At 33.1% G+C, this 60,948-nt stretch overlaps 3 protein-coding genes, 1 long non-coding RNA gene and 1 other non-coding gene across 7 annotated transcripts; 4 read left to right on the top strand and 1 right to left on the bottom strand.

Annotated features, from left to right (window-relative positions):
- Nucleotides 1-9,128: 9,128 nt before the first annotated feature.
- On the bottom strand, nt 9,129-9,235 carry LOC141682155 (small nucleolar RNA R71). The gene has a single exon (XR_012559557.1). It is a non-coding gene; the product is annotated as a small nucleolar RNA R71 (small nucleolar RNA).
- Nucleotides 9,236-13,765: 4,530 nt separating this feature from the next.
- LOC141677740 (uncharacterized) lies at nt 13,766-26,241 on the top strand. Of its 3 annotated transcripts, none has more exons than XM_074483790.1 (9): nt 13,766-14,090; nt 23,376-23,498; nt 23,623-23,727; nt 23,983-24,063; nt 24,220-24,324; nt 24,518-24,546; nt 24,857-24,917; nt 25,021-25,871; nt 25,973-26,241. In XM_074483790.1, the coding sequence occupies exons 1-8, from the start codon at nt 13,874-13,876 to the stop codon at nt 25,092-25,094; spliced, it is 795 nt and encodes a 264-aa protein (XP_074339891.1). In that variant the 5' UTR covers nt 13,766-13,873; the 3' UTR covers nt 25,095-25,871; nt 25,973-26,241. The 3 variants fall into 3 exon arrangements, with proteins under 3 accessions (XP_074339891.1, XP_074339889.1, XP_074339890.1); XM_074483788.1 differs by having other exon boundaries at nt 24,518-24,724; nt 24,828-24,917; XM_074483789.1 differs by having other exon boundaries at nt 24,518-24,724; nt 24,828-24,917; nt 25,967-26,241.
- Nucleotides 16,229-21,896, top strand: LOC141677741 (uncharacterized). The gene is made up of 5 exons (XR_012557509.1): nt 16,229-16,378; nt 16,532-16,620; nt 17,358-17,429; nt 18,304-18,483; nt 21,398-21,896. It is a non-coding gene; the product is annotated as an uncharacterized LOC141677741 (long non-coding RNA).
- Nucleotides 26,242-36,258: 10,017 nt separating the features above from the next.
- On the top strand, nt 36,259-47,589 carry LOC141680931 (putative leucine-rich repeat receptor-like protein kinase At2g19210). Its single transcript, XM_074487015.1, has 4 exons — nt 36,259-36,352; nt 36,788-37,016; nt 46,897-47,369; nt 47,438-47,589. The coding sequence occupies exons 1-4, from the start codon at nt 36,259-36,261 to the stop codon at nt 47,587-47,589; spliced, it is 948 nt and encodes a 315-aa protein (XP_074343116.1).
- On the top strand, nt 46,942-51,385 carry LOC141678397 (putative LRR receptor-like serine/threonine-protein kinase At1g51880). The gene is made up of 11 exons (XM_074484706.1): nt 46,942-47,369; nt 47,914-48,055; nt 48,191-48,262; nt 48,386-48,454; nt 48,804-48,884; nt 48,963-49,096; nt 49,322-49,503; nt 49,569-49,695; nt 49,814-49,879; nt 49,973-50,165; nt 50,779-51,385. The coding sequence occupies exons 4-11, from the start codon at nt 48,450-48,452 to the stop codon at nt 51,176-51,178; spliced, it is 1,188 nt and encodes a 395-aa protein (XP_074340807.1). The 5' UTR covers nt 46,942-47,369; nt 47,914-48,055; nt 48,191-48,262; nt 48,386-48,449; the 3' UTR covers nt 51,179-51,385.
- The last annotated feature ends 9,563 nt before the right edge of the window (nt 51,386-60,948 follow it).

The following is a 60,948-nucleotide window of genomic DNA, read 5'->3' as shown; positions in this document are numbered from 1 at the left end:
TACACTTACAGGATGTCCTACATTTTCGGTAATCCGGAAATATGTAGTTATCAAAACTTATAGGGGCTTGCACAACACAAAGCAAATGCTACCCAATATCTTACAGGGGCTTGTACGATAATAAGCAAATGCTACCCAAAAGGCCAAATCATAAACTTACTAGCCATGGCTATACATGTCCCACAACATCGGTGACACGCCTTACAATTTAATTACACCGCATAGGAGGTGCCAAGCACGTAATTATCCACTCGCGACGGATGTCTTGCAAACTCCCAAGTCATACAAATAACATAAATAACTCAAAACACATACTCAAATAACACACACCCAAATATTTTATATCTCCAAAATCATATATCTCCAAAATCATATATCAATATATCAAATTAACCTCAAAACAATATAATCAAGTATCATAGAACTAAACATCACACAAAATCACTAATTACTGATAAGGTCAAATCTGATCAGTTTCAAAGAGTTTCAAATTAATGCATAAAGACGAATTCAAATGGAAAAGTGCGAAACACGAAAGTTATAGGAAATTCAGAGACCTTTCCATAATGATAAGGCACGTCAAAAAATAATAAGTAATGAATTCAGAAAATAAATAAATACGGACTGCAGAACAATCCAGCCCCTAATCAGTTCAGTATTTTACAATTTAAGACTTTTGAATTGTGGAATATGGCAGCGGAACGTAAAAGCAAAATACGGATATCCGAAAGAGCTTTCCAGAATGATATCGCTCATAATATTTGAAGAAAATTTCAATTTATTATGAATTTAGGAACTGAGAACGTACAAGCAGAACTTAACCCACCAGATTATAGAAAAGACAGATTTCAAGATACTTACCAGCATAATTTCAGAAAACTCAAAGAACGAAAAATAAAGATAATCAAATTAGCTTTCCAACGAGTCTAGAATCATAACAATCTAATAAACAGAGAATTAATTACGAATTTTATAAGAATTCAGATTACTAGAACTGAGGCACAAGAATCCGATTAAATACAATAAGATTGATAGTATAACGAAAATATCCGTACCTCGAGATCTTAGTAACCGAGAATGAAAATCAATAAATTCAGAACCCCAATCACAAGAACCCTAATTTCTTATAACTCCAAATCCATAATCTCTGATCAAGCTTTGTTGTTCATCTATTTCTCCTTGTCATGCCTTCTCTTTTCCTCCTTAACTATCTATTTTACTCTCTCCTCTCCTCTCCATCTCTTTCTCTCTTATGCTCTTTTCATAAAACGTAAGTAATCTCCTTTTGTTCTCTCTGTTATTTTTTTTTCAAACCCTAACTCTTTCTTCCTTCTTCCTCTTTTTGTTTTATTAGAATCCTCATTCTTTTTTAATAATAGCCTTACTATTTTTTTTAAACTAATACCCTTAAAACAATATTCTGAATATAAGAATAAAAATAAACTTACAAAAACTATTTTAACTACAACACACTGACATTAATAAATAATTAAATTAAATAATTCAACTAAAAATAATTATAAAATATCGGGATGTTACAAGTAACCACTAATATTAACATCCAAAGAGAACAAACCATCATTTTCTTCCCAGCTCAAAAATAACCCGATTAAGAACCCTTATATATCAACATCAAGAGAAAACATATCATTCCCATGTTGGTTCCAACTCCAAAAAACCAGGTACTAATAGCATATAACCCCTTGTACTAATGGCATATATGACCCCCTATGTATTAACATTAAAGACAACAAAATTATACCAGTAACATGTTCACATATCTAGTTGTTCCCACCAAGGCACTGATAAAACAATGTATTTTCTTGGAATCCAAAAATCTTGAGATACCACTCACCAGCTTCAAGTTTAGGCCAACTGAGAGCAATAACAAAAACACATGTTACAACGAGCCACAAGTACAAAAATAAACCAAATTACAAATAATCATACTATCAAGAAACAAACACATACAAGTGTTTAGTTTGAATAAGATAATCACTAAAAATATATGTTTGCGTGAAAAAAATAAATTTCAAATGTTTATACCAATCATAGAAACACATGTCATCCACTGCAAGGTAATTAGCCACAACAATAATATGATCACCACTGTGATCAAATGGATCAATGCCAACCTGATTCAAATTCAATGAAATCATAAATCTAAAACCCAAAGAATGAACTCCAATTTTATAAAATTGTTATACATACCGTCAAACGTTCACCCAAATCACCACATACAGTCAGTGCTCGCGATACTTCACTCAATAATTCAGAATACTATTAAGATAAAAAAGGATAAGTTATTTGAGAATGGCTCATTTTAGTATTATACCACTAGTTAAGGGAACGATTATTTTGCAAAAGAACACAATAACTACATCAAATATCCAGGCTTTGGATCATGTTGTCGGGTTGTTGCTGATAAATAGATTTTATATCTACTTGGAACGCTTCATATCGGCTTAAGTTGGTGTTTTGGACTCAAGTATTTGGTGTTTTTGATGTGTTTTATGTTGAGTCGTTGCAGGGAAATAGTTAGAGGTGGAAATGAGCTTTTAAATGATTGTATTTTGATAAGAGATCACGGAAGGACGGAGCGCAAAAAGAAGAAAGCTACAGAAATTTTACAAAAAGCAGGCGCGCCCGAACCCAAAGGAGCGCGCCCGCGCCCCATTTTTCAGATACAGAGGGCGCCCGCGCCTGTTCAAGCGCGCACGCGCCAGCCAAATTCCGCAGAATCCTGATTTGATTATAATTTGGTTATTGCGAGAGTCCAGGTCACCCAGGTCTATATATATATAAAGAAAAGAAGACGTTTTAAGAAGAAGAAAGCCAGGGAGAACACAGAGAAGACCTAAAGCACACAAGACGGCTAAGGAGAAGAAGTTTTAGTTTTCACTTTTGTATTCTTCGATTTAGGCGATACTTTTGGATGCTTGTTTTTGATTTGTTCTAAACCCTAGTACTTTTATATTATCTCGTAGTATTCTGAACTTATTTATTATCATGTTTTCATTGTAACCTATGATGAAGATGTGTTCGATCATGAACTAATCATTGTCATGGGGTTCTAGCGGATTTATTTATCGATTTCAATAGTTGATTGTTCTAAATCGTTAGTGTGTGGTTATTTATGATTTCCTAGTATGGTTGTACTTATTCTTCTTAGATGCGTAGCTAACATCTAAGTCGTTTGTTAATCTTTATTGAAGCGAAAGTGGATATAAGGGTTTAGAACTTGCCATGCTTGCATAGGTTTATGTATGTTGTCATGCATGATTCGTAGTGTAATTTTAACCATCTTACGCTGCCCTATGTAATCTCAATAGGTAACTTGCTCATTAAACTGTTACGTTTTCAAATCTTATAGGCATATAGGGTTTAAGCATAATTGGTGTATGCTCAACTTCTATCTTATTAGTGGATGTTTAGTTGTAGGGTATACGTATATCGAAAGATAGCGTATACTAATTTCGTGTTATCTGATTAGTTGTCTTCACCATCACATGCTAAGATGAAAGGCATAAACTCTGAATGAAGTATTTAATGAAGTTAGAATCCCATGTTTGATCTCATATAAGTAAATCAGTTTTATTCTTTTAGTTAATGCATGCTTCTATAATCACTTTAATTATTTAATCAACTCAAAATTGATACTTATCTTAGCAGTGAATATTAACCATACATTGTTGCATAATTGCATATTCAGTTTAAACCAGTCTCTATGGGAACGAACTTAACTTAATCTTATACTACTAGTGATCGCATACGCTTTCGTGGTTTTGTGCGAACAGTTGCCGACAACTACAATAATGAATTTATTATCAAGAATTTTGTAGATCTAAGATTCAAAATTATATCTCATACATAACATCAAGTTTGATCCATCACTCATTGGAATTGTTCATTCATTTATTGTCCTTATCAAGACAATCATGCATTTATGTTTCAATCCGATCCTTAACGGTAAACATGCCTTATGACAATCAGAACAGTACAACTAATAATGGGACAAACTACTACCGAGTTCACTACTTTAAAGTATAAAAAATGCTCAGTCCAGTCACAAAGTTAAAAGCAGACTTGTGAGATTTATCATCCCCCAAATCAACTTAAGATCAACTTCTAACATTTCATATTATTTAACAAGACTTTAGAAATTTGTCACAGACATAATCTGGTTTCTTTTTTAGGCATTGGGGGAGCAGAGGCTAAAATTGTAAAAAAAACATTGCAAAGAGTGGAATGATGTTACAAAGAAAAAAAAGGAACAAGCATGTGGGTAAAATGTTAAAACCAAAAAAATGGCAGCAAAAGGGGAATTATTCTACATTTTAATGGAGCTTCTATATTATTTTTATTTCAACTAATAGATGGTCAAAGAAATTAAGCACAACATTATCACTGGTTTTCACGACAATGCTTACACGTACCTGATTGTAGGATTCTATTGGCGTTCCATTCAGAGTAGCAATTGTTTCACAAAGATGCTCATCTTTTTCATCAGCAAATGATCCAGGAGATACCTGATCATTATAAACTTCAATTATTTTAGCACAGATATACAATGGTGATAATAGTGAATTTGAAGAAACTTCATTATAGTTATATACTGAATGTCATTCAAAGATATGCAGTTTGACTAGTAATATCTTCGTTTTACTAAAATTCTACGCACTTTTTACCTCCACTTATGAGCAATCAATTATTTAAGTTCTCGTAATTATTCTAGTAATTCTACTTACGCTGGTTAAAATTACTAATCACTTGTGAGTATAAGATACAACGATTGTAATGAGTAAATTGTTTTAACTATCAGGGGCGGCGCTGAGGTAGCGCAGGGTGAGTCACAGCACATGGCCTTCAAAATTATAGGGCCCCATAGTTTTATATAAAAAATTAACTAAAAATGAAAAATTAGTTCTTAAGAAAAAAATTGGTCAAGTTTTTCTTAAAAAATATAAGTAGTTTGGATAAAATAGGAGAATTAGATTCATTAAAGTTCTTAAAAATATTTTCGTGCTTTCATAATATAAAAATTATAAATAAAATTTTAATAACTATTAATATTACCGTTGCAGTAATATAAAAGTGTTAGTCGAAACTCAAGTAATAGAAATTTTATTTATGGACAACAATGTCATAAGAAAGGCTAAATGTTGATAATGATTTCGTTAAAAAAGAATCTCTTTAAGTGAATATATCGAAATGTATTTGTGGTTTAAAATGTATTTTTAATAGGTAATTTTTTTATGATCCATATGATAATCTAGCACCTATTTGATAAAGAGCAAAACAAGTACCGAAGTTGAATGTTTAAGGAATCATCTGAACTCACGTATTAGAAGAGACAATCAAATCAACCCTGTATCGTGACAAAACCACCATGTAATAAAAGAAGCCTGCTACTAAGGGCACAATGGTTCCTTCAATGATATTTCTAAAAATAAAGAGAAACAAATCGAAGAGGAATGTGGTATTGTACAAAGCTATGCGGATACAACAGCAAAATGCATATACAATGTCTATGTCAAGTATGAGATTTGGTCGGCACCATATTGAAACGTTTAAACTACGTGCAACTGGAACACATTATGTAATTCATGCCGAATACCTCGAGAGTGTGCTTCGAAACGGTGATCCTCACTACCTGCAACAAAATTTAAGTCTGGAAGATATGCATCTTATTTAGCCCAATTTTTAGTTTGTTATGTGTTAATGAAATTAGCTATGTTAATAGTTCTTTTATTTAAATCAAGTGGTTGACTACAAGCTCTTTATTTTCCCGCCTAGGAGAAAACATAAGCTTGAACGAAGTCGATTTATCGTCAACAGTCACCACAAGCATGTCGGAAGCCATCAAGTAGCGTAAAACCCGACAAGGATAATGATGTGCATCGTCAAGAAACTGCACCGTAGTACACTGTTGAATCTCTTGTCAGGTTAACCACTCTCACCCAACAAAGAACGCGTGAGTAATAATGAGAACAAGCGTCCGACTGTACTTGGAATCGATCACAAAACCTGTCCACATCGAACCATCCATTTCCATCTTCACCGTAGAGCCTTTGATTAGCTTTCCCAAATCAGATGAATCAGAGAACGGTGAAAAAATACTCATTTTTTGAATTTGAGAGGTTGCAGAATTCGGGTTTGGAATTGAGGAAGAAGAAGATGGTCAGTGGTTACCGGTGAATAACACTTTGTTAGATCCCGTAAAAGGGCTATTTTAAGCTAGAAGGGGGTTGAATAGCTTAATTACCAATTTTAAAAATTATTATGGTGTTTTAAAAATATTTATCTCGTTTTAAATATTTTACCGATGCAGATTATATATGCGAAAATAAAAGACAAGGAATAAAATACCACACGAGAGATTTATCCTGGTTCGCGATGGCGCAACCTCTAGTAGATTCGCTCACCCCTACGTCCAGTCCCCGAGCTTCTCTCCAGGACCCGAGTTTTTCCCTTAAAATAACCTTTCTCCTTATGTAGGCGGAGAAACCTTTACAATCCCATAAATATCTGTCTTGGCGCGTAACTCCGGGTTACCACCTCAAAATAAATGTACAAACCTACACAGCCTATCTTATACAATAACACCCTGTTATTTCTTCAAAGTTGATGTAGAACCCTTGGTGTAGTCTTTGTCCTTATAAGCTTTTGCCGGTCTTGGATCTTAGTAGTTGGTCTTGGGTCTTTCCTCTTCCTCACGGTGCGAAGACTACTAACTCCCCGTTAGTACGTCTATGACTTGGGTCTTAGAACGAGAATCACCTCACTATACTTCACTTCACTGCAAAATGAAGAAGACAATATCTACGAAACTATACCCGTTATAGATAAAAAGAATTTGGACTAGTAATATACTTAACTAGACCGGATGACATACAAATATTTTTAAAATAATATTAATGTATACTTTTCTATAGATTAAATGAATGTTAGAGTATACTTGGTATTACTTCATTTTGAATAATATAACTTATTTTCGAAGTAATAAATATATCAAGTCCTTGATGAAGCGTTATCGCTTTCAGATCTTTGATAAACCAATTTCTCGTTTAATATAGTCGTGTGTAGACTTTTATAAATCGAGAACGTTACACTTATTCTTTAACTGTTTGCACTTATAAAATATTTGGCCGAGAGAATAAAAGGTCCGTAATTTAAACATAATATATCACAAAATATAAGAGCAGAGTTTAAATTATATAAGCACAATTTATATATGTATATATACAATACAATATAATCTTTAAGTTTTTCCCACGAAATACTGAAGATGCTAGTAAGGAAAATCGCTTATGTTCGGCCTCAATGATACTATATAAGGGGGTTGAATATAGTATCTACAATCAATTCGATTATGAACACAAGTATGTAACAGAAGACAAGTTTATTCAATATATCAAACTCTGTTACAGTAGGTTAATCTACTCTCTCAGTGATGTATGATATCACTAAGAGCTGCTAGGGTTAAAATAAATAATATTCTCGAGAATGATAACACTTATAGTATAAACCCTAAGCTGTGTTTATATAGTACACAGTTACAAGATATCTTCTAATTGATATGAAATATATCTTTTCCTAAAATATATCAATCATATATTATCTTCTGTAGTCCTTTAGCTGTCCAACTCTCCATGCATATCTTTATTTGTTTAATCCAGATCCTCTCATGTGAATCAACCGCTTTTCATCCCTGAAGTGTATCCGCACTTAAGTTCTGATATAAGTTCTGACGCCTTAAGTTCTGATAACTTCCTGTCTTCAGTAAGTTATGATTTCCAGTTAAGTTCTGATATTCTGATAATAAGTTCTGAAACTAAACAAATCAGATTAGACATGACATCACAAATATATCTAACAATCTCCCCCAACTTGTAAATTATGAAAAAATATACAAGTTAATAGATTTGATGATGTCAAAAACATTTAAGTACAAATGCAATGAGAGTTTATTTAGACAACTAACTACAACTTACAGTACATATAGCTTTACCAATATCACTGGATCAATCTGAATCCAAAGTGATTCCTTGTAAAGTCTGTTACCAGCTTGTCCTCAGCATTGCTCAGAACTTCAACTAACTGTGCTTTGACTTGCATCAGTTCAACTAAGCATTAAACCGTTATGTTTTCAGTTCTTATAGACATATAAGGACTAAGCATAATTAGTGTCTATTCAACTTCTATCTCTTTTGTGGATGCTTGGTAGTAGGGTATTCGTACAATGAAAGTTGGCGTTTACTAGTTTCGTGTTATCTGATTAGTGTCATCACCATTACATGCTAAGGTTAAGAACAATGACTTGGAAGGAAGTAGTAATGAAGTTAGAATTCCATGTTTGTCATATATAGTAATTCAACCTCAATTCTCTTAGTTAATGTTATTTAGTATAATATCTTAGTTTAATAAAAACCCAATTTGTTATTTGTCTTAATATTGAGCGATAACCATACATTGTTGCATAGGTGCATAAATTCAACTTAACCTAAACTAGTCTATGTGGGAACGAATCTGATTTTATATCTTATACTACTTGCGAACGCGTATACTTGCGTGAATATTAGCGCATGTTTTCGCCCTAACAAGTTTTTGGCGCCGCTGCCGGGAACTCGGTGTTAATTTTTAGTTTATGTGCTTGTCATCAGTGGTCGTTAAAATTCACTGACTCGGACTCTTTTACTCTCACGATTTATTTGTTTGTGTTTCAGGTACTCAGTACAATGGGAGATCCAGCAGCACGAACGAAAGCCTTGATGGATTTTTCTCAACCCAAGATCAATGACATTCAATCTAGCATTGTCCGGCCAACTATCACAGCTAATACCTTTGAGATCAAGCCTGGCATAATTCAATGGGTGCATAATTCAATCCAGTTTGGGGGTTCTCCAACTGAAGATCCCAATATGCACATTAGGGATTTCATTGAGATCTGCGACACCTTGAAGTTCAACGGTGTTTCTGAAGATGCTGTGAAGCTGAGACTGTTCCCATTCTCTCTGAGGGACAAGGCTAAGAGCTGGTTACACTCTCTACCAGATGGTTCGATTACTACTTGGGAAGATCTTGCTCAGAAGTTTCTTACTAAATTCTTCCCTATGGCGAAGACAGCTGCACTCAGGAATGCTATTACTCAATTTGCGCAACAAATGGGAGAATCGCTATGTGAAGCTTGTGAGCGCTACAAGGAGATGCTTTGGAAGTGTCCTCATCATGGAATGCCTGATTGGATGATCATCGATTATTTTTATAATGGGTTGGGAGCACAGTCCAGACTCATGCTCGATGCAGCATCGGGCGGAGCATTATGGGCAAAGAGCTATGACGAAGCTTATGATCTAATTGAACTGATGGATGCTAATGAATATCAGTATCCAACCCAGAGATGTCCACAGGGCAAGGTAGCAGGAGTTCTTGAAGTGGATACAGCTACGGCTATCACTGCTCAACTAAAGGCGTTGTCTATGAAGATCGATTCTCTGGCTAACTATGGTGTTAAGCAGATAATTAGTGTTTGTGAGCTGTGTGCAGGTCCGCATGTGACAGAGGAATGTACTATATCTAGTGACTCAGCTCAGTTTATGAGCAACTTTCAGAGATCGCAACAACTAGTTCCAGACACTTATCATCTTGATAACTGGAATCATCCTAATGTCAGCTGAAGCAACAATCAGAATACGATGCAACAGCCGTTCCAGCAGTTTGGACTATTCAACCCTCCTGGTTTTCAGCAACAAATTACACCAAAACAACAAACTCATGGTGCATGTCTATCTTCGAATGAAAAATCTGAATTGGAGGAGTTGCGGCTTATGTGCAAAAACCAGGCTCTTATATGCCAAATCCAGGTTGTTTCTATCAAGATTCTGGAGAACCAAATAGGGCAAATTGCTAATGCCTTATTGAATCGACCACCAGGAACACTTCCTAGTAATACAGAAACAAATCCAGGCAAGAGGGAAGTTGAAGAACAGGTGAATGCCATCATCTTAAGGTCTGGAAAGGTCGCAAGCCCCCAAATTTAGTAAGACGAAGAGCCTGAAAATTCTCAAGTTTCAGAAAATGCAGTTGTGGCTGAAGAAGAAGTGCAGAAGGAAGTAGAGGTGGAACCAAGGAAGACTACTGTGGAACACACTCCTCCTCAGGGTAATACAAGGGAGAAGCAGATCTATCCTCCACCTCCTTTTCCTAAGAGGCTGCAGAAGAAAAAGTTGTATAAGCAGTTTCAGAAGTTTTTGGAGGTGTTCAAGAAACTTCATATCAACATACCTTTCGTTGAAGCTCTTGAACAGATGCCTAGCTATGCGAGGTTTATGAAAGGTATTCTCTCTTGGAAAGTGAAGCTCGATGACTTAGGGACCGTTGCTCTAACGAAGGAATGCAGTGCTGTGCTGCAACAGAAGTTGCCTCCGAAGCTTAAAGATCCTGGAAGCTTCACTATTCCTTGCACCATCGGAAACTTGTCGTTCGACAAGTGTTTATGTGATTTAGGAGCTAGCATCAATCTGATGCCCTTATCTATCTTCAAAATAGATAAGTATGTTTACACCTTTCAAAATAAAGTTTAAACAAATATAATCTAATGAAAATAATTAAATCATGTATCTAATATAACTACAAACTCTATTAATTATCATCTGACTTAATTTATAATCGCACTCAATTTTTTCTTAACTATTTTGTAGGAAACCAAACACTTTTAAAATTAATTTTAGTAATTTAAATTATAATCTAACAAAATAATTAATAAATCAAGAAAAAACTTAAAAAAGCAAGGAAATTTATCGAAGATACAACTTTTTTAAAATTGATTGCTCTTTTACCAACTTCTAAAAAGATTTGTAAAATAGTATAATATTTTTGCAGAATGTATTTGTGCAATTTTTTTAAAAAGTGATAATATTTTTGCAAAAAAAATGTAAAAATTGATTATTTATGAGTAAAACCCCAAAAAAATAATTTTTAAAAAACATACCAAATCATCCACATACACGACTGGTCCATTGCTATTCAAGACTCTCAGTTTCGTATTGGCTCTCTGCTATTATTCAATTCATATGACTTTTTAAGATTTGAACTATCTAAATTTTGAATTTTCAATAATATAATACATATAAAAAATAATACGTAAATATTTCAAATTCATTAATCTCAATAATATATAATTGTTATTTTTTATAATTTATTTTTATAAAAATAATAAATTTATAAATGTTATAATCAGTATGTGCATCGCACATGTTATAAGCTAGGATGGTATTAAGAGCATGTTCAATGATTGTTGGCTATAATGATTGGCTAAATAATTAAAATATTGATTATTTAAAATTTTACTGAATTCGTAAGAGATTGAACTTCAGCAGAATTGGCTATAATCGTTGGCTATATTTTAAAAATATTATGTAATTATTATTTATGTTTGTTATAAATTGAATATTTTATTTTAATACGGTAACCAAATAATTTGACATATTGCTATAGGTCTCCAGATATTCAATAAATATAACCAATATTACTGGATTATCTAAAATTTTAGCTAATGGTTTTGAATCATTGAAAGACATAATATTTTTAGATAATCTCTATAATTATAATTATGAAATGTGACATGGATATTTTAGCTAAAGGATTAGATGCATTAATTAGTTATTAAGTAAAAATCATTTAATTTTTTATAATCAAAATGTTAAACTTTTTTGTGTGTTCATTTCAATTTTTTGTTACACTGAATCCGAAAATCCGTATTCATTGATTTGCAGCATGTTTGTACTCCGTCCATCTCATATTAAGTGTCTAGTTTTGACTAATCTATGGTCAATATTTTTTTATATTTTAACCGTAAATTACACTTTATTTATAATTAAACATACTTCAATACTTGCATCATTAGAAAATATATCTAATCCTCTTCAAAATGTATTTTTCAGTATTTTAAGATAAAATATAAATTTGTCTTAATTGTTGGTCAAAGTGTGGTTAATTTAACTACCTAATAGTCAAAACAAGACATATAATATAAGATGGAGGGAGTAATTACGAGCCTGGAACCAATCCAACTGTATCTTAAATTATAAATGATGTAAGTATTCAAGTTTTATTTGTCGCGCAACTACAAATTTCTTTTATAACTACGTAGTGTTAGGAGTTGTCACACATCATTTATGGGAGGGGCAGTTTGCTAGAATATAAGCAGCCAGATAACTCCAATTAGTATGAGACCTTTTGGGAGTGACCCAAAAACAAACCAGTGCGGGCTCGACCCAAAACGGACAATATCATACTAATGTGGAGTTAGGCCTGCTCAGCAAGTCCAACAAGTGGTATCAGAGCTATGGTTATAACGGTCCATAACAATCTCAGATGGGCTCCAGAAGTGACCTAGGAAAAGGCAGATGGGCTTACCCCAGAATGGGCTCAAGGAAAAAGTCAGATGATCCTTCTAGTATGGGCCTAGGGGGAGCAGATAGCCATATGGACTTTCAGTATGGGTCGAGGGGGAGCCTTGTCACATTGAAGGAGGCAGAATCGACAGGTGTCGGGCCCGATGTGTGAAGGGGGAGATTGTTAGGAGTTGTCCCACATCATTTGTGGGAGGGGCAGTTTGCTAGAATATAAGCAGTCAGATAACTCCAATTAGTATGAGGCCTTTTGGGAGTGACCCAAAAACAAACCCGTGCGAGCTCGACCCAAAGCGGACAATATCATACTAATGTGGAGTTAGGTCTGCTCAGCAAGCCCAACATGTAGTTGGTTTCGATCTCATTCCATTACTTGAATTCACATACATTTATTTCATCAAGTAAATAGAAAAGGTCTGCAACAACGGCAATTCCCAGTTGAAATAAAATAAGAGTAATTGGCAGTTTATAATTCACTTTTATTTTCATTTTTGCGATTTGAGTTTACATTATTTTCTCTGTCAACTTACATTTCATAAAATTAATTTTGCTTATATTTGTACCTCATTAACGATTTTCCATCAAGATGACCGTTAACTTTAACGAAAGCGGGGGCATTTCAGTAAATTACTAATTAAGACATAAGAAAATAAGAGTAATTAAGACAGAAGAAAATAAGAGTAATAAGAATAATTTACTGTTAAAGTTAACGGTCATCTTAGATACAAAGTCGTCAGTGGGGTGCACATAGAAGCGAAATGAATTTTACGGGATGCATGTTGACAGAGAAAATAATGTAGACCCAAACCGCAAAAATAAAAATAAAAGTGGGTTACAAACTATCAATTACTTATAAATTACGATGGTGCAAGTTTTTTAGTTAAATTATATTATTATATTGGTGCCAACAAAAATATTATTATATTGGTAGTTGAGAATAAAATAATTATGAATTAAGATCATGCAAGTTTGTCATATAGATTATATTTTATTTGTGATTGAAAATAAAATAACCATGGGAAAATTAGATTCATACTATTATTATGAGATTTTTTGGCTATTGACAATAGCTATAAACATTTACATTGCTTATATTACTTGTTATGAATACTGAGTGTACTTCATCTGATTCAACATTCTTCTGCTCCTAGTTTCCTCTGTTATGTCTGATTTGGCTAGAAGTCACCGATATGGATTGTTAAATTTAAGTTCAGTTTTCCTAATTTGTCAAAGTTCATGTGTCCCTATATATAGTTTACAGGGACTATATATAAAATATAGTCCCTGTAAACTATATATAGGGGGGAGGGGGAGAGAGGGAGGGAGGGAGCGAGGGGGAGAGAGAGAGAGGGAGGGAGGGAGGGAGGGAGAGGCTAGTTCTATACAATTTTCTGCCTATATTTGTAGTATATTGGGATCATTGGTTATTTAATGTATCCACATGCAGGTTGATATAAAATATGGGTCACTCAAAGCAATTTCATGGGAAGAAGCAACGAAACAACAACAAAGCGTCGAGGTCTCGTAAGGCGAGGCAACGTACAGAGAAGAACAGAGCTGCTGGTGCTTCTTCTATATCAGAAGAAAATATGAACAGTGATGATCATGACTTGGAAACAGTTGCTGCTTTTAGGGTCTCCATAGCTGCTGATGCTTGCACTAATCCCAAACGGAAAGGTATTCATGTTTTAATTGTATTTAAACTCTCTTCACCGTTATTATGTTTTTTTTTAATACTAGTGATCAATGCCGCGCTTCGCGGCGGCATCATAAAATTTTGTTTTTTGACGGGTTTATTTGTTTAAATTTTGATCAAAATTTATATTTATTATATAATTGAAAATGATAATAAAAATATATATTATTAAAAAAATACATTTAGTCTAATTTAAAATATATTTTTCAGGTTTTTAAAATAATCAATAGATAATTGTTAAGTCAAAAATTGTTCAATTTGATTTCTAAAAAATAAAATGAACGTGTAAATTAGGAACGGGAGTGAGTATTCAACTACACTATTAGTCGTCAGTAAAATAAAATTAGTATTTTTATCATTACAAAACAATCTGACCATAAAATTAGCAATTTGATTATAGCAGTTAGCAGTTACGCTAATAACTTAAAAGTTTCTTTTTGATGATTCTAGGTATCATCTTTTTTTGTTGCCGGAAAAAAATTAAACATTAATATTAAAAAAATAATAATAATATATTATAATAATATTCTTTAATATTAATAAAAAATATTAATATATTTTTTTCTTATTATTTTTTTTGAATGTTTCCCTTTCTTAACATCTATACTATCCTATTATAAGCAGAACACCCTCTATTTGGTAGTCGGTTGCTCGGTACAGTTGTTTGGTACGACAAATAACAACCGTCAGATCTAAAGTCAGATATATGAAAACCGTTGGATGCAATAATAAATATTATTATATTAATATTAAACTGCTCTCATTAATTCAGGGTTGGAACCTCACCAACAGCTTATTATATTTATATTTTTATATTTTTTATTTTAACAATTTGTACAGGTTCAGGGCTCGAATTCCGTGAACAACATATTATATTATATTATTTATTTTCAGTCAAGTCTCATAATATCACAAAACATCTTTGAGCAATGATTGTCAGTGTTCAACCAAGTACACCAATTGCCTTGAGGGGTTCTTGTCGGACTCCTAGTCATATTCCTTGTAGTATACCGACTAATAGTTGGGTACTGTTTTCAGAGGGTTTCTTACGTCTTATCTTGATTCTAACTTAATTCTAAGTTTATTTTTTAATTTTGTTTTAGAAAATCCTTAAGAATATTTTCTCATTACTGAAGCGTTAGGTTGAATTAATATTTATGATGGGATTATATAAATATGAAATATATTAATTTAATATGCTTACATCATTTTTTATTAATATTTTATTGGATGAGACATTTTGATTTTGAATTAAGATATTTATTTTAATTTGTGAAAAAGGAAAACCCATTTAAATTTTTTACATTTAACTTCTTAGGATCAACTAATATATATTATGCTGAAAGTTTTAAAAATATATTAAAATTCTGGTTGGTCAATAATTTTTTAAGTTATAAGTTTTTTATGTGACCTTTGTTAAATAACTTTCATTTAGTAATAGCAGTTAAGATAATAATGAAAAAAATATTGAACTTAATTACTAATAAAAAAAAGAGTTATGGAATACAAAAAATTAAATATAGGTTTATCACTTAAGAACTTGTGGACTCGGTCTCTTATCCCAAAAATTTATAATTGAATTATTTATCGTCATTTAAATCTGATAATTTTATAATATTATAATTTTTTATTTGAATGGTTTTAGATTTAGTTTGTCCCGCTTTATTGAAAATCATAAAGAATGAAAGAGAATATAGTTGATACTAATTATATTAATTAATTTTTTTAACATAATAAATGCATTGAAGATTCCCAAATTTAGAATTAAATATTTATTATCATTTAGTTTTAATAAATTTATATTATCATAGCATGATTCTCTTTGAATGTGTTATGTATTATTTTTTCCTTTATAAAAAAATATAAAAGAGAAAAGAGGATTTAATTATATTAATTATATTAATTTTTTAAATGCTTTTTTATTCCGTGGTATATTTAAGCTTTTTTCTAAATAAAAATAACTAAAAGTAATTATGAAACATTTTTAATCATCACATTTATAAATCTAATTATAATTTTAAGTTTTTACATATATTTTTAAAGACTATTAATTTTTGTTTGTTACTATTTTTAAGGTCTTAGAAACTATGTATTTCAATTAAAATAAAAAGTTTGCTCAGCTGTGTTGTGTTTCAGAGAGAAGTACACGTATCGACCTTACTTTCTAAGGGAGTGAGTTGGATAGTTATTATTTTTATTACATTGAGATCTTAGTGCTTGACCAAAAAGAAAGAAAGATTTGAGTCATCAATTGTTCATACTAACACAGGTATAGTTGTGGTATTTTGCTAATTTGGCATGGTTGGCGGAGTAGATGACATATATATATAGATATTTCGCTTGAGGTTTAATTCTAGTTTCTGAGTATCTGTTTGTTTTTTTATTCAATTGATCTTATGCATCTTGATTTGTTTGTTTGTAGGCCCTCAGAGTGTATTTTCAAGATATCACAAAGATAAGATTAGCGTGAAAATTGTAGTACTGGAGAGGCTTGGTGTGAGAGGCAGAAAGGTAGATTTCACCTCGATATTAAATGAAATAATTCACTATGTTAATTTGTTCAAAATCAGGTGAAACTCCCTGACCAAAGGAAAATTTCAGTTTTGGAAATAGTCTTTACCGTGCTAATTTTCTATTGTAGTTTCACTTCTATGTAGTAGGTAACAAAAGGCTACAAATGATTATCAGTACAAAATGTTTGGCACTTTTAAAATTGAGTTTTCTATTGTGCAGTAATAGTAATCTCAACTAATATATTTTTGGATTATTTTACATATATTAATGAATCATCATCAAATATTTCCAATTTGAAGTAATTATCCTTCATTTTTAGGTTTATATTTTTTATCTTTTGGTTGAACATGGGTGTTTTTAACATCAATGTTGTTTTTGAAAAATTTCGAGATGGCATCAAAGGCTCAAAGCTGTTTTGAGAGGAAGACAATGAATTGCTTGAGATCTGTGTTTGTGCAATTGACAAATCTTGTAGAAAAAAGTGTTTCCAGTTTGTTGTCAAATCACAAGTGGTCTAATATTGGAGGCCAGTTTGGGATAACTAAAAATAAAAGATGGGGCATTCTATCTTATCCACTACCTTTTAGATATAAGTTTTACTGTTATAAGATGTCCAGAATTAATTAAGAGGTTGGCGTGAATGACCAAATCTAGATTTTTGTGTAAAACACATTTATTTTGTTAAAGTAAACCTTGTGTGTTGGCATTGAAGAGATATTTTGTTTTCTTGGAAGTGGCAGGGAATTCACTTCTCATGAACAGGATTGTGATTGTGTAATCTACCTAGCAAACTCCCAATGTTATAGGTATTTTATGATGTCTCATTGTCAATTATTTTTTGGTATATGTATTATCTAAGAAAAGTAGCATAGTACTTTTATGCAGGTAAATGAACATAATAAGAAAAATAAAATGTTTAAAATTGCTTAAGAGGGAGATGAACATCAATGTCTAATTTATTTCAAAACCAAATATTAAATCGTTATTGCATCAAGATAAAGGTGTAAGAAAAGCAATACATTGGATAAAATTAAATATAATGTAGATTCTTGTCAGTGATAAAACAGTCAGTTGTTCATATTTGTCTTATGCATCTTTGCGGGATAACTTTGTATCTATAAAAGATTTTTCTATAAAGTTTAAGAGGATTAGCTCCCTCTACCTTGCTGGCTGATTTCTTTAATTCATCCAAATGAACTTGAGCTTGCACTTTGGAGTTTTCTTCCTTCATTCGAGCAAACTCCTCAATTTTTTAATGGCAAACTTATCATGCCGGGCAAGGTATATTTTTTGCATAACATACTCTTTGATTGCGTTCCGTATACCTGTTCTTTTTAAGTTGTCTTTTTTCAAAAACCAGCTACGGTCTAAGAATTTAATGGTCGATGTTTCTGCACTGATGAGATATATGGCTATATACGTAAGAAGGATGGTATATAAATAATCACATATAACTGTGTATGTAGCAGCTCACAGGGCCAAGTATAAACACAATTTCAGAAGCTTACACTACTTGACCGAAAAGAATATCTCCAAAAAAAATGTATGTCAAATTTTTTGTTAACACCTAATAATGTCATGTTTGAACTACATTTGCCATGTAGTTCTTCTCTGGCTATCTTTTTGACATTTTTCCATATAGTTTTTTGTGCACCATTGAGCATTATGTCATTTTTGCAGCATTATGATGGTGATGCCATGGAACTCAATCTTGTTTTTACTGTTATTGAAGATACATTTGGGAGAAGACAAACAGTTGAGTTAAAGCGTGGTGGAAAGGATGTGCGTGTGAAAAATGAAAACAAATTGCACTATATCCATGCAACAGCAGATTATAAACTTAATCGGCAGGTCTGAAAGGTATTTTCTAAAAATTTTAAAACATTATACTTGTCCTATTATATAGAAAGCCTTAACATGCATTATTTATTTGTCGATCAGACAAAATAACTTAATTAAGTTATGCCATCAAGCTAAGCGCCTTCATTTTGTATACAATCACACATCATTGTCAGTCATATCTAAATACTGTAGAACTTAAACAAAATAAAAATATACTCTAAAATACCAACAAATATTAGTTGAGTGTTTTAGGAAAACATAGAGTTGTTCTGTATTGTATCTAAGTCTTAGATATTAACAGCTAGTATTAAAGTCATGGTCATGTAACATAATATTATAACATTTGTAGTTGTCCAGGCACTGCAATAAAATATCTCAAACCTTTTAGAAATCTGGGAATCTGCTCAACCTTCCTGTAAACGTAATATCAGGATTCCAGGAACTACAAAACTGTGCATTATTCTGCGAGTATGACTAAAAATTTATTCCATCAGCCATCGGAAAAATTTGCACATTTCCCAGATCAAAGACTTATTTCTGGTTCTCTCATATTCAGGTCCAGGAAATTGATTACAAGTTATTGCTATTACCAATCACATAACCAGGAAAAAAACATTGCCTAGTCCATGTTATGGCCACACAATAGGTAATTATATAACTTTGTTGCAGGCCCAATACAATATTAAATATTGGAAGATCTAAAGCACAACACCTTTGAATTATAGTACCCTTCATAAAAGCTTGTAGCTCCACTCACCTATAAATTTAACCATACTAAGAGTACCAAACTCAAAACACGCAATATTAATTCTTGTAAAAAAAGCAAAGCATAGAAAAACCAAGACAGAATAATAATAGGTTGTGATTTCCTTCAACTCGATTGATATGGGTGAAACTTCAAATTCAATCACAATCCAATTCTCTATATCAATTTCTACTAAAGCTAATATATTAAAATAAATTGTCTATGCATTGCAATAAAAGTAAAGTTCTCAATCTAAAATAGAGTTTTCCTAGGAACAAATAATAAAGTTCGAAAACCTATCCTTCATAATAATTAAGCGTAGAAAAATAATCTTATGCTTCTAATTCTTCTTATCACCCGCATCATTATGCTTCTAATTCTTCTTATCACCCGCATCATTATCATCTTCATCGTCCATGATTATTATCTTCCTTTTCTTCTTATCTCGAAGGGAAACATTCCCTGCAGCCTCATCTTCTGAATTAGTGTCATCACTTTTATTGGCCTCTCCATCATCGATGATCATCAATTTTTGTCTCTTCTGATTGTGAACATGAGCCTTTGCAAGATCATGTGTAAGGTCATCTTCCGGATCATTATATTTCTGTGTTGGATGATGTGGCATGTCAAATTAACAACAAACAGAAACATATATTAACAGTTACCAAAATTAGGACAAAAAGATATAGTTAATGAACTTGCGACATCAAACATGTCTTATCAAGTTCAAAATTTACCTGAAGTGATTTCTTCAATTCATATTCGTGTTCTAGAATTTCTTTGGGCTCGTACACCTCAGAGACAGAGTAATTGGCATACCCATCCTTGAAATTATAATGATTCAGTCTTAACTTGTAGATCAAATCTTTTCCCAACAGTGCTCTAAACTCTTTTGGGACATCTTTTTTACCAGAACATCTGTTAAATAATTTGTTGGCTGATGTGTCAAGTAAGCGCTCAACGACATTATTGAACAATGTCAAAGTAGTAGTTCCAGTCTGGTCTTTAACATAGATGTGTACTTTGAACCTATGAGTGTCAAAAGTATAGCATTAAATTTTAAATAGTGTATCAACCTGTAAACATGTTATATTTGGTTTACTTACATCACCAAAGGGTAGTCAATAATTTCTTCACATTGTTTGCACATATACCCTCCATCTTTAGCAACAGCTGTTTTCTCACATGATTTGCAAGTTATGTAGTACCAGTTGAATTCATTATTGATCCCCGTTATCTCTCCTCTTATTGTAGCAACATATTCCTGTATTCATATATAATAAATTCAACGTGATACAACATAGTATGAGTTGTGCAATAATGATATAAGACAGTGTAGCTAATAAAAGGGGCATTTAAAAATAACAAATACCTTTAGATCTTCATCCCACTTAGTGTCCACCAACTCTTTAATAGTCATCCTGTGAAAAAACATCTTCTCCTCTAATGTGAGCTTGTTCACCTCGGAGCTTTCAGTGAATTTTAATTTTTTATTGTGGCGGGAAAATCTATCCCTCAGTGCCACCACATATAGAATGTCCAAATTCATGTATATTTTACTATTATTTGTGGCTGAGAAGCAAATTGCACCTGCGTATAATATAATATATTTATACACATTATATTAATTATAATGTGATGTGAGTGTAGTTTGATATTGAACATCAGTGCAAGTATATGAGGTTTGCAAATATATAAGCTAACAAATATATAAACTGAAATATGTAATTCATTGTTACCTTGAAACTTTTTCACAGTTGTACTTGTCACAATTATAATGTAAGGCTCATCTTCGTCTTTGTAAAATTTTGGATCAAATTGTTCGCTCAGCTTTCCCCATAGAGTAATTGTTGCAGTGACCGAGCTGTTGTATTGTAATAATAAAGGTGGGTCTAGTAATTAGAATGTAGTACAAAATAAATATATGTGTGTGCGTACTTTAAATATATAACTTACTGATTTGTTACAATCTCCAGATCTCGCTTTTTCCAGTTGTTGCCAACGATTTCAATGGGGCCGATTCCAGCCAAATATCCCACAACATCTACATAATTGTCAAAAAGAAATACAACTTGATATATCAATATATATATATATAGGATTTTATATTTATGTGGGTGAGTAAATAAAATTTACAGATACCTGAGAGTATAGTCTTATCATTCAAACGTTTTTCAATGATATCAGGTACTACAAACTGGAACCCGTGCAACGATATTTTAACAGCTTCTTCTTCCAACAGTTGGAGGGTAGTATTTGGTAAGAAAAGAGCCTTAAATTCACAGGAGAGAGGCCTGTAACTGCCTATAGCTTGTACAATCTTCAAATTTCGGATGCTATATAGAGAACCTTCTTGCAGCTCCAGATGTTTAAAGCGGGGAACCAAGTGTTTACGTATTGTTGCATGCATGAGATTTTCCTATAACATAATGTAATGTATATAAGCATATAAAACTTAAGAATAGATTTTGTTTAAAATATAATGTCGTAGGTACTTACCTGTTCATCAATAAGGATCATGTCAATACTAATTAGTTCATTATTTTTCTGAGGATTGGTTGACTCCCACATTCTGCAAATTCGGATCCTGATTCGCCAATTATCATGAGTGCTGTTTAAATTGTTCAAAGTAGAGAACTCCATTGTACCGCTAACAATAACTGATAATATAAATTTGTTGTTATTATGCTGGGTCTGTAAATAAATTTGATGTTATTATGTTTGGGTGTGCACATCTTATATAGTGATTATAGATGAAGCCGTAGGGTTATGAGATTTGTACTTCTACTGGCTCTAGGTGACAACATTACTACAATGAGTAGAAGTATGTTAGTGGTGATTCAATATTGGAGATGCCATTTACGTTTTGTGGTTGAGTTAGAACACCGTTTGAGTTGTAGAATTGTATTTCAACTCACTTTGTACTATTAAAATATGTATAGCTCTGTAAAAATAAAAAAAATCTAAAGCTCGGTAAAAATTAGAAACACTGTAGAAATATGTATAAATTAGAATTCTATTTCAACTTATTTTGTACTATTAAAAAATCTATAACTCTGAAAAATTTAGAAAAATAGATTCAGATGATTTAAAAATTAGAAACACTGTAGAAATATGTATTAATTAGAATTCTATTTCAACTTATTTTGTACTATTAAAAAATCTATAACTCTGAAAAATTTAGAAAAATAGATTCAGATGATTTTAGAGCGCCACGTAAACTCACGCGTATCCTCCTTTATATATATATATTGATTTTTTCTGAGGATTGGTTGACTCCCACATTCTGCAAATTCGGATCCTGATTCGCCAATTATCATGAGTGCTGTTTAAATTGTTCAAAGTAGAGAACTCCATTGTACCGCTAACAATAACTGATAATATAAATTTGTTGTTATTATGCTGGGTCTGTAAATAAATTTGATGTTATTATGTTTGGGTGTGCACATCTTATATAGTGATTATAGATGAAGCCGTAGGGTTATGAGATTTGTACTTCTACTGGCTCTAGGTGACAACATTACTACAATGAGTAGAAGTATGTTAGTGGTGATTCAATATTGGAGATGCCATTTACGTTTTGTGGTTGAGTTAGAACACCGTTTGAGTTGTAGAATTGTATTTCAACTCACTTTGTACTATTAAAATATGTATAGCTCTGTAAAAATAAAAAAAATCTAAAGCTCGGTAAAAATTAGAAACACTGTAGAAATATGTATAAATTAGAATTCTATTTCAACTTATTTTGTACTATTAAAAAATCTATAACTCTGAAAAATTTAGAAAAATAGATTCAGATGATTTAAAAATTAGAAACACTGTAGAAATATGTATTAATTAGAATTCTATTTCAACTTATTTTGTACTATTAAAAAATCTATAACTCTGAAAAATTTAGAAAAATAGATTCAGATGATTTTAGAGCGCCACGTAAACTCACGCGTATCCTCCTTTATATATATATATTGATGATTGATGATTGATTGATGATTTTCATTTGTTTTTGCAATCTTCCATCACCAATTCTAAATCATAAGCAATTGTTATTTGTTCTGTCTGTTTTAATTTGTAAGTAAATTTCATTACCTTGTTCTCATTTTCATTGTTTTGTCATCTGCAATTACCAATTATATGTCTAACAATGTTGTTATTCTGTATGTCAAAGATTCTCATGACTTGGAAAGCCGGGGCCCCAACAGTGACTTGGTTTTCACCCCCAAAACGGAGATACGTAGTATATCTGATGATCAAACTCCTCGTTGCATCAATCCACTCTCCTGCGAAATATGTAAATCAACCCTTTGTTTTTGGATTTCAATTTCTGTGTCAATATTTATTTTCAATCTCCTTTTTCACGCCATGTTCAATTACCAATTTTTATGTCAAAACTGTTGTTATTATGTTTGTCAAAGATGATTATTACTTGAAAAGTTGGAACACCAAGGATGACGTGTTTTACATCGCTAAAACTGATATGCACACCGGATTTGATGATCAAACTACTACTGCTTCAGGATGTATGTAAATAATCCTCTCATTTAACTTTCAGTTTTTTATGTAGATTTAGAATTGTATATCATACCCTCTCGCTCGGTAAAGAAGAAAAAACTTTAGAGTTGTAAATCAATACCGATTGTTACTATGTTCTGTTTCTTAAATCTTCTGACAGTCTTGTGAACTTCACTACCCTTGTTTCTGTTTTCAATCTCCTTTTTTTGTCATCTTCAATTAGTAATCATATGTCCACACTGTTGTTTTTATGTCTATCAAAGATGCTTATGACTTGAAAACCTGGCATGGGGATTACGTCCCCGCAACGGAGAGGCATACTATGTTTGATGCAACTATGACAAGTATGTAGATCAACCCTTGTTTGAACTTTCAATTTTTAAACCATGTGATTGTCTTGTTAACTTTCAGTACACTTGTTTTTATTTTCAGTCTCCTTTTTTACGCCATTTTCAATTACCAGTTATATGTCAAAACTGTTGTTATTATGTTTGTCAAAGATGATTATTACTCGAAAAGTTGGAACACCAAGGATGACGAAGTTTACATTGCTAAAACTGATATTCACACCGGATTTGATGATCAAACTACTACTGATTCAGGATGTATGTAAATAATCCTCTCTTTCAACTTTCAGTTTTTTATGTAGATTTACAAGTTTCCCATATATCGATATCGTTGTCCTGTTCTAGATCGTATGTGAACTTTATTACCCAAGTTTACATTTTTAATCTAATTTTTTAATCCTTTTCAATTACCAAATATATGTTAACTACTTTGTAATTATGTCTGTCAAAGATGCTGAAGTCTTGAAAAGATGGAGCGCCGGTGGTGACGGGGTTTACATCGCGGATGATGAGACGCTTAATGGATTTGATGATCGAACTCCCCAAACTGTTAAAGCTTGTGATAGTGTTGACTTGAAGACTATGGCCGCGTTGGGGGTCTCAGTTGTTCACACTCACAAGTTTCCCAGATATTATTGCTATCCTGGTCCTGTTGATCGTATGTGAACTTTATTACCCAAGTTTACATTTTTAATCTTATTTTTTTATCCTTTTCAATTACCAATTATATCTCAACTACTTTGTAATTATGTCTGTCAAAGGTGATGACGTCTTGAAAAGATGGAGCACCCGTGGTGACGGGGTTTACATCGCGGATGATGAGACGCTTAATGGATTACCCTTTTTAGATCGTATGTGAACTTTATTACCCTGTTTTACATTTTTAATCTCATTTTTTTTGTTTCTTCAGTTACCAATTATATGTCAACACCGTTGTTATTATGTGTGTCAAAGGTGCTGAAGTCTCGAAAAGTCGGAGCACTCACAGTGACGGGGTTTACATCGCCGAAAATTTAGATGCATGCTGAATTTGATGATCAAGCTCCTCTTTGAAAAAGTTTGAAATTTGGTGTCAAATATTTTGAATTAATAGGTCAAATATTTTGAATTATTATGTGAAATGGTTTGTAGCCGATTGTTTAGTTATGTTTTCTGACTTTAATGTTGAGCAAGGCATATAAATTTATGCAGTTTATCCAAATAGTAGTGTTTAAGTAGAAGTAGTCACATTTATATTGTACCGCATGGAACTGAAGATACAAAAGTCTGTGTGCAAATTTACTGCATGAGTTGTAATCTTGTAACTTTGTTGGCTATATCTCCGATTTGCGTAACTGTGTTGGCTATATCTCCGATTTGCGTAAGTGGGAGGCCTAGGCGCGCACTAAGGTTCTGGACCAGATATGAGGCAATTGTCAAATTTGTGGTGATAAAGTTGTTTGTCGTCAGAAATTGTTAGGTTTCAAATTTCAATATGAAATGCTCTTCAAAATTGATAACTTCTGCAAAATGCAAGCACAGAAGTAAAAAGACGGGCTTCACGGAAAATGGTAAAAAGATGGGCAAGTAGACGGAGTTTTAGAGGAAGAAGAACGGAACAACAAAGCCTCGAATGAATGCAGCATAATAAAAAAAATACAAAGTTGCAGCAGCTGCTGCTTCTGTGATAGTCGATTCGTCATCTTTTGCCCCAGCTTTTAATCCAACGCTTGCATGATTTGGATACCATGGGTGCCTCATCAGCGGTCTGCATCGTTCCCAATTACCTTCAACCGCGATATGCAGATCATTCTGATTTAAACTGTGTATAAACTTCATTGCCCTTGTTCTTCATTTTCTCCGTCAGTCTTTATTTATCAGTTTGTATTGTAAGTTGTAACCTAATGTTATTCTGTCAAAGCTGCAGGTGACCTGAAAAACTGGGATGCCCTTATTAACTCCTGTATTGTGGCTGCCTTAGGGGTCTCCTACAGTCACTCTCATCACCGAACCAGATATTCAGGTCCTGTTCTTTTTGCCAAGTACAGGTCTCACTTTTTAATCCTTGTTTTAATATTAATTTTCCATTTTATCTCTGTTTATCAATTTCCTGTGATTTGGTGGAAGCACCATTTGTGTGTTTATTTTGATTACAGTTTCCTTAATTATATGTTAAAGAAAAGAAGGTCTGCAGCTTATTCATGTGTCTAAATGCAAATGACTGTTCTTATCCTTGTGTATTCATTCAATTCATCATTGACTCTATCATCCCACATGCTACCTTAACCTTACTTGTCTGCTACCCTTTCGATCCATGTAGCGGTGATCTTGGACATCGATTTATTTATAATTTCAGGTAGCCTGATGTTGCTTGTAATAGATAGTTAAGAAAAAACTGTTGAAAGAAATTAGGATGTCAAATCCGCTACCTCATTACAAGAAAAACACTTATATACAATCGGTCCAAAATCGGTGGTATTTAGCTAGATACGATCGCTTGTGGACCTGTTGTATTTACGGGAGTGTTATTTAGTAATTCAGCTCAAATTGTGGACAGGTGGTATTTAGCTAGATACGACCGCTTGTGGACCTGTTGCATTTACGGGAGTGGTATTTAGTAATTTAGGTCAAATTTACGTTTCGATGAACAAAGAGTTAGATTTGTCCTGAGCACTGGCGGCTTCAGTTCATCAATGGCCACTACTTAAACTGTTAAGCATTGGCATGTAGTTAACTTCATCTGCAACTGTTGAGCAGACAGTTGCAAGTATAATATACCATTTGGAGATATTCCAAAGCCTGGGTACTAACTTCACATAGATTTGTAAAAAAATAGATTGTTCAGTAAACATAAGTGCATGATTTGAGTTACCTTATCCATATTAAAATGAGTTGGGTTACATGCAATCAAACCGGACCCTGAGGGGTGCTGATTAGGCCTGTCAATGGATCGGATCGGTCTAAATCCATATTCATATTCATTTATTTTTTCGGATTCGGATCAGCTCCGGATTTTTTATAGGCCGATCCATATCCGGATCCGTTCAGATCACGGATTTCGGATCGGATATCGGCTCCATTTATGTATATTTAATTTTTTAACTTCAATTATTACATAATTTATTTAAAATTGGCAATTTCGAAAAATATTAAAATACATGTAGAATATAACGAAGTCCAAAGATAAATTATGAACTAAAATTCGCTTTTTTTAAACAAACATACTATTGGGTTGTACAATATTTTAATTCTAACAATGACAAAAATTGATGTTGCAGAATGAAAATGTGATATGAACTGGTACTTGGGTTATACGGCTCTAAAATGTAAAAGAATTAGGGTTATTGAAATGGACTAGATTATAGAGATCGAAACGATCGAAATATAGATAATGGAACTTGATTCGAGGATAATGGGACTTGACTCGAGCATAACGGGACTTGACTTGGAAATGAAAGTGTGATATGAATTGAGACTTGGGTTATGCGGCTTTAAAAGGTAAAAGAACTAGAATAATAGAAATGGACTAGACTATAGAGACCGAACTAAACGAAATATAGATAATGGGATTTCACTCGAGGATAATACGTTTAAGATTAAAATTATTAAAAAATATTTTTATTACACTATATATATAAACCGGATCGGGTTATTAACGGATCGGATCGTCCTAAATCCATATCCGCTCCATTTATAATCGGATTTTCCTTATAGGATCGGATCTCAGATCGGATTTTTAATAAGTCGATCCATATCCACTAAAATGTCCTCAAATCGGATCCGGTCGAATTGAATTTTCGCTCCTGACAGGCCTAATGCTGACTTACATATGGTGACTAGATTATTAAATAATTTCAACAAAAATAACTTCATTAATTAAGGCAGGGTTATCCTTACATGTATCAATATGTAATTAATAAATTATTGTGCAATATAGCTGGTGGGTAAAAGTTAGTGTGGGAGTACTCCCTCTGTCCCAAAATAAGTGTCGTTTTGACTTTTGACACGCTTTTCAAGGTACTAAAAAAAGATATTTACATATACTTTTTAAAAAAAAAAATTTCTGAATTAAAATTTTACATTTATATTTTTATTTAGAAAAAAAAAATTATAAAAAAAATGTATGCAAATACCTTTTTTTAACACCTCAAAATACGTGTCAAAAATAAAAGCGACACTTATTTTGGGACGGAGGGAGTATAAGTTTAATTCAATACCTGTATATATACATCCAAATAAAATTAGTTGTACACTTCATATAAAAAATACTGATTACCTCACAAAATTAAAAAAATGTCATAATATCATTTTGAATCTTAACCACTTCATTATAATTGATCCAATGATTGAAAGAGTGGTCTCCGAAGTCTTTATATATATTGATGATTCTATAACAAGACGGAAGTTTAAAATAAGTAGTTATATTTATAAGTTGGCCCCAACTCACAAAATACGACATTCTTTTTTTTCGGAAGTTATTAATTTATGACGTATAGTTGCGTCGTAAATTTATATTTTTTTTTTATCAAAGGTGGGTCCCGCAGGAAACATCCGACGATTCCTCCGTCATAAGTAACTAACTTACGACAATATTTTCCGTTGTAAGTTCATAACATACGACGGAATTTTCGTCGTAAATAGATTTATTATTTTATTGAGAATGTGGGCCCCTGTTTTCTAACTTCCGACGCAATTTTATTTTGTACACAGATCTGAACTTAGTACTCGAGCAAAAACGAAGATTTTTTTTGTCATAAATAACTCAATTATGATGATTTCAGTTAAAAAACCCGTCGTAAATGGTCATTTCTTGTGACATGTAGTTTATGACTGATTACTAGCATTACAGGCTGTGGAGCTTCTCATAAGTCTATCGATGTACATATTAACTAAACCCCTACACGTGGACAGGCTAAAAAGCACTTGATCAACATCTAAGTTATTGACAATTATACTTGGTTCATGACTTCATGTTATGTTAAAACTCTTCCTTACTGCTTTGGTACTTGAGTTTGCCATCATGAACACTTGTAGCATGAACACCTCTAAGATTTGTTCTGCAAAGCGTAGTTTCCTTTCTTCAGCCTATCTATTTGTTGACAGAAATAGTTTGCCGGAATTTAATAGCTATTCTGGAAGAACTCTAGCTTAAATTTATCATTCCAGTAGTTTTCGCTTGAAGATCTTCAACATGAGAGACATCAGATTCTCTCATGTTTGCTGAAAAACTCACATGATCAGATTGACAGATTTTGCTTTTAAATTTTTGGTTTAGTGACATGTGCTTAATAATGCTGTTAAATTTTTCATAATAACATCTAGTATTGAAGGCAACGAAAAAAGAATTATATCAGAAAATCGAAAATTCTGAAAACTGTGATGACTTTTTGCAGATATTGGAAGTTAATTCCGTTGTTCTTAATCTGAAAAAGAAAAAAGCTGTGAAATAATTAGGTGTTTGAAATGTAATAATTAAGTAGAAAATATTTATCCAGAACTAAAAAATACACTAATAACATAAACAACAGAACATTATTATGCTAACTCTTCTTATTATCCTACTTATCTTGCATCTTTTGATGCAAAAATATCGAACAAATTTACATAATCAAGTTTTTAACCATATCCTTTTCTATTGATAAATATATAGCTAAGTCACTTGGCCTTTCATGAGACATAGTTAAACGATTGCAGGATTTTTTAGCTTCAAGGATGACGGGGTTTACATTGCCGAAAACTGAGATGCATGCTGAATTTGATGATCAAGCTCCTCTTTGAATTTTTTTGAAATATTGTGTCAAATATTTTGAATTAATATGTCAAATATTTAGAATTATTATATGAAATGGTTTGTAGGAAGGTACATCAATTTATGTTGTTTATTCAAATAGTAGTGTTTGAGTGGAAGTAGCCACATTTATATTGTACAGCATGGAACTTAAGATATAAAAGGCTGTGCGCAAATTTACTGCATGAGCAAGGTAAGTTTCAATATTAATAATCAACATCACAATGTTTGCTATGATGAAAATTACTGGCTCTTAATTATGGTAGCAGTATTCATAGTGTTGTTAACTTTTGGAGTCGGAATAGTGTCCAAATAGCTTCATTATTCTGATCCCTGCATATATAACTGTGTTGGCTATATCTCCGATTTGCATTAATTATTTAATTGTGAATCAGGTACAAAAATTGTGCACAATCTTGTAAATTTTGTCAACTTAGTGAGTGAACATATCAGTTCATTTTCATCAATTCAAATCATTTGTGCAGGTAGGGATCCTTAGATATGATGCAAGCCAAAGTAAAACGGCTGTTCTTCCTTTTTGTTAAAGAGTATAAGATCCTATTCGACACTTCCTCTACCATCTTAAGGTCTTAAGATTTTAGACGGACTGATTACTTAACATGTTATCAGAGTTCGGTTTATGGAGGGACTCGGGTTCGAATCCTCCCACCCTCATTTATTACGAGACTCCTCGCTAGATGTAACTGCTCAGGAACCATTTCTTGGTAATGAAAAGCAGCAAATTTTTTAATCTACAAGGAGATGTGCTTGAATTCAATCTTAATTCGTTCTGAATTATCACTAATCTAGCCAAAGTTCAATTGACATGATCAAATATAGTGAGCCGTTCCTCAAGCTTTGTACAGTTAGGTGCTCAAACAGTGCTATCATCCATGTTTTCACAGGTAATTAAATGACTTCAACAAGGCAATGTTATAACATTCTAATGGAAATATTAATTTACATCAGATTTCTATGCTAATTTAAAATTATTCTAAATATATAGTCGGTTGATAAAAGGTTAGTGCACAAAGTGTATCTTCAATAGCTGTCAATCAAAGTAGCTAAACAGAGGGCTGAGCATTCATTACAAGAAAAACGGGTACGGAAATGATTAAAGGTGAGATCAGTTTTCCACGTCATTTTTCCAGCAAGTTGATCACTCATAAAACGACATCGTTTTATTTCCTACCGCACTACCGCGGTATGTTTTGTGCATCTCATTTTCTACCGATGTTGGTAGAAAATGGGTCTTGTAGGACTCATTTCCTACTACCTCGATACGGTAGGAAATGAACTTCTTTACTCAACACTAATAGACTAATGTGTGTTGACTTGTGATTGGTTTACATGCCACATAATTTTTCCTACCAAGAAGTAATAGGAAATGACTAGTTAGATTTTCTACCAACTAGTTATATTTTGTACCAACTATTAATTATTATTTTTAAATATAATCGAAATTTAGGGGTTGGATTAGGGTTAGACAACACCTTTTTTATAAATTTCATTTCAATGATTCAACCTACGGATGTCGATATTACTTCGAAGTTACCATATGTGCAGAAAATGAGAACTTTTTAATTTCATTTGCAATGATTTCAAAATAAAAATATATTTTTCAAACAAAAAAATATTTCATTTTTTTCTTTTTTGTACTTCCTATCTGATAATAATAAATAAATATAAAAGATTAAGAAGTTTAAAAATCGTTCTCTCATTAAACATGTTTTCTCCAATGAGCCATTTTGTCATTATTCAACAATCTAATATCATAAATTATATTATTTTTAAGTCAATAATTAATATGATTTTTTTAAGTCATAATATCAAAATTTGAGAATTATAAACCGAAATAATTAGTGAACCGAAAAATACCGTACATATAAATAATATATATATATTCACAAAATTAAAAAGTATCATCATACTATTATTTTTAATCTCAGTCATTAAAATATTATAACTGATCCCGTTATAGTAAAAGTCGTCTCCAAAGTCTTTGTATATATTGAGTCTTTATATAACTCAACTCTATAATTATGTTATTTTATATCAGAGGTAGCTCTTGTTTTATTCAACGTTCCAGTGGCACGCAATAATTTTACCCAAGTAGTATCAAATAATAGTTTTATTGTAACTGTCATAATAACCTTTCGACGAGATATGTTATAATTTAAAATTTGACACTTGATTTAAGTTGTAAATTTAAGTGCGAAATCACCATTTTAGTCCTAAAACTAAAGCTTAAAAAACATCACACAAAATGACGCGCATGCTTCATAAACAGATTAAAAATCTGCGTTCGAAAAATTAAAGTAGATAATTTGACTCAAATTTATCATTAATTAACTTAATTTAATTATTTCATTAAAGTCAAAATTTTGAATTATCCAAAATTAAAAAATGATAACACATGAGAGTAGAGAGCTGCTATTGGGTTTTGACGTGTTTACTAAAATTTACTATTTTAAAATAAAATTTTAATTTTTTACAATAACCTCCAAAATAAATAAATAAGTGATTTTTCTAAATACAGTTAATCACTTACATAATATTTTATCTTTTTTAAACTAGGACTAGGCCGGTCATAGTCCTTTAATATGATATTAATTTTGACCTTTTTTAAGTGACATTTTTTTGCTATTTGCAAGGGGACCAAGACACCAAACCTAGTTGCAAGGAGTATCATTTTTATTGTCAAGTAAACGGAAAATTAACTCGGTGGACTATGATAATGTATTTTTGTTGGACTGAATATTTGGTTTCTTACTTATGGCTATATGGATTAAAAAAAAAAAAAGAAAACACCAAACATACCATTTACACCTACCATGCAATGCAATATATAAATAAGAGACACCAAACATACCATTTACACCTACCATGCAATGCAATATACAAATAAGAGGCGTGTTGCAAACCTGATAAGGTGAGACTTATTGACTTATAAGTGAGTGTTTGTCGACTCGACTTAACGAAGTATATTTTCTCAACTTATTTTTTATTTTTTATTTTTTATCAGTTTTAGTTTTGAAATATATTTTTCAAATGTTAATCTAACTTAAAATATAAGAATTAAAATAATTATATTTAAAAATTATATATTTTAGTTCTTTTAAATAAAAAAAATTATGACTTATAAGTTAAATTATCCAAACACTTGAATAACTTAAAATTTATTAATTTATCACTTATCAATCACTTATTTAGTTTAAGCTACTTATTTTAAAATTTCTCAAACGAACACAATATATAGTGTTTTTATTTTAAAAAATAAAAGAAAAAGCATAGATGCCATTGAGCACATCTACATGTCTACTACTTAAGTTTGACAAGTACTACCATGTTAAAATATAATTTTTAGTATTAGAAAATTAAAAAATAACTCAAATTGGTACCTTACTTTTATTTTAGATGTAGTTAGCCACTTACTTTGACATTAAATTTCTTGTTAAACTGGGCCATGTGCTCCCTTTAATTTAAGGGAAAAATCAAAATATCCACCATTTGGGAAAATTTGCCCAAAATGTTGATTGGCGGGGAGTTCCATCCTGGCATTACTTACATGCGGATTCTAATTTTTTTAAATTTGTAAAGAACATGTATATAAAGCGTGTTTTTTTTTTGATTTTTAGCGAATACGCATCTTCAAGATGCGTATTCTTACTAATTTCAAAAAGAAACACGCATTCTTGCAATAAGTGTTCTTTACATTTTTTGAAAAGCCTAAATACGCATGTGTGTAATGCGTAATCTGTGGATATTTAGGGCGGAACTCGCGCACACGGGCATTTTGGGCACTAGAAGCTGAAAACTGGTGTATTTTGGGCATTCTTTCTTTAATCTACACCCTTTAATCTATGAGGATATATGTCATCTTCTCCTTTTATAATTATTCAAAATTATTTATTAATTATATTATATTAAATAATTTTTTCATTTTTAATTTATTTCTATTAATTCTTTTTCCTGTCCATTTTTTTTTCATTTATATTTTCAGTAATGTTTCTCTCCATTTCTATAATTTCAATAATTCTCTATTCTCACCCTATCTCAAAGTATGGGCTCTCATCAAATTAACTAAATAAACTTAAAATATATTATTTTATTACGCTAATAAATTTTTATATTCATTTAAATAAAATAAATATAAAATATCATGACAATTGTCCCTGGCTTAATTTTTCAATGACAAACGATTGTTATATATATATATATATGTTGAAACCCTAATAATACTTACATCTTAACTTTTCATTAAATTTATAATAAAAATTCATAATTAATATATATTAGCACACTTAACCAGTATAGTATAATATAAAATGAGAATTAGTTTTAATCGGCTAGCTACCAACTTATAATTAATTTGAAATCAGGAGTTAATCAGAAGAATTAATCAAAATAAATTAATATTAAAATATTATTTGCCTTATTGTTAATTTATGTTAGTTATTTATCAAAAAATATATATTTTTATAAAAATATAATATCACATATTTTATAATTATTCATATTTAAGTGAATATAGTATTTAAATTTTAATAAATTATTATATATATATATATATACTATTATAATGATATTATCATATAGGCATAGGCAAGATAGAGTGAGGAGAAGCCCTAATACTAAAACTGAGCTAGTCTTGATTTTCCCCATTGTGGAACCACTAACTATTACTATGTCGTCGTCTCGGCGAGAACATGGTGCTCGAGATTCTGATTCAAGACGACGCCATTCCAGATTTGATCGAGAACCCAGGCCCCCCTTTACATTCTCCCTTTTCTCTTTCTTATTTTCAAGATTATTAAATTTTTTAATTTTTTCATCACTTATTAATACAAGAATTATGTGGAAATTTGACACCATGAGCTTAAAGATTTTATTGGGTATTTGGATATTTTACTATTTCGAGCTAATTTTGTTTGTTTGTTCACTCATTTTGTAGTGTGGGTGTATGTTGCTATTGTTAGATGTAAATGACTAAATGGGTCTGATGAAATTTGTTGTACTTATCTTGGAATTGGTCTGTTTGTGTTATAGGTTACAGGTATAAGGGTTTGGTAGGCATTTGTGACTCCAATAAACTCGGGAAGTTATCGGTTTAGTTTATTGGGTAATTTTTTTATAGGTACTGCCATAAATCGCGTGCGATGCATGAGTTTCCATTAATATTTTAAATTTTTATTTATCTAGTTATATTATATTTTTAAAATATTTATATAAATATATAATGATTATAAATTTATAATAAATATAATAGAATAACATATGTGGTCGTAATTTAGTAGAATAAATAGATTATTTCTAATAGTTTAACAATTTAGTAGTTTAGCAGATATATAACACTATTATATATATCTTTTAATAATAGGATAGGTTGTATTCGTAGTTTAGTAGGATAAGTATACTATATTTAGTAGTAGTTTAATAATTTAGTAGTTTATTAGGTATATAACACTATTTATCTATTTTTGTAATAATCAAAATTAGAGAATTATCGTTGAACCAAACCGTTGAACCAAATTATCTCTATTCCGGCTATTATAGTATAGTATAGATAAGGGTTTAGTATAGGCTCTCATCAATATTTTTAATTTAAATTACTCATCAATTAAATATATTAATTTTCTGAAAAAATCTTTTTATTCTTTCCCCTTATTTTATTCCACTTTTTCTCTACTATCACTACTTATAACTTCTTGTCATTTATTAATAATATTTATTTCTTCCCATAGGCATGAGGGTGGGGATTCCTGAGATTTAACAAGTCTATTGTCCCATGGAATGAACTTATAATCATGGAATTATATCATCAAATTATAAATTATAAGTTCATAATCCTAGCCCATTCCCATTTTAGATGGACCGGATCTACTAATTTTTTTTATTCCAAAAGATATTTACTCTATTTAAAGTTTATATTTTCAAAATATTAATTAAAATTTTTTAATATGTCTATATACTATTTATTTTACATATCATAATTATTAAATATTTAGGATTTTCATTAAATTTATTTGAAAAAAACTCAAATATGTCAATAATATTATTTATATTAACTAAATCAACTTAAAATTTATTATTTTATTACATTAATAAATTTTTTATATCAATTTAAATAAAATAAATATAAAATATCAGGACAATTGCCCTTTACCTAATTTATAATGACATTAATTATGACTTTTTTAAGTGACATTTCTTTCTATTTGCAAGGAGACCAAGTCACCAAACCTAGCTGCAAGGAGTATTATTTTTTATCGTCAAGTAAACGAAAATTTACTAACTCTATAATACTGTATTTTGTTGGACTGGGATTTGGTTCCCTACATTTGCCTATGTATATATATACTACTTAAGTTTGACAATTACTACCATGTTATATACATTAGGGTACATCATTCTCATTCAATAAGATGTTGGCCAAGTACTGTTTATTAGTGTTTGCAATAGTTATCGAGTATACTATTAATCCAGTGCTTGTTCATGCACAGGACGATAATCCACCAGGTTTATTCAAATCTTGTATTATGTATGTTGCTTATTGTCTTGTTTAACGTAAACATTTGGTCAAGGTCCTGGTCCTGAATGATAATTGTTACCATATATCCCTTATAGTTTTTCATATATAGGTTTTTTTTTTACTAATTTAGCTTATATGTCTTACATATTTTTTCTAACAAATCTGCGGGGTCGGGGTCGGGGTCGGGGTCGGGGTCGGGGTCGGGGTCGGGGTGGGGTGGGGGTGGCGGGAATGGAACTCGGAACCTGGGACGTAAGCCTTAACCACTTGAGTTATCTGCGTTCTTTTCATACATAGGTTTAATACTGAATTTTTTTGTGAACCTAGGGCTACGTAACTCTTCTATCCATATTTAGTTTACTCTTCTAGGGTTTTTGTACCATTAACTATCTATCTTAATTGTTTTGTTATAATTCTGTCAGGCTTTGTGAGCATAGATTGTGGACTTCCAAAAGGTTCTGACTATAAGGAAAGTACTACTGGAATCTACTACAAATCTGACGCAGACTTGATTGACAGTGGTGAAAGCAGGAATTCATTATATACCGTGACAAACAACTCTCCGGAAAAATATTTTTCTAAGGTCAGAAGCTTTCCTGGAGGAAAGAAAAACTGTTACACCATTAAACCTTCACCAGGGAAAGGTAACAAGTATCTGATACGAGCAAGTTTTTGTTAAAACAATCTGCGATTAATACAAATAATCAAACAAGTGTGTGCGTGAGTAAACGAGATCAAACGGAGGAAGAAAAGATATAAACAGAAGAGAGATCCTCGAGTCCAGTTGAAACTGTCTCCTTAAAGCTATTTCGCCTCTCACCGTATGTGCGAGTCGATAGCCTCCCAGGATAAAACGAGGTAGCGGCGACGTTACGGATAACGAGCACCTTCAGCGAGCTTGAACGAGCACGAAACTATCACCGAGAGAGAGATTTGTGTTTAGAGGCAAATATGTTTTGGTGTGTCTAACCCTAACGCCTTAGAGGTGTTTATATAGGTGTAGATAGACTTGTGCGCTACTCTTTTCCATAATTAAATATCATTAATTATGGAATCGGTGTAATACTTGCAAGCTACTCTATTCCATAAATAATCTGAAACAGAATCAGATCAAGACATACACCATATCAATTAATCTGAAACAAAATCAAATTAATTTATGCCATAATATTTGAGCCAAATTCTAATGGAAAATAATAATTTCCATTATTAAGAGAATATCATCATATCTCACACATCTTTTAGTCATAATGCTCAAAAATATGACTTACCAATATGGGACTTATACCCATATTTTCCAACAATCCCCCACATGGGTGAGATTGGTGATCTTAGTAGCACACACTAGACAGACAGACAGACACGGAGTTTGACTTGGTGATAGTTTCTTCGATCAGATATAGCATACGATAGGTAGAGAATGCTCCTTGAACCTTCGCTCGAGTAAGCATACCGACTTTACTGGTAGACAGTAGACGTGCTTGTCCTTGAACTGTTCGACCGTTTATGTAAACGATGATATACTTATCACTATATCGTTTCTGACTCGTTCAGCTCTCATGAGTATGTCCATTTTGGCCATGGAACATCGTCCTGGTTCTGCAGAAGTTTCTAAAGAATTGTGCCTCGCAATTCTCCTTTGAAGCGGCCCCACTTCTCTCCCACATAGGTGATCTTTATCTTATAGAGTAACCCGCGTTTATTCAACTGAATTCCATGCGTTCACTCCTGAGCTCCATGTATTCATCAAAGATCATTAAAAGCTCAAAGCTTAACCTCGTACCTTACGGGTCTCACTGTTTCCTCATCATAGGAACAGGCCAGGGGTTACCACCACAGTGATTTGGTCATCATGATTTAGTTGTCCCATTGAACCAAGTTCTTGGGATCTCCAGTCAGCAATGGTTGGGTGTCCACCATGATGCCGTTAAGCAATAGGCTTAAGGCCCATCCCTCTCGATGATTTCTCAACCACTTCTTTTGATAACCCTTTGGTTAGTGGATCCGCGATATTATCTTTTGACGGTATATAGTCAATAGTGATAATTCCGGTTGAGATCAATTGTCTAATGGAACTGTGTCGTCGTCGTATATGACGAGACTTTCCATTATACATCGTGCTCTGCGCTCTGCCAATAGCGGATTGACTATCACAATGAATCCCTATCGCAGTTACAGGCTTTGGCCATCTTGGAATATCCTCCAGAAACTGACGTAGATATTCAGCCTCTTCGGCGCATTTATCTAGTGCCACAAACTCAGCTTCCATCTTGGAATGAGTTATCACCGTTTGTTTTGAGGATTTCCATGATATTGCCGCTCCAGCTAATGTAAACACATAGCCGCTCGTAGACTTAAGTGCTTTCTTGCTAGATATCCAATTTGCGTCAGTATATCCTTCTAATACTGCTGGGTATCTGCCATAGTGCAGTCCATAGTCTCGAGTTCCCCTCAAGTACCTTAGTACCCTTATAATCGCTTTCCAGTGATCAGCTCCCGGATTACTCGTAAACCTACTCAACTTGCTAATTGAGTATGCAATGTCTGGTCTTGTACAACTCATGAGGTACATCAGACTACCAATTATCCTCGAGTATTCCAATTGGGAAACAGCTACACCTTTGTTCTTGGATAGGTGCAAAGTCATATCCACAGGTGTCCTAGCTTTCTCAAAGTCATCCTTAAGAAACTTCTCAAGGATCTTGTCAACATAATATGGTTGACTTAATGCGAGACCCTCTGATGTTCTAGAAATTTGAATTCCCAGAATTACATTTGCTAGTCCCATATCTTTCATGTCGAACCTTGATTTCAACATGTCCTTTGTAGATTTGATAACTTTATCATTGCTTCCAGCAATAAGTACATCATCTACATATAGTGTCATCATGACATAGCCATTATCATTCTCCTTGACATAGTTGTTCTCGTTATCCTTGTAATAGGCACATCTATCACATTCATTGATTTTGAAACCATTGGCCAGCACGACCTCATCAAATTTTTCATGCCATTTCATAGGCGCTTGTTTCAAACCATACAATGATTTCACCAATCTACACACTTTCCTTTCTTGTCCTGGGACAACAAACCCTTCAGGTTGTTCCATATAGATTTCTTCATCTATGTCTCCATTTAGGAAAGCTGTTTTCACATCCATTTGATGTACAGTTAGATTACGCATTGCAGCAATAACAAACATCATCCTTATGGACGTTATTCTCGTTACAGGAGAATATGTATCAAAGTAATCAAGGCCTTTTTGTTGCTTGTATCCTTTAATTATAAGTCTGGCCTTATACTTATCAATAGTGCCATCAGTTTTCAACTTCTTCTTGAAAACCCACTTGCTACTTAATGGTTTGCAACCAGTTGGCAAGTCCACTAATTCCCAAGTATGATTTTGCATAATTGAATCAACTTCATTCTTGATGGCCTCTTTCCACATAGGCCCATCAGGTGAGGTAACCGCCTCCTTATAAGTTTTTGGGTCACCTTCTTCGAGCAAATAGGTCATAAAATCAGACCCATAGGATTTCTCCGTTCGTTGTCTTTTGCTCCTTCTCACTACCCCACATTTTCGTCTTCACTTTCGTCACTCCCATTATCGTCATCTACAGACTCATGAGATCGTTTAGACGTCGTAGGTTGTTGGTTTCCTGGATTACAGGGAAACATCGTCTCAAAAAATGAGGCATTCCTTGATTCCATAATGGTATTCTTTTGAATATCAGGAATCTTGGATTCATGAACAAGAAACCGATATGCAGTGCTGTGTGGAGGATATCCAATGAAGACACAATCCACAGTCTTAGGACCTATCTTCACCTTCTTCGGTGTAGGGATCAGTACCTTTGCAAGGCACCCCCACACTTTCAGGTGTTGATAACTTGGTTTCTTTTTCTTCCACATTTCATAAGGACTTACATCCTTATTCTTGCGCATCGTAATATTTAAAATATTATTTGCGCTTAAGATGGCTTCTCCCCACATCGATTGTGGGAGCCCAGAGCTTAACAACATCGCATTCATCATCTCTTTCAGAGTGCGATTCTTCCTTTCAGCCACACCATTTGACTGAGGGGAGTATGGTGCAGTGACCTCATGGATTATACCATGTTGTGAACAGAATTCCCCAAACGGTTCAACATATTCACCTCCACGATCACTTCGTATCGTTTTAATTTTCTCAGTTTGTTGTGTCTCAACTTCTTCCTTATAGATTTTAAATTTATCTATAGCTTCGTCTTTGCTTTTCAACAAATATACATAGCAGTATTTTGTACAATCATCAATGAATGTAATAAAATACTTGTTTCCTCCTCTTGTTGGAGCGAATTTTAAATCACATATGTCGCTATGTATTAGGTCTAGCACTTTGGTGTTCCTTTCCACACGTTTAAATGATGATCTCGTTAATTTTGCCTCAACACAAGTCTCACACTTATGTTTTGAATCGATAGTAAGTTTAGGTATGTATTCTTTTGCACTTAAACGTCGTAAAGTGTCATAATTTACATGTCCTAATCTAGCATGCCATAAATTAGGAGACTCAAGCAAGTAAGCAGAAGAATTCTTCATTTCATTATCGTCCTTAACGGACATTACATTGAGCTTAAAAAGCCCATCAGTTAAATAACCCTTGCCTATAAACATACCACTCTTAGACAAAATAACTTTATCTGACTCTATTACAATGCGAAAGCCATGCTTATTCAACAGAGAACCAGACACAAGGTTCTTGCGAATATCAGGCACATAAAGTACATTCTTCAAAGTCAGATTCTTCCCAGAGGTCATCTTCAGGATCACCGTGCCTTCACCCTCAGTGGTAGAAGTTGCTGAATTCCCCATGTAGAGCTTCTTACCAGCATCGGAAGCTTTGAGGCTAGAGAAAACCGCCTTGTCTGAGCAAACATGCCTAGTAGCACCAGTATCAATCCACCATTCACGTGGATTAGAACCGACCAGGTTCACTTCAGAGACCGTAGCACAGAGGTCTATGTCACCCATCTCCTTGGAGATATTCTCTACCATGTTTGCTTCTTTCTTCTTGTTGGGCTTCTTGGGCTTCTTGCAGTCAGAAGACCTATGACCAACTTTATCACAGTTGTAGCACTTCCCTTGAAATTTCGACTTCGAAATCCCTCCCTTGGGTGCCAGCTTTGCCCCTTTACCAGAATTAGCCTTCTTGGGCTTGGAGCTTTGAGCATGCTCCACCATGTTTGCCTTCTCAGTGGCAACATTAACTTTCTTCTCGGACCCTCTGTTGTCTTCTTCAATACGAAGTCTAACAATAAGATCCTCCATAGACATCTCCTTTCGCTTGTGCTTAAGGTAGTTCTTGAAATCTTTCCATCCAGGTGGAAGCTTTTCAATAACAGCAGCAACTTGGAAAGACTCACTTATGACCATTCCCTCAGCATGAATGTCATGAATGATCACCTGCAGTTCCTGCACCTGACTGACCACAGTCTTAGAGTCTGCCATCTTATAATCAAGAAAGCGGCCAACAATCCACTTCTTTGCCCCAGCGTCCTCGGTTTTATACTTATGGTCAAGTGACTCCCATAAGACCTTAGCTGTTGGCTTCGCGCTGTATACGTTATACAACGAGTCAGACAAACAATTTAACACATAGTTCCGACAGATGTAGTCGGAGTGCTTCCAAGCATCAGCAGCATACACAGTCTGCATGTTACTCTCAGCAGTGAGCAACGGTGGTTCTTCCTTAAGGAAGCGATCCATATGCAACGTGGTCAGATAAAAGTGCATCTTTTGTTGCCAACGTTTGAAGTTCGTTCCGTTGAACTTCTCAGGTTTTTCAGCATGTGCAGCAGGCACAGTTGGCATAACAGGTGCAGCAGGCACCACGGGTGGAACAGATGGTACGTGCGTCTGTACTACAGGTGTATGCACACCAGTAGGCACCGCAGGTATGATCGGAGGAGTGAATCCTGCCGATATCTGTCCAAGAGGAACACTAAACTGTCCAATGACAGTGTGTCCCACAGGCACATGTTCCGAAGGCACATGTCCAACAGGCGTTTGACCCCCATCAGACCGTACGATCCGTGCGTTAGGGTTAATCGGCTGCTGGTGAACCCCATCAGATCCAGTGATCTGTGCGTTGGGATCAGCCGTCATGTTCATCGAATCGTTCACAATTTGGTTCTCCATCGATCTGTTACTCAACAAAACAAGCAGATACAGATGTATCAGTCATAGATGTATATAAAAAAAATAGCTTTAAGATTGTTAAAACAATCTGCGATTAATACAAATAATCAAACAAGTGTGTGCGTGAGTAAACGAGATCAAACGGAGGAAGAAAAGATATAAACAGAAGAGAGATCCTCGAGTCCAGTTGAAACTGTCTCCTTAAAGCTATTTCGCCTCTCACCGTATGTGCGAGTCGATAGCCTCCCAGGATAAAACGAGGTAGCGGCGACGTTACGGATAACGAGCACCTTCAGCGAGCTTGAACGAGCACGAAACTATCACCGAGAGAGAGATTTGTGTTTAGAGGCAAATATGTTTTGGTGTGTCTAACCCTAACGCCTTAGAGGTGTTTATATAGGTGTAGATAGACTTGTGCGCTACTCTTTTCCATAATTAAATATCATTAATTATGGAATCGGTGTAATACTTGCAAGCTACTCTATTCCATAAATAATCTGAAACAGAATCAGATCAAGACATACACCATATCAATTAATCTGAAACAAAATCAAATTAATTTATGCCATAATATTTGAGCCAAATTCTAATGGAAAATAATAATTTCCATTATTAAGAGAATATCATCATATCTCACACATCTTTTAGTCATAATGCTCAAAAATATGACTTACCAATATGGGACTTATACCCATATTTTCCAACAGTTTTCTGTATGGTAACTATGATAATCTAAATGAATTTCCAACATTTGATCTCAACCTGGGAGCAGACACCTGGAGCAATATTATAATCACAGGATATGAAATACCTGTTAGAGAAGAGATCATTCATGTTCTTACTTCAGATTATATACACGTTTGTCTTATAAAGACAGGTACCACCACCCCCTTCATCTCAGCATTAGAGTTGAGGCCTCTCAATAGTACTGATTCCATGTATACTGTTGATTCAAGATCATTGCGAACCCATACACGAACAAACTGTGTCTCTGATGCAACTACTACAGCTTTAATCAGGTATATTTAGCATATATATATTTAGCATGTTGGGCTAGGGTACGTGCATGGAAGGTAATAGGGTTAACTGACCCACTAAAATTTAAAGTTTTAAACCATAAAAGTTTTGATGTCCTATTTTTCTAAGAAAAAATATTATAAAAAGAAGTTCAGCTTTGACCCGAAGAAAATGATCAAAACTACTTTTAAGATAGAAACTAAAAATTTATATTAATCACTCATTGTTTTAAATTTTATAAAGTCCCTGTCATAGATTTAAGTTGGGTTAAATATCAAATAGGTCACTTACTACGTCCAAATATATCAAGTGAGTCACTGATTACAAAACTGACACAAATGAGTCACTCATTTGAAAATTTGTATCAAAAATATTACTATATCATTAGTCAAAATTTTTAAAAGTATTATATATTGAGTTTTGCACATTTTTTATGAATGATATTACATCCAAATGAAAGATTCTGAGTTCTAGTATTTTAGATAATATTTTTAAATTCTTAAAAATTTATCTACTATTTATTTTTATTTAAATCAAATAAAACAATCAAAAAATTAAAAATAAATAGTTGATAAAATTTTAAAAATCTAACAATATTATCTAAAATAGTAGAACTCAGAACCTTTCATTTGGATGTAATATTATTCATAAAAAACGTGTGAAATTCAATATATAATACTTTTAAGAATTTCGATTAACGATATAGTACTATTTTTGATACAAATTTTTAAATGAGTGACTCATTTCAGTTTTGTAATCAGTGACTATCTTGATACATTTGGACGTAGTAAGTGACCTACTTGATATTTAACCCGATTTGAGTTATATACATATGATAATGAGAGAATTGGTACTAAAAATCTTGAGAGAGAGAATTATTGGCCATCTCTAGTTTATATACTAGATCACACAGAGAGCTAAGGCACCCTAAAGTTTGTTACAACCTATATCTCCTATGTGATGTCAAAATACAATGTAACTTTAGGTGATATATCATTCTTGTTGATTATTTATTGAAAATTTAGGGTGCCAATCAAATTTGTCAATTTTTGGCATTCTTTGACTTTTGCCAAGATAGAAACATTGTTATATGTTATAATAAAGACATATACTTTTATATTTATTTTAAATTATACTTGTATATGAATAATATGACAAATTTGAGTGTTCATTTAATATTGGACTAAATTTTGATAAAAAGGGTGCGGAAAACATAATTGAAGAAAATAATAATAATATATTACTATTATTATTGAGTTATCAATATTTAGAATGCTCTTGGCTGTTAAGATTCTAACTAAATTTCTCTCTGTAGAAAGTTTTATTAATTTCTACATCATCATGTTCTCTCTCCCCTGCTACTCCCTATATGTCCATTTAGGATTTATATATTGAGGAAGAGACTCGTACCCGTACCCATACATGTCATAAGTTTTCATCGTAAATTTATATAACATATTATCGTTTTATATTGTATAAATAAATAAATAAATTAGATTTAATTTTAAGTAAAACAGAGAAATAAAAAAAAACAACTTACAAAATCGTCGTATCCGTCACAAGCTAGCTTGTGACAGATTGTTTACCGTCATCAGTAACATAACATAACATAACATAACATAACATAACGATATTATTTCGTACTTCACATAAAAATAGTCATTTTTCCTATATTAAGTGCAAATATATAACGGAGTTGGATCTGTTGTTAAGTTCGAACGATATCGTATATCATGACGGGATGATTAAGCGGAAAATTATATTATTTAAATATTATTGTTATGACGACACGCTTGATTTAGCGTTCGTCATAAGTATTTGCGACGGATAACGTTTTCCGTCATAAAATAGCGCTAAAAGTATTTCATTGTAAGTATTTTGTCACAAACGCCCTTTTTTTGTTGTAGCGTTTAAAACATAGTTCCATTTATTTTAATTATTTTTTTTTTTAAATAAAAATTTGATGTTTAAAGTTAATTTAGAAAAAAAATTATAAAAATATACATTATATATATTCATCTTAAAATGTATGTTAAACATTGAAAAAAGAATTATATAAAAATGAATAATACTATTTTAGATCTAAAATTTTCATCACAATCAATTTTGGTTCTTTTACCCCCTTATTCTTCTTTTAAACACAATTTACCGGGAATTTTTATGGCGTCAATTGTCATGAATTCTGGCAATAATTGTGATATAATTTTGATTTTATCACCATTTTCTTGATGATTGTGATGTGTACTAGAGATAGAGATGTTGAGTGACTTATAGATGTTAATAAATAAATATTCTATTCAAATTTTGATGAGTGAGAAAAGGCGAAGATGATGACTGTTTTACTTTGATAATTTTCTTTTTAAATCAATGATTTTTGTGATACAACTAGTGATTTTTTATATAATCTACTGATCGGAGTTTATTTTTATAAATATGCCCTTAATTTCTACTTTTTGGCTTAAGTTGGTTTACCCTATATTTGATCTATATAGTTATGGGTTACATATACCTTATATAAAAATAATAAAGAACACTTGTTAAATCGGATAACGGCGATTTCAGATCGAATCAATTTTGGAGCGGTTTTTCTCACAGATTATGATATAATATAACCGGGGGTCATTCGGATCGGATGTTATTCATTTCGAGTCTAATTCAGATTAAAAGCGGATGAAATTCGGATAAAAATCGAACAAAATTAGGTTCGGATTAAATTCGACTCGGATATTTTCGGATCATAACTTATTTATTTTTATTTTATGAGACTTAAAAAATATTTTTTTATTAAATGTAGTACTTGTAATATAATATAATTATATTATATTATAAGATTATGATTAAATAATTATATTATCACGAACATAAAATACTTTGAAGTATGAATTTTGCTTATTTCAGATATATTTGGTTCTAGAATAATATATGATTTATTTTTGTTCGGTTCCAATTTATAATCGGATCTCGTATTTAGGATCATATTCGGTTAAAATTTAGGTTCGGGTAATTTTTGGATCGGTTTAATCGGATAATTATCGTATTATATGATTCGGATTTCAGTTTCATGAAATTTTTTTCGGTTGTTCGGATCCAGACCCATTTCGACATGTCTAATTGTAATACCTTATTTTATAAAAAAAAATTATGTAAAAAAATTATTTGTTTGGATTAGAATCACATAACAACTTAACATATAGAAATTAAAATTATATATATTTTTGTAAGAATGAAATAATGTGTTATATTTGGTCATAAATAAAAAAAATTAAGTCAAAATTAGAATTTAAATGCGATTCCGTATTATAAGTTTTTATTATGTTCTTTATTTATTATACAGATACAAAGATGACATTTATGATCGAATATGGATTCCTCGGAATTTAAGCGAAGAAGGAGTAAGTACTTCATTAAAAATCGATAATACAAGTCCATCCCCAGTACCGCAGCCTGTGTTGGGGACTGCCTGCGTATCAGGCTGGATTAGCTATCCTTTAGAGTTCCAATGGGACTCAACTAAGGCAAGTGACGAGTTCTACATAGACTTTCACTTCACTGAAGTTGAGGTACTTATAAGGGGTCAAAACAGAGAATTCAACATCTACATAAATGGCAAACTGGAAAATGATAGACCAATTATTCCACCGTATCTCCGTGTGACCTCTGTTTACTCGACGAGGCCACATACAGGCAATACAAGGTACACAGTCTCACTTAACGGAACATCAGGTGCAACCCTTGCACCCATTATCAATGCCTTCGAGATTTATACCGCAGTGAAATTTTCAAATGAAGGAACAAATGACACAGAAGGTATGTATTTCCAGAAATTTTTCTATGTCATTTGGTGTTATCTAGTCATGGCATTATATGCAATTTAGTCGGAAGTAACTATGTGCTCCAGAGATTTTGTAGGAGAGAAGAGAAGAGATGGAAGGAGAAGAAAACAGAAACAGTAGAAGAAAATAAATCAGTTGTGTGCTTCCGAGTTTATATAAAAAGTAGAGAAAGTGACCATGAAAAGATAATATGAGAGAATATTTCCAAATTTCCCATTTTTTGGGAAGAAAGTTTTACCGATCATTTCTCTTCTCTCGTCAAAAAACTCGGGAGCATGCATAGGAAGAAAATTTTAAAATTATCTTTTATCTTCTCTTCTCTTCTCTACATTTTCAAACTCCGGAATATAGCCTAGATAACATAGTTGTGGCCGTTCCTTTTTGACAATCCAAAAATTTGGCCACTTTTTACGGCCACAACTATGATATTTACTCTATAGTCCATAATAGTAACCGGCAGGTAGGTGCAACACCACCAGAATTGCACCAACACAAATTAATTTTATCTGTAAGTGCAGTCTCTGCCATTCTTAACATCAAGTCCAAGTACAAAGTTATAAGAGACTGACAAGGAGATCCATGTGAACCAGACGACTTTGTTTGGGACGGTCTTAAATGCAGCTACCCTAGTTCTAATTACTCCGCCAGAATAATATCATTGTACGTGCTTTCTTTTGCAGATTACCAGTAGTCGAGTTCTAAGAATATATATATGAAGAATTTTCGTGTTTATATATAGTTTGAATAATTTATGCGGTGGTCCTATATATTTATCATTTGATTTCTGTATTTCAGAAACTTGTCGAATAGTAGACTTGCAGGAGAGATAGCTCCCTCTATAGCCAACCTCACACAATTGAAAACTTTGTAAGTGCACATAATTAACATCAGTCTCTTGTCAAAGATGCCAATCTGTATAGTTTCTCCAAGTGACATGAGGTTGAATTTTGCGAATTTGAAATTATTTTTATTGGTTCCTTTTTAATGTAGGGATTTATCTAACAATGACTTAGAAGGGGAGGTTCCAGAATTTTTATCTCAACTCCCTTTAACTATGCTGTAAGTTATTCCCTCCGTCCCTTCCAATTGTTTACATTTCTGTGAAAGTGTCCGACACGCATTTTAAGGTGCATAAAAAATATAGTTATGTAACTTATTTTTACAATTTTTTTTCTGAATAAAAGTTAATATTTTAATTTTTATTCAGAAAAATAAAATTATAAAAAAAAATTAAAGAACTATACGTAATATGTACCTTAAAATACGTGTCGGACACTCTCTAAAAAAGGTAAACAATTGAAAGGGACGGAGGGAGTATAATTTATACCCTGAAACAGCCTTTCCGGGAAATTATGATTATATGAATAAAAAACTAATTTTAATCTTAATCTTCTTATAATCCACACAGGAACTTGAAAGGAAATAAATTTACTGGTCCAATTCCTGCTCAACTCCTAGAAAACCAAAAGAAAGGGATTCTGTCATTGAGGTTAAAAATTTACTCTGTTAAAAGTTTGTCCATCTATACAGGGTACTCAGCTTCATGTGTTATATATTATATATACAGTTATGACGTCTCCGGAGATGAAAAGAAGAACAATAAGGTTCCTGCAGTTGTCGTAAGTGTAGTTGTTTCAGTTCTATTCTTGGCTGTAATATATATTGGCATATGGATACGGCGACGAAGGAGAAAATTGCCAGGTAATAAAATTATCTAATGCTTAATAACTTATAAGAAGTTTGCTAGGAATTGTCCCAGAGAGGGGCAGTTTGCTAGTATATAAGCAGTCAGCAGTCAGTTATCTCCGTTAGTACGAGGCCTTTTGGAATATGTTAAAAAACAAATTTATGCGGGATTGGCCCAAAGCGGACAATATCACTAATGTGGAGTATTATGGACCTCTTCATATAAATTTTTGTTTACAGATCCAGCAGTTGAGCAATCGCATACACAATATACATACGCCGAGGTCCAGAATATCACTGAAAACTTTAAGAAGCCTCTGGGGAGTGGAGGTTTTAGTGAAGTGTTCCTTGGAAATGTAGGCAACAGTAAAGTTGCTGTTAAGATGCTTTCTTCACCAGATCAAAAAGCATTTGAAAACGAGGTATGCCGTCTTTAAGTTTTTGTTTTTACCACGACAACACTACTATAGCTGAGTTTCAATTGCAGGTCAAGATTCTGATGAGCATTAATCATAAGAACTTAACCTCTCTGGTTGGTTACTGCAACGATGGCGAGCACAAGGGTATCGTTTATGAGTACATGGCTAACGGGAGCTTAGATCAGTATCTCTCAGGTAAATGCTTTTTCGCGTTTGGCAGCATGCCTTGTTTCCAATTTTTTGCAGGCAATTTACAGAAGCTGATCAAGCTTTTGTATGTCTGATGATTGGTTTTAAATATTTGTGGATGCAGGAAAAAATAGACCTGACATTTCCAGTTGGGTTAAAAGACTTAGAATAGCACTGGATGCAGCACAAGGTTAGAAGTCAAATTTTATGAGTAATTTAGTTTCTTTCCCTTTTTGTTTTGCAAGTTTATGTTTAATTCTTGGTATTGTAAACATGAAAAAAGGACTGCAGTATTTGCACGATGAATCTCAAAAAGCAATCATCCACAGGGATGTGAAACCGAGTAACATATTATTAAATAAACAACTCCAAGCAAAGTTGGCTGATTTTGGGCTGTCCAAAGCTTATCCGGCTGAAGGTGGCACTCATATCTCAACAGTTAATATTGCGGGCACTCCTGGTTACATTGACCCTGAGTAACTAACTCTCTCTTTTGTCTATTTAAATTTTATTTATTTTTATGAATATGATCATTACTGCAATTGCATCAGGGGCGGACGAGGGGTGGCTGGGGTTGGCTCCAGCCCCGGTGAATTTCTATAATGAAATTTTTTTACATGTAACATGATATTATATGATGATTCAGCCCCGTTATATTTGAAACATACAATTATTGCATGCTCCAAATGTAAGATGGCCATCAACTGTTTCTCGAAATCGAAAATTACAAAGAAATAGTAAACACAAAACCGTTACAGAATTAACAACCGTGACAACCCAGTCACACATATCAAATCTTGTGCAATTATTTGAAAATCAGGTCAATGTTGTACTCTTGCTACAATTCAAAAATTACAAAAAAAACACATTATCTTTTCTAGTAAACTTAATTGTGGCACAAATCTTTTTCGAAAATCGGCTCAAATCTCGTTTTAGAATCCAAATTTAGCCAAAATACACTTGTCCAATATATCATGATTTGTTGGTGCACTTGATGGTAATTATACGTATTCTTATACCTATACTTGACTAAAGTCTTTGCTTAACTCAATGCGGAACTTGTGTTAACTATAATTTCGTTTTTCGCAGTTATGAAGACACAAAAAGGCTTACTGAGAAAAGTGATGTGTTTAGTTTTGGGGTTGTTCTACTTGAAATGATAACAGGACGTCTTGAAGACCGGAATCATACCGTTATTCAATTTGTTACCGTCAATTTTAAGAATGGTAATTTTATACAGGTTGTAGATGAGAGGTTCAAAAACAAATTTGATGCAAATTCTGTGTGGGAAGCAATTAGATTAGCACTAACATGCGTATCTCAGACTTCATCCTCAAGGCCAACCATGATTATGGTGGTGAATAAACTAAAAGATTGTTTGGCTATAGAAACTTATAGCCACTATGCTGATCCAGACGATTCAGGTGACAAGCTTACGACTGATCCAGAGAAATCATTGTTCCCAAAACCAAGGCGTGCAAATGCTTGATTGCTATTATTGTTGATGTGGCCCTTATCAAACTGTTTTTTATTTGCCAGAATAATTTTGATCATGTCAAAGTATTTGTATCCATTTTCAAGAAATTTAGGCATAGTTGTTAGTTCATTTCATCAGGCCAAGCTTCAACTTGTTTTGAAATTTCTGTGTCACTCACAGCTATTGCAAATGTTTTTACGTAGGTAATAATTCATCAATAAAAGGTCATACAAAATTTATAAACATTTATAATTTAATCATTGGATGGCCTATTTGATGATCCTGGTATTTGGAAGAACAAATGTGCTGACCTTGAAAGACTGATCTCTGCGTACTTCAAATTCATTTAAGATGAGTTCTCCTAAAAACTATGAAGCTGCTGTGAAAGGAACTCTGAATGTTGTCCTGGAGGACACGAATTTTGAGCTGGATATGAAACAAAATAACATGGAGATTCGAGAGGCCTTAATTCAAATTCAACGAAAAAAGTATGCACGGACCGCACAATTGGCCAGGTCTAGTTGTTGGTATCGATATTGTGAAATTTGTTCAAATGTCGCGAAGAGGTTATCCTGAATTCTCAGCTATGAATAAAACATGTGTGGTACCAATCCCAAAATGCAAGTAGCTGAAGGTTATTGAGAATCCCAAAATGAATGAAGGATTTTTGTAATCAAGGACGATAGATTCTTAGACTTCAAGGGAAGTTTGGCAAGGTGCCTCAATATCTTCATATCAATTTGTCATCTCAACCTTACTAGCTAAAGTAGAAAAGCAAACGAGAACTTCATTCATGGTCCTAAGATCTGTAAGAGCAGGTACAACGCAGGAAATTTTGGTGCCCAACTCCCGATTGAGAAACACAATCAACACATGTCGTGTCTATTAGCACCGGATGAAAAAGAAAAGTTAGACATGTGGACGGTTTAGTGGTCATGGCTAACAGCAAAGCACGGTTATTAATAATCTTTTTTTATGTTTCTTTTATCCTTTAACTTAAAATATAACCGTTAGTATATATGAGTGTGAATGTAACCGTTGAAATAGTGATGCTAAAAATTTTTAGGTTATAAATAGTAACTCATTTTCATTCATTTTGTACCATAAACTTCATCTCTCTAGCAAATTTTTTATTCTAAAATTATACTCCAAAATTATAAATTCCAATAATTCTGAACCTCCAAATTCCCCAAATTCAAACCCCATTTCTCAAACTCCTAATTTAAATTTTTCATTTCAATATCCAAATTCATACTTTCCATTTATGCAAAATGCTAATATGAAAAATACTCAATTTTCATACCAACGAAATTTCAGTTCTCAAATTTCTAATCTTTCTTTTCCATTTTCAAATAATTTATTTCCATGTACTCAAAACTCTCAAATGTATCCTTTTCCATATACTCAAAATTTTCCAACATCACTTCCACAACACAATTTGGAAACAATCCGATGTCAACAAATGTCGAAAAATCTCCACTTTCACAATTTTCTACTTTTAATAGTATAGATGTCTTAGATTTAAATGATGATTCCGTTGAACCTGAAGATATACGAGAAAGTGGTGTTCAATGGAAATGGGAAGAATATAAGCTTTTAATTAGTGCTTGGTTAAATGTTTTCATTGATCCGCTGATTGGTACTGATCAAAAGGGCGAAACATTTTGGGAACGAATTCGTGAGTATTGTGAAGAAAGTGAGCGTGGTCTTATCAAAAGAGGCGTTGCCCCTATAAGAAAAAGATGGCAACGAATCAGTGAAGGGGTTCAAAAATATGGAGTATGTTTTGAAATTCAATGGCTCGATAGATAATATTATATTCTAACTGTCAAGGAAAATGGGACAGTCTCTTATGCAACCGGGACAGTCCCTTTACAAATGAGACAATGAATGGGACAGTCTCAATTAACTGCAGAATGTAAATAACAGTAATGAAAATGCAGAATGCTGAAAACTTAATAAATAAAAACACCAGAAGTTTTCACTTGGTTCGGCCCCTACACCTAGTCTATGGCCTACATCCAAGTCCACATGCCAACTAGCATAGAGAATGTATTATATCCACTTAAAACAAAGTACTTACAAACTTTACTTGATTACAAATTTGGCCTACTTGAAAAAAACTTTTCCCTAGCACACAGCTACTTGGCATTCCTCTTATAATCAAACTCCCACAACCCGGGACAAGTGATATAATACACCTTTCAGATACAAGAATAGAATGTGAAAGATTACAACTCAAACTAGGCTTCTTGTTTAACTGGATGTATATCTTGGGTATAAAGAACAAGAAGGTGTTTTTCAGATGATAAAAGATTGACGTGAAAGCATTAGCTGAAATCTGAAAAAGTGAGTTGTATATATATAGGCAAAGTTTTAACAGATTTATTTTCAAACAAAGGATAAGATATAAAAAAATTTGAAAACAAGTTTGTTTGAAAATATTTGAATTAATCTTGAAAGCTAATCTGTTAGTTTGTTTGAAATAGATAAACCAAGTAAAAGATAGGTTTTGAATAATTCAAACTTAGTTTATAAGATAGGATTTGTTTGAGATAAGTTTAAAAGATATTTATCCAGGTAAACAAGATTTACATAAAAACTCTAATCCTTATCTGTAGACTTGCAAAACATCTGGATAAGTCTTGTTGAATCATTCTTGTTGCATTAATCCATTCTGTTGAGACATCATCAGACCATGAAATTAACAATCTCCCCCTTTTATGATGATGACAAATTGCTCCCCCTGTCAAAAACACTTAGAGCTTCTGGAGGTAGAAAATTAGCAACAACAGAATATAACAAGTATAATATGAATGCAACAATGTGAATGAGGCAGTAAGATATGTTAACGATGAATGGAACAGTATGCATATAATGAGAATGAGACATACAAATGAGACAACCTCAATTATATATAAAACTTAGAAACAAAAAGAACAACCCACCCATTCAACCAGGGTGTCCAGTTGTCTTTAAAAAACATTCATCATTCATCAACCAAAATAACTTAGTCTAAAACACAAACATCAACAAACATCAAAGCATCATAGTCTTAAAACCATAAAATGAAACCACATAAAATCATAGTCTTAAAACATAACAAACCAAATCAAAGTCTTAAAAACTTAAACAATTCCTCCCCCTTTATCATCGTAAAAGGCTTAATCTGAGTCGTCCACATTAACTGGAGCCTTCCCTTTGTCTTTGCCCGAACCCGTCTTTGGCCGAACCCGAAGCTTTATCCTTGGTAGTTGGAAAGACAGGAGCAGAACCATATTCTGAGAAGAGCTTGTCAAAAGCATCTTGAGCTGGTGCTTTACCGTCCCGTTCACGAAGTCAGTCAAAGATCTTCGCTTTGTATTCTTCCCGCGTCATGCCAAAGACCGAAGGTGGGGGATGACAGGAAGTGGCAGAGGAGCTGTGATTTCTTCCAACGTGCAATCGCCAATCCAGTCACGTTTCTAGATTATATTTTTATTAAGAAAAAACTTTTTAAGTCAAAATTAGAATTTAAATGCGATTTCGTATTATAAGTTTTTACTATGTTCTTTATTTATTATACAGATACAAAGATGACATTTATGATCGAATATGGATTCCTCGGAATTTAAGCGAAGATGGAGTAAGTACTTCATTAAAAATCGATAATACAAGTCCATCCCCAGTACCGCAGCCTGTGTTGGGGACTGCCTGCATATCAGACCGGATTAGCTATCATTTAGAGTTCCAAGGGACTCAACTAAGGCAAGTGACGAGTTTTACATATACTTTTACTTCACTGAAGTTGAAGAATTTGCAAGCGGTCGTTATAGAGAATTTAACATCTACATAAACGGACAACTGGAAAATGATATACCAGTTATTCCACCGTATCTACGTGTGACCTCTGTTTACTCGACGAGGCCACATATATGCAATACAAGGTACACAGTCTCACTTAACTGAACATCAGGTGCAACCCTTGCACCCATTATCAATGCCTTCGAGATTTATACCGCAATGAAATTTTCAAATGAAGGAACAAATGACACAGAAGGTATGTATTTCTAGAAATTTTTCTATGCAATTTAGTCGGAAGTAACGATGTACTCCAGATATTTTGTAGGAGAGAAGAGAAAAGATGGAAGGATAAGACAAGAGAAATAGTAGAAGAAAATAAATCAGTTGTGTGCTTCCGAGTTTGTACGTATAAAAAGGAGAAAAGTGACAATGAAAAAGAAGATAATATGAGAGAATATTTCCAAATTTTCCCATTTTTGGGAAGAAAGTTTTGGAGGAAAATTATAGGAAAGTTTCTCTACCGATCATTTCTCTTCTCTCTCCAAAAAACTCGGGAGCACGCCTAGGAAGAAAATTTTAAAATTATCTTTTATCTTCTCTTCTCTTCTCTCCATTTTCAAACTCTGTAGCACAGTCTAAATAACATTGTTGTGGCCGTTCTTTTTTGACAATCCAAAAATGTAGCCACTTTTTACGGCCACAAGTATGATATTTACTCTATAGTCCATAATAGTAATTGTCAGGTAGGTGCGACACCACCAGAATTGCACTAACACAAATTCATTTATCTGTAAGTGCAGTCTCTGCAATTCTTAACATCAAGTCCAAGTACAAAGTTATAAGAGACTGGCAAGGAGATCCATGTGAACCAGACGACTTTGTTTGGGATGGTCTTAAATGCAGCTACCCTGGTTCTAATAACTCCGCCAGAATAATATCATGTACGTGCTTTATTTTGCAGATTGCCAGTAGTCGAGTTCTAAGAATATATATATATGAAGAATTTTCGTGTTTATATATAGTTTAAATAATTTATGTGTTGGTCCTATATATTTATCATTTAATTTGTTTATTTCAGAGACTTGTCGAATAGTAGACTTGCAGGAGAGATAGCTCCCTCTATAGCAAATCTCACACAATTGAAAACTTTGTAAGTGCACATAATTAACATCAGTCTCTTGTCAAAGATGCCAATCTGTATAGTTATAATTTCTCCAAGTGACATGAGGTTGAATTTTGCGAATTTGAAATTATTTTTATTGGTTCCTTCTTAATTTAGGGATTTATCTAACAATGACTCAGAAGGGCAGGTTCCAGAATTTTTATTTCAACTCCCTTTAACTTTGCTGTAAGTTATAATTTATACCCTGAAACAACCTTTCCGGGAAATTATGATTATATGAATAAAAAACTAATTTTAATCTTAATCTTCTTATAATCCACACAGGAACTTGAAAGGAAATAAATTTACTGGTCCAATTCCTGCTCAACTCCTAGAAAACCAAAAGAAAGGGATTCTGTCATTGAGGTTAAAAATTTACTCTGTTAAAAGTTTGTCCATCTATACAGGGTACTCAGCTTCATGTGTTATATATTATATATACAGTTATGACATCTCCGGAGATGAAAAGAAGAACAATAAGGTTCCTGCAGTTGTTGTAAGTGTAGTTGTTTCAGTTCTATTCTTGGCTGTAATATATGTTGGCATATGGATACGGCGACGAAGGAGAAAATTGCCACGTAATAAAATTATGTAATGCTTAATAACTTATAAGAAGTTTGCTAGGAGTTGTCTCACATCGTTTGTGGGAGGGGTAGTTTGCTAGTATATAAGCAGTCAGTTATCTCCGTTAGTATGAAGCCTTTTGGGATATGTTAAAAAACAAATCAGTTATCTCCGTTAGTATGAGGCATTTTGGGATATGTTAAAAAACAAATATGTGAGTGCTCGGCCCAAAGAGGATAATATCATACTAATGTAAAGTATTATGGACCTCTTCATATAAATTTTTGTTTACAGATCTAGCAGTTGGGCAAACGCATACACAATATTCATACGCCGAGGTCCAGAATATCACTGAAAACTTAAAGAAACCTCTGGGGAGCGGAGGTTTTAGCGAAGTGTTCCTTGGAAATGTAGGCAACAGTAAAGTTGATGTAAAGATACTTTATTCACCAGAACAAAAAGCATTTGAAAACGAGGTACGCCGTCTTTAATTTTTTGTTTTTACCATGACAGCACTACTATAGCTGAGTATCAATTGCAGGTCAAGATTCTGATGAACATTAATCATAAGAACTTAACCTCTCTGGTTGGCTACTGCAACGATGGCGAGCACAAGGGTATCGTTTATGAGTACATGGCTAACGGAAGCTTAGATAATTATCTCTTGTTGGGATTTAATCTTAACTTGTCATGAGACATGATCATCAGAGAATAGCTGTTAGTTTAGTATGTATGTTGATGATGTTCGAATCTTCAGCTTCTGGTGAGCTTAACACTGGTCGTGGAGATAAGATAGGAGCATTACAAAATAAGGTGTTAATGTTTGAGTTTGTTTAGGACTTTCAGTTTTTAGATCCTAGTTTATAGGAGTCACTCTCTTGTTTATTTTCTATTATATATTGTAACCGTTTGAACGTAATAAGATGATCAGTTCAGCAAAACACTTGTTTTCTCCAGTTTATACACAAACACATATAAATATATATTATATATTACTGCATTGTGACATCAATTTGGTATCAGAGCTTGGCTTTTTAGTTGATGCCCGAGTATATGCCCAAGGCGCAATCAATGGAGACGGCTAAGAACAAGGATGGAATGATCAGCTTGAACTACCCCATGCTGACAAGAGCGAATTACACAGCATGGGCAATGAAAATGAAGGTTTATATGGAGGCTGTTAGGTCACACACACACTGTAGAGGGGGTGAATACAGTGTATAGTACACTCAAATCGAACTTTAAGAACTTAAGTAACAGAAAACAAACTTTATTGAAACAATAAACTCTGTTACAGTATGGAACTGTTACCTCTCAGTGATGAACAAATATCACGAGAGCTGCTAGGGTTACAATGAATAATCTTCTCTAATAATGATAACACTTATAGTGTAAAACCTATGTCTGTGTTTATATACTACACAGTTACAAGATAATCGCTAATTGATATGGAATATAATTCTGCTTCCTAAAATATATCAATCAGATATCTTTTCTTCCAAGTATTCCATTCTTTACAGAATTCCTTCTTCATGCATATCTCTTCTTATGTTTATCTTAATCTTCTTTCCTTTAATCAGCTACTGTCCTTATCTGATCGTCCTTCAGCACTTAATTTCTGATATCTATCTTCTGATGATTATCTCCTGATAACATAAGTACTGATATCCTTAAGTCCTGACTTCCAGTATAAGTACTGATCAACAGTTAAGTACTGATTTATCCTGTTCAAGTAAGATCTGAAAGCTAAACATAAAACATATTAGCCATGACATTATCAAATATATCTAACAATCTCCCCCAACTTGTAAATTAACATAATATACAAGTTTAACAGATGATGTCAAAAACATTAAGTACAAATGCATGAGAATTAGACTAGATAACTACAACTTACAGTCCTTAAAGCTTTTACCAATTTCAACTTCTGATAACAACTTCAGTCTGTATAAATATCAGAATTTAAGCAGTTGTAAATCTTCGACTTGGCTTCATCATTTTCTGATCTCTCTGATATCAGGAGTTGTTCTGAGATAGTTCTTCAACAAACATTTCTCAGCATATCCGAGTTCATCAATCATTCTCCTTTTGACATCTTTAAGCTCTGCGGTATCTTCACCAGTTTGAAAGATTGCAGCTCTGAGATCATTGATCTTTGCTTTTCTCAACTCCTGATCTAGTCTTATGACATAAGCTTTGTCAGACTCTAGATTGAATTCAATTACCAAGATATGTTCTGATCTGTGCAGTATTAGGCTTCATATCAACAATATCACCATTGTGATCTCTGTACTTTGGAACATATATGCTGTCAGACTTAACAGAATAAAGCCTTTTCTGTCTCTGAATCTGTTCTTTTAAGTAGTTTGCAGCAGTCTCTGTTATTCTGTCATCCACTTGAAGTAAGAAAAGTACATGCTCCAATTCTTCAAAATACTTCAATGGAATGGCATTTTGTCTTATATGATAAACCCTACCATCTGTCATGAAATACAACATGATGTATTCTTTCAAGTAGGTATGGTAAACCATCTATACAGATTCCAGTTGATTCAATCTCTCAGGAGTTGCTCCAATACCTAGTTCACTCAAGGAAGTTGGATCATTGGTAGTGTTGTGTACTCTTCTTTCATCAGCACTTCCCAATCCAGTTTTATCTCTAGCTTCCTTTCCAGTAACTACTCTTGCTTCAAAACCACTTGCAGTAGTCTTCAAAGATTGAGTCTGTTTTGCTTTAGTGAATCCTGGTAGGAGTGTCTTTGATCTATTTTCTGATATCAAGTTAACTTGAGCTCTGTCAGAGGTTACTTGCTTCTTCTGAATATCAGAACTTACAATTTCTTGACTCTGAACAACTTGAGCCATGTCAGAGGTTGTTTTAAGAACTTTTCTTGAAGTCAGAGCAAGATCATCCTTTTCATCAGTAATTTCTTCTTCCTCAAGAGGTACATAAACCTTGATAGGTTCACCAACCTTTTCTTTACCCTTGGATCTTGGATCTATCTGTGGTTGTGATCTAGCCAATGTTGCTTCAGTATGTGTCCTTTCTCTGATCACAATGCCTTTGAGTTTTGGAAGTGATTTTTTACCAGAAGCTTCAGATTTAGATGTGACTTTCTCTAATTTAAGTCTAGCTTCTTCTTCCTTTAAACTTTCCAAGTCCATTCCTGGATTTTCTTGAAGAAATAACTGTCTTGACATTTCCTCATCAAGATCTAGAAGTTCATCAGAACTTATCCTTTTACCAGCAGCAGAACTTATTCTTTTCCCAGTAGCAGAACTTGTCCTGTGACTAGCTTGTCTTGATGTAAACCTTCTACCTTGACTATGACCGCTACCCATTTCAGAGTATCCTTGATCATCATTTCCATCATCCTTTCCTTGCAGTGTCTTGTTAGTTTTGCATTTGGACTTAATTACCTTCTCCCCCTTTTTGGCATCAGCAGGTAGTAAAAGAGAGATAAGTAATTCCACTGAGGATTGGATTTCAGTAAGTTGTGATTGCTGAGAAGCTTGATTTATCAGAATTTCATCAATCTGAGCTTGTTGTTTCTCTTGAGTTTTCTCAATATAAGCAATCCTGTCAATGGTAGGTTGAAAGAACTTTTTCTTATCAATTTTCCAAACTTGTTCCTGTTTGATAAAGTTCTCCTGAATCTTGTGTAGCTCTGCATGAGTAGTTGAATGAAGACCTTGTAGATGTTTAGTACTCAATGCAGTGACTCTAAGCTGGGTTTTTAAATCATCAGAATTTAACATTTCATCAGCTTTAGTCAAGTGCTCAGCAAGATGTATTTCAGTTGGAACACATGAAACTGAGTTCCATTCCTTAGTCCACTCCTGACCTGCAGGAGTTTCACTCCAAGGTACTGGTGCTTCCCCGGTAATAAACTTCTTTACCAGTTCAGACTTAGGAAGAGTCTGTTGAGGAGTATGTCCTGAAGGACCTGCTTCATCAGCATCTACAGTTGGAGCAGCATCACCAGTATCTCCAGCATTTGCAGCATCAGAACTTAAAGAATCAGTATCTTCTGATAAGACAACAGTGTGAGTAGCAATGGAGGCTTCATCATCCTCTAATTGCTGATCTGATACTAAGTTCTGATCAACAGCCATATCCTGATGCTCACCTAAAGTCTGATCATCAGCATCTTGATGCAGAGAAGGTGTTGTTGATAACTCTGGAGTTTGAACAGCATCAGTAACAGGTGTTGTGGAAGGATTATTTGCTGTTGGAGCTTCTAAGAGAAATACTTCAGACACATCCAAGTGT

This window comes from Apium graveolens, chromosome 8 (assembly GCF_009905375.1).
Source record: "Apium graveolens cultivar Ventura chromosome 8, ASM990537v1, whole genome shotgun sequence".
NCBI lineage: Eukaryota > Viridiplantae > Streptophyta > Magnoliopsida > Apiales > Apiaceae > Apium > Apium graveolens.
This window is presented reverse-complemented; position numbering and strand designations above follow the sequence as displayed.

What these genes read in the sequence shown, in the direction of transcription:
- LOC141680931 (XM_074487015.1), top strand. Translation starts at nt 36,259, where the DNA reads ATGTTGGCCAAGTACTGTTTATTAGTGTTTGCAATAGTTATCGAGTAT. An exon ending in TCACCAGGGAAAGGTAACAA is followed by an intron (nt 37,017 to 46,896) that starts GTATCTGATACG and finishes TTTATTATACAG; the next exon opens with ATACAAAGATGACATTTATG. An exon ending in AGGAACAAATGACACAGAAG is followed by an intron (nt 47,370 to 47,437) that starts GTATGTATTTCC and finishes TATGCAATTTAG; the next exon opens with TCGGAAGTAACTATGTGCTC.
- LOC141677740 (XM_074483788.1), top strand. Translation starts at nt 13,874, where the DNA reads ATGGGTCACTCAAAGCAATTTCATGGGAAGAAGCAACGAAACAACAAC. An exon ending in AACTACTACTGCTTCAGGAT is followed by an intron (nt 23,728 to 23,982) that starts GTATGTAAATAA and finishes TGTCTATCAAAG; the next exon opens with ATGCTTATGACTTGAAAACC. An exon ending in TGGATTACCCTTTTTAGATC is followed by an intron (nt 24,918 to 25,020) that starts GTATGTGAACTT and finishes TGTGTGTCAAAG; the next exon opens with GTGCTGAAGTCTCGAAAAGT.
- LOC141678397 (XM_074484706.1), top strand. An exon ending in AAAAAGCATTTGAAAACGAG is followed by an intron (nt 49,504 to 49,568) that starts GTATGCCGTCTT and finishes TTTCAATTGCAG; the next exon opens with GTCAAGATTCTGATGAGCAT. An exon ending in CTTAGATCAGTATCTCTCAG is followed by an intron (nt 49,696 to 49,813) that starts GTAAATGCTTTT and finishes TTGTGGATGCAG; the next exon opens with GAAAAAATAGACCTGACATT.